Here is a 71,343-nt window from a genome sequence, read left to right as displayed (position 1 = left end):
CTCTGACATCTTTTTGTACTGAGAACTTATAGCTCATCTGTCTCATGGCTAAAATAAATCATACCCACCATCCATACAAAATGCAAAGTCAAGGTGGAGAACCGATTTCTTTATGACTACCACTCTGCAGAACTGTTTAGGGCCCTAATTCAGAAAACAAGTACTTGTCTAACTGCAGACATACAAAGAGTATCCAGACGTGAAGTTATGCTCATATTTAAGCACCTCTTTAATAAGGTTTTATGACAACAAGGAGTCATCTTCATAGCTGAGTCCCCAGTGAAGGGTGCTGTTCCTAACTCTACTTCTCTCTGCAATAGCCTTAGCATTCAGAAGTGTTTCCAACCCAGGTTAGGTGTCTTTTCCAGTGTATGGCCTGAGCTTCACACAAGGCTTTCAGATCGACTGGTAACATGCCTGCTGTGCAGTGAGGACACATGCCCCATCCACACGTTCCCTGGCTTCTGGGACACTTGCTAACAGTGGTGTTTCTTTCTCATTCATCCTTTATTCCAGCCAAGCCTGGCTTCGTAACATAGTCTTTTTTCCCTTGTTGATCAAGCCATTCTTGAGCTGTATTCAAACATCTTCAGGCCAAAGTGGGCCTGTAATGTGAGTGTCCTGCTTCAAAGAGATTGATATAGATGTACAAACATAAAACATCCCTGCCACAGTAGAAAAAAGCAGGGTGACCTTCCTTCCTTTTTGGTGCCAAACCTCAAAAAAGGGTTTGGGGCTACAATTCCAGGCCTGAGAGAAAGGCCTGAATCTGGAGGCCTTTGAAGACACCCCTTAGTATTCCCTTACAACCACAATAGATGGTGCTTCCATTGGCTGCTGTTGTTCTCGGGTGACTAATCCTCCTCTGCTGCCTGACAGGGTCTGGATTCAGCCTGAGGCAAGCGAAGTGCTGCCATGCTGAGCGCATGCATGGGGGCTTCACCTGGGGAGGCTGGAAAACCGAAGAAGCTCTGAACCCTCCTTTGCTCTCTGGCTGCAGCTCTGCCCTCTGAGAGGGTCCCGACCTGCTGCTGCTGGTCACCCTGGCTGACTCCCTCTCCTGCTGAAGGTTGCCACTTCCATTGGGTGAAACTCTCCCCAAAATGCTCCCTGAGCCTCTGTAGGCAAAAAGAGGTGGGTCAGAAGAGCGCCTCAGTTGTTCTGTATAAACTGACCCACCTCTGAGTGAAAGGCAGCAGCAACGAGCAGCAGTAGGTGATAATCTTTCAGCTGATGTCATGGCAGTGAGAGGAAAACTCGATCGAGGCTGAGGTATTTATTTGAGCAGGGCAGTGGAGACAGCACCCTAATTCCTTTGAGAGGACTTAAAAAATAAAAGAGCCTTTGGATCTTTCCTGACTGCCCTTCCTGTTCACCAGGGTTTTCATCTTCCCTCCCAAAAAAGGCATGAAGAATGTGGCAGTGCAGGCTGTATACACATGATGGATCCATGTCATTTGTGTATTTTCTGTATTTTTGTGGGGAAAGATGCATTTGGTTGTGATTTTTGGGAAGCTCAGGCCATGCACATAAAGGAAAGCTCTCTCCTGGCTACCCAAACACCAGTGATGTCTTCATTTTTGAGTGTCCAAACTAAGGCAGCTTAAGCAAATTGGCTCTGAGATGGGGAATATTCAGCACTTTCTGAAAGCCAAGGCCACATGTCTGAAGTTTAATGCATCTCATAGATGAGGGTGCTTGGAATCGCAGGCCTTGGTCTGCGCGCTGTGCAAGGCCACAGTACAGGGGCACAGTCTGTCTGTCTCCCTGCGGTCTGCTCACACCAGCGGCAGTGCTTGCTATCCCGAGTAACTGTAAAGAAGCATTCTGCCCAGTAATAACTGCCTGCCAGATCACCTACTCACTGCATAAACCACCTTAGTTTTTACAGGGGAGTCATACACAGGCCAGACCTGCCAGGCACTTAGAAAAACAAAGCAGAGCAAAGGTAGCAAACACAAAGCAACCAAAGAGAGGTAAGGATGGGTCAAGCTGGAGACGGCAGCAGGATTCAGCAGCAGGTGGTGTAAGAGGCTTTAACCTCCTGTGTTTGTGTCAACCAGACAGTAACAAAGTACAACAATTCAGGGTCTATTAACATGCACTCCCGTGGCTGGTCCTTAAACCAGTTTCTCAAGGTGGATTTTATTGTGCCATGAGCACAACTATTTTTCACAACATTATTTTCATGAGAGGTTATTACACATTAAATTACAGCATTCCTGTGCCTTCAGGCTTTTTGTAACAGTAGGAGAAATGGTGGGCTGGAGAAGACAGCTGGGTTTGCACGTGGTCTATGTCAGTTTACTTAAGCAGAACCATTTTACTGCTGCTGGAGGAATGCAGCAAAAGGTCAGTGCTGAAACTCCACTAAAGTAAGTTGAGCACACATTCCAGCTGCAAACATATGCTCACTACTTGCTTGATCGAAAAGGAAATTTCAGATCTCTGCTACATGCTTGCCTTGACCCTGCTCCATACCGCCTGTCTAGCGTGCATCAGACAAACTATTCTTTAATCCTGCATAGAATACACATTCTGGTTGAAGGATGCTTGGAATAGTTGCATATCATCATTAGCAGCGTAATCTTAAACTGGGCCCATGCATATGGAGAAGGATGTCAAGAGGAGAAGTGTTATATGAATGCATGAAATGTGTGGCTTTATTTCTTAGTCCTGTGCGCCCATCACAACCTGACCCTGTTCAAATGAGACTCATCTTTGCAGGGGAAAAATAAACTCAACGTTATTATTCAGATCTTGCATTTTTCCTTGCCTGTGTCTTCTTCAAGTGTTTAATCTTCTAGAGTCTGCCTGATCTGGTCAGTGTCAGAGGGAGAATTCTGTGCTAACAAAATGCACAAAGAAGCTACACCAGCTGAGGTGGGATGTTAAAAATTGCAGAAGTGAAGCTCTTACAGCTACAAGAACTTTTGGCTGATTTAGAACATGCCCTCATAACATCACTTGATAAAAATAAGACTCTGACTTTTTAATAGAACAAATTACTTAGGTTTTATATTTAACCACAGTCACTGTTAAAGCTATAACTGGTTTTCAGAATATTTTAGGAATCTGATCTTGATCGTCCATATGTTAAAAGCCATCACAACAAATACCTTACATTACAGTTCTTGACGAAGAAATAACAAGGTGGCTGCAGCCTTAAATACAAAGTGTTTATTTTGTGCTCAGATTTGCTGCTCTTATATCAGAGTAAGTATTAGAAATAATCATTTCAAGCAAGGAAAGAGGCAGATTTGAATGAGAGAAACTTGCAAACCTGTATGATATTTGGAGAGAGGGCACTAATGTTCTAGTTACTCACAACCAGGTCTTCAACAGCTCCCAGACTCCAGTGTGAAAAATGGCACTAGTATTGAGGAGCCCTTGATGCACTGGGAGCAGAGGAGATTTTGACACAGAGAAGTGGGTTCCTTTCTGAAAATGGGACTTGCAGGCTTCAAAAATATTACCAAAGACCATTGTAATCAAACAGATTAAAACTCTGGGTTTACTGATCTCACCTTGTCTTTCGGTTGTGCCTTGGGGAGGGGGAGCTTGAGTGAGTTCAACTATATTGTATAGTTGTGGAGTAGTAGCCAAACATATAGAATCATACACAGATTAAAAAGACTGTGTTAAAAATATGATGTTAATGAATGAGGACTTTTCTGGCAAAAACCCAACCCCTTTTTTTATATTGTTTTTTACTACGGGTACTGTATGGGATGACCACGTAGTGCAAAATCACATGAATAGGAATTTGGAGAGTGGAACATGCTGCATAAATGTAGTAGGCATTTGAGGAAGAATCCATTGCTAGCACCAGATTAGTTTATTTTCACTGACTCAGCAAGTTTGCAGCTGGCAACAAGAATTCGTAGGAAAAGCTGATGCGATGAGGATAGGGCTTGCACCCAGCTGGACCCTGAAAAGCTGGAGGAATGGGCTGACAGGACTCTCGTGCAGTCTGGCATTAACAAGTGCAAAGCCCCTGCCCTGGGAAGATGTTTCTCCTGGCAATAGTACAGTCTGGACACTAACTGGTGGGGGAGCAGCTTTACTTTTAGAAGAGGCTGGGGATCCTGGCGGAGAGTGAGCTGAACCTAAACCAGTAGTTGTGGCGAGGAAGACCAACCACATACTGGGCTGCATTAGCAAGAATGTGGCCAGGAGCTTGAGGGTTGAGGGAAGTGGTTACTTCCCTATAACTGGCACTGGTGAGGCCACATCTGGTGTGCTATGTCCAGTTTAGGGCATCCCAGCCCTGGAAGAAGTCCAAGGGAGAGCCACTAGGATGCAGAGGGAGCAAGTTGAAGATGTTCAAGGAGAGGCTGAAGGTGCTCTCAGCAACTTACCAAGGATCAAGGTACTGCTCAGCTGTTTGTAGCATTTTTGACCAAAGGAAAAAATGCTTCTGTTTGTCTTGGAAAGATGCCTTTTGAACAAGGTCTTGGATATCATCAGGGAAGTCATTCTGTCATCATTCTGTGGAGAATTCACAAAACGTGAATTCTGCAAGTGTGCCATAAATGTATCCCTTCTTCAAGCACAGAAGATGCCAACAGGGTGCAACTCTAACAGATCTCTGAAGGAACCATACAGGTCTCAGAATGAACAGAGCTCATATTATGGTTCAGTTCCACTTTTTTAATGTTATATTTTACCTTTTTCCATGGGTTTTTTTGAATTTCTTTATTAATCCCTTTATACCACTGAGCTATAGACCATCTCATCTCATTTTCCTCTTCTCAAATACTGATACCAAAAAGAGGTTCACTAACTCTGCTTATTTTGAACCCTCTGCTCCTTAATGCTCTGATTTTAAAACAATTTCTTTCTACATGTGCCTATCTTTACTGCTGTAAGTCACGCCCGTTCAGCAATCTGCAGCAGCATGAGCCCAATCTTGAGTGCGTGAACAGTCCCAGGTTCCACAGGAGTCAACAACCAGAGATCCAAGAGTGCAATTTGCTAAAAGTTAGGTACTGGTTGACCCCAGCCACCTGCTGCATATCTTTGGTCCTTGATGATGTAAGTCACAATACTTACTAGCTGCCTGTTCTCTATATATTTTTTTAGTGTTTGCTCTGCACTTTAACCATTTCTATTTTTTTCCTGTATACCTTTGCAGATCTGATGTGCTCCTCACAATTTCCAAGATCAATTTCCACACACATGTCTGCAAAATTCCTTCCAGTCTCTTTTGGTATCTTTGAATACCACATCATCACCCTTCTGTCTCAAAATTATGTGTTTGCTATCCTTCTCCTTTTTTCTCCATTTCCTGGACAGACTTCTTCCCTTAATCTGTCTTTAAAGAACTAAGTCTTATCAGTTATATTGCCTTAAAGAGCTCACCTGTCTTGCATTCCCGGTCCCTTGCAGGGTCTATACAAATTTGGAGCTCCTCAATAAGCTATGGCATAGCTTGAGCCCCTTTTGCTTTATTACTTGTCCTGCTGTTGAAGAGCTAAAAATAACCCTATTCTTTTTCCCTTACTCAGAATAGGAGCTATAGGAACAAAGCCTGAATTACTGCATTTATATATGAAAACTCATCCTGTTTGCTTTAGCCTGCAAACCTGGCCAGAATGTAGATCACTTCTGAAATGGACCCATTTCTTCATTTAGCCAATTAATTTTCTCTTTTGATGAATTTTGGGTGAATAACTGAGCTTTAGCCACCCATCTAGATAGCGTTCTGAGAATGCAGCTTTACTAGACCTCTGGTGATGAGAACAGGATATAGTTTTATATGCACATTTTCAAAGAGGGCATGAAAAATCTACTGTTACTCCTATAGATCCAGTTTAATCTCAGGTGCCTTTTAATCAGTCCCAGGAATCAACTTATTTATACTAAATAACAAAGAAATAAAACTTCCTTACCCTCCCATTCTTGTTTGCCTCTTTATAGAGGTTCCCCTAAAGAGCAACATGAAAGGAAAATACCAGCTCCATCATTAAGCTAAAGTGACATTTTGGAGCCATTGAAATGTTCAAGCTGATGGCTGTCTGATTTATGCTCCCAGGGACTGAAGGTAGAGCATTCGATCTTTTGGACAATTTTAAGGATAAGGTTCTATAAGGAAAAAATATTTATTTACCCTTAAGACTGGTGCAGCACCAGAAAGGGAAGCCAGAGAGGAAAGGAATCTCCTGTCTTTGAGGATACTTTTTCAGAGCCTTGAGTGCATCAGGAGGCTGTAATTGCTCTGTACAGCCCCACCCCTGCCCTCCAAACTGCCCCCTCTGCCCATTGCTCCAGGAGCTCCATTTAAATTCAGAGCTGCGCCTGCAGTCCTGGCCTAAGCTGCAGCATAGGTGCTCCCAAGTCCAGTTCCCATGGGCTTTTGTGTTGATTTTTGGATTTCCTGGTTTGACCTGGGACCTGACTTGTTTTTACCTTGCTTTTGTGTGCTGAGCAGTGGCCTGTCGATGGGACCTGTTGTATCAGCACCTTTGCTCTGCTCACCCGGTTTGGGTGCCGGTGAGGACCTGGCACTGTGTCCTGGCTGAAGGCACTGCCCCTGCCCACACTGTGGTCACCCTCAGCTGCTGGCTTCCCTGGTGGAGCAGCCTTGTTCCTGCCGCTGCCTGATGAGGGTAAGGATTTGATGGGGCATCCTGCTTTTGCTTTGGAGTTAGCACTGCTTGGAGCAGGAGGTTGAACTTAGTGAACTCCCTGGGTCCCTTCTAATGTAAATATTTCTCTGACTCTGACTCATTAGTTACTGAGGGAGTTAAGGAATCAGGGAGAAGATTAATGGGGAAGGGCAGGAGAAGGCTTGATGAGTTCTTCAGTAATATCATTGACAGTCTAAATTCCCCCTCTGTATGAGCTATTACATGGTTGCTCCTTTTGTACATGCAATGCCATGATGGGTACATTGCAGCACAACGTTGAAACCAAATAAATGAAACACCCAAGGAAGAAACAAGGTATTTCTGCAATGGGCAGGATGAGTCTGAGAAACCTGCCATGGGCATGAGAGCAGCAGCAACAGGGAGCTGGAATCCCACGGCTCCTGCAATTTAATTTCAGAATCATTAAGGATTTGGAGAATCTATTTTTCTTGCTTTGGTTCCACAAAGTATTCAGAGCATCACCCAGCATTTGGGAGGAGGCTGGTGAGACCTGTGTCCCTGAACTCCTGCTAGCTAGGTAGCCCTAGAGGGCTTAATCACATGGAAAGCACATGCAGCTGATGACAGAAGCCAGGGGGTTTCAAAGCCCTGCATGGGTCACTTAGCTCATTTAAAAAGTTCTTAAAGCATGCCCTTTAAAAAGTTCTCCCAAGTGCAGATCTGGATGCAAGCGGGGTGGGGGTGAGGCATGCTGCACAGCCACCCTCCACCCACCCATATGTAGCTGGGAATGTGCAAACACTCTAGAACATGGTCCTTGAAACAACCCCTACCCTGAAAACATCCAGGATATTGCAGCCAGGATACCGAGACATCCACCTGATGCAAGTATGCGTGAAGAGTCTGCAGGGCTTCAGATTATGGACTTGAGATTGTTTTTCAGAACTTTGATTGAGAGACATGTCTGTGCTATTGGGAGAGAGGTGCAAGAGCTTTCCAAGCAGATGCTGTCACTGCAGATGCTGCTGGGTCCAACACCAGCTCACACGCCTTTACCTGCAGTCTGTTTGTTGCTCCATTCCCAGGTAGGCTGCTGGACACTGGGGAAGGAATTAATCTCCAGAGTAAAAGACTTCCATTTAGGTGTCTCTGTGTGTCTCAGCTCCTGTGAAACACAGACCTTCTCAATAAAGGTAGTGCAGTCCTGAGAGTGCTTCAGCTCACCCTGAAGAAGACAACTACTGGGTGGTCAGCTGTGGCAGTTACTGGGCTCCTTGACTGTATTAACTAGATCCCCACTACCTGTACTGCGAGCTTAGACCTTCAGTGCACATGGACCCACACACTGGTGTCTGAATATGAAGCAATTTCCCACCTCAAGTGGCCTAAGGACCGTTTTCTTAGAACCAAGCTCTACTATCCTCTCCTCCCATGGTGGGACACCCTGCATATTGACCCCTCCCCCTTCCTCTCACTCTCCAGTAACTCATTCAGTCTTCCCCTGTGGAAGAGCAACATGAAAACAAATGTTACACACCTCCTACCTTATGGGATTTTGAAGACTTCAGATGCTGTGAGTGCAGCCAAAACATAAAGTAGTGTTGCTTTCCCTCACCTCCTGGGGACCAGAGGGCAATTCAGTTGTGTGCTAGAAACATCTGTTATGCTTCAGTTCAAGTCTTACGTTCCACTTAAAGACTAAAACATACTACCTAATTACCAGGGATCTGAGGACTTTCACTTCTACCTCTCAGGTAGCTGTGGTCAGGACTCAGGAATGCAGTATCTATCCACACAGCATCTTCCTATCTTCTCTTCACCCACCAACACAGCAGGGAGAATGGGAAGAGGACAGGAGGAGATGTCAAAGATAGGATCTTTTCTATGGAAATTAACAAATCACAACTGCTATCAAAGATGGATTACTAGCTTTAGATCTTCAAGTGTTGCCTGCTTTGCAGGAAAAAAGGTTGACAAAACCAGGAAAGAGTTCAGATGACTGCACAAAAGGCCCAGGATTCAGAATTCTTCTCTGAAATATGAGGAGGGATCCAGACCAACAGATAAAGAATTGGCATGCAAGAGAAAGTCCTCAATTGAACTAATGGTACACAGCACAAGGAAGACACAGTTACCTGGGAAATGGCAGAAGCTGCCTTTAACCTTCTATACTGGATTACAGCATATCATCTGAATAGTTTCCATGGTCAGGAATCACCCAGAGGTCTGGCCAGTTGGGCTCTTGGACAAAATCTCATCACCACCACCACCAAAACAAAGTTATTTTTGCTTTCCTATGAATAATGCTACCTAAATGGGGCATTTAGCACCCCTGTTCCTGCAGTGTCCCTGTTCCTGCTGTAATGAGAAAGCCATGCACATAACTAAAACCAAATTAAACATGTTCCATGTCATTCCACTCTTCTAATAGATAACACCAAACAGATCCCTGTGGGGGCTGGAGGCTGTCACTTCTTTTTTCAGTTCAGCATTTTGACCTGGAACTGCCTGTCCTTGCAGAGTGGGAACAGCTGAGGAGGTGATGAGAGAGACAGTGTGGGCTGGTGCGCAGAACACCAGCTTGGGAAGCCACAAGTTTGCTGTGGAGTTACCACTCTGTTTTATGACAGTCATTTCAACCTCTGTAAGATATGGAGAGGCAGACATGGACACCTCAGACCTGTTCAGGGTGGGACATAGCGCTGAGGGATATGGTGTAGTTGGGAACGGTCAGTGTTAGGTTAATGGTTGGACTGGATGATCTTCAAGGTCTTTTCCAACCTTGATGATTCTGTGATTCTGTGGATGTTATTGTGCCCACGAATGGAGAAGGACCAGAAGGCCAGCTACACTAAAATGTATCTCTCGCTGACAGCTCTGCACTATAGAAGGATCTTTATGCACTTCTAAAGAGCTCCAAATCTCCAGATCTCCTTCAACTTGCACTGGCAAGAGCTCCACAGGGGAGTCAGCGCAATCACCAGCAGCTTTGGCTGTTCCCCTTCCAACTCAACGTCAACTGCTTCTGCAGGTTATGTGGGTTACCTTCTTCTCCCATCCCCTAGCATAGAAAAGAAGTTGAAACACAATTTCCTTTCCCAGAGGACTTCCTGCCTCTGGGTTTCTATGCCAAGCTTTAAACAGTCATAAGCCTAGTTCAGATCTTGTGCAGAAAATGGTAAAGATAAAGCCTGCAAGTTCTACTCTGCTACTTCATAGTACATTGAGAACAGCTTTGCTGCAAGAAGGAATTTGTGGTTGTGTCATAAAGAGCAAGATTTGCCTATAACCCTCTCTGTGTGCAAGCCTAAAGATGGGGCTCCATGGTCATATTTGGGCTAACAGAGTTTTATGCAAGTTATCCAGAGCCTGCAATACTCACCCTGCCACAACAGTCAGATTTGTCACCTGGAAATCTCCCTTCTCATCCGTTCCACCACCAGCCTCGGTCTTCAACACAGGCAAGGTGAACAATTTTAGTCTGTCCTTCTGTGTTTGAATGAGGGGTTGCTCTTTCCAGGCCTTAAAATAGGGAGAGACTTTTAAGAGATTTGAAAATGGAACTTAGTACCCTAAGTCATCATGCATTTTTGAAAGATATGCTCTGCATCCATATCACGTTACTGCTCAGCTGCATGGCTTTTCCTAGACTATCTGAAAGTGGATCCACACTGCTGTGTTCCAAAGGGGGGTTATTTTAATATTGTACTGAAATACTGACAATGAAAATTTGTTACTTTAATTAGACAGTAAGCACTGTCATCCAGGGTCTTAAAATTTTGAGTAAACAGAGGCTGATTGGTGAAGTAAATTTTTACCATTTTGGAGTTCACAGGATTTGTTTTACTGCAAAAGCTATTTGTGTCTCCCTTGATGCCTTCCAAATTTCACTGGGCACATGAAGCCAGGACAACATGCTATCTGAAAATCGAAAGGTTACAGTGTGTTCTCTGGAAACAGTTACTTCATGGGCCAAAAGGACAAGTTTAACCAGAATGAGACATCTTTTAGAGGAGACAAGGCTTGCCTAAACGAATCAAAAGCTCCAGGATTTACATGGCAGTTCATCTTCAGACCACTCTGTGAATACACAGAAACTCAGCAACCTGCTGGCCCCAGATCAGACTACAGAATGGTTCAAGACTCGTTTCAGCTCCAGTGCAGAGTTGCTGAGCAGTACAAGACTACAGTATACACTTCATCTCCCAGCTGCACACCATTTGGTCTTAGGCCAAATACCAAGAGTCTTGCTCTTATGAAGGCCAGATGTCCCAGTGAAATCACGATTTTTAGCTATTTGTTGTGGTTTCCAGATCAAGCAAGAGAAGTCTTGATTTTTGCAAGCAAGCAATCTGGACACCCTTTCCATACAGTATGCTGTCAGCTCTACTTGCTCAGCAAGAAACCAGCTAGACCTGTCCCCTGGTCTAGCTACCCTGGCCCACCACAGCTCTCAGCGGTCACTTTCTAGCTGGGCTGACTAAAAGCCAAAGCTGTGCACCCCATAGACTTAGCAGAATTTACCCCAGTTTTTTGTACTATATCTACTATTCATTCTAGGGTTGAAAGTATTGGTATGGGACAGGGTGCATCCCACAAGGTGTTCCTTTGACTTGAGCCATCAGAATAGCTTGTTGGGAATCTGCAGTGGCAGATGTGCCAGCACAAGTTAGAGAAGCTCTTTTAGCCCATGCCTTGGCTTTGCTATGAGAAACCTGACAAACGAGGCACAAAGATGCAAAGGCGGTCAAAAGCCAGTGATGGAAAGGCAGTCCTGCACCCTCCTCCCCCAGCCCATGAAACCACCAAGTGCGGTTTTGCCTGCTCATTGGCAGCTGTATTCTGATTTCCCTCCTAGGACACCGATTATGAGCAAACTGCAAAATTACACTTGAAATATTCTGTAGGGAAAATAAAAAGTCGATTGGAAAGAAAATTTTACAATGCATATTTTACAGTGATGGCTCTGAGATTAGATAATGTTTCTAGGAGTCACGTGCATTGGGAATGTGCAGGTCTTCAGACTGTAGCATAAAACAACGTAGGAAATCAGTGCTTCAGCTCTATAACAGTGACCCTGGGCTTTCTTTCCCACCCACACTGGCCTCTCATAAAGACTGCAGCTATGTTGAGTGGGTATAAAACACTAGTATTATTCCTTGCAACAAATTATATATGCAGTTTGCATAGCTGAAAAATCATGAGATGAAGTAGAAGGCAGGAGAGAAAAGGACCTGGAGATTTTCATTGTGAGCAACAGGCAGAAGATATTCCAAGTGCTGCTTCAACAAAGGCAGAGAGGTTTTGAAACACCACCTGGCACAAGTGAGGGTCTAGTCCAGTGGTTCCCAATCTTTTTATAGCTAAGCCTCTCTTGAGAATAATCAGTATTTCCTACGTCACTGAATCTAACCGCTCACCTGCCTCAGGGCTGCCATTGCCTCCCCTTTGCTCGTGGTGCTCCTGCTTGAGTGTCTGCAGCATCCAAGGCCTCATGTTACACCCCTGTTAATGTGAAACTCTATGTCACGCCGGGTGTGCTGAGTTCAATTACGCTTCCAGGTACTCTCCTCATTAACGTGCAGGCATCTCAGATGACATAGACGACGCAAGTTCTGTGCTGTGAAAAGCTGACAGACATATTGGCAAAAATATTTGCAGAAATCTCAGTCATTTTCCTCCCACTAATGTGTTAATAAGTCCTGTGAAACTAATGAAGATAAAAGTCTAATCTGTCCAGCTTTGAAGAAGTTGAAACAGCATCAGTGCAAAATGAGGGGAAACAAGTAAGACAGTCTGAGCAAATGGAAGGAGAGGAAAATTAAGATGCTCGTTAAGGTGCTCATACTTTATTACAAAAAAAGAGATTATTTGTGCTTGAGGAAAAGAGACAGTGAAACAGCAGGGAGGTGTGGCCATTTCCCTTTCTCCTCTTCTTTAACACATTACCTAAACGCTTGTCTTACAAATGTAAATACAAATGCACCCCTGCAAGAGGCACACACCCTTCCCAAATAAATGTCATCATTTGGAAGTCACCTCAGTGAAAACCATGATCACTTAAGAACATACCAATGTCCCCAGCTACGCGCAAATGCAAGATCAGTGCTCCAGCCTGCACACACTGCTCAGCAGAATTCCCACTGCAAGCAGCAGAAATGTGCTTGCATAAAGACAGTAGGAGCAAGCCCCGGGGCTTCCTCTCCCTTCAGCATGGCTTACCTCACTGTTAACCAGCCAGCAGCGCTCCTTTTAGAGGTACAGGCAAGCTGCTAGCGCGTGGGCTGCTATAGTAAGAGGTGCCTTGGATTTGCTGGGTATGTACAAAAAGAGCAATGAGCACTTCAAGCCAATTCTCCCCAAATATTGAGCTGCCCTGACATACACCCAGTGATCGTGCCACCAAGGAAGTGACTGCAAAGTTTTCATTGCTCCCTGATGAGGCCCATAACTGTTTTTACACCTTCTTCTCTAAATAAGGAAGCCGCCTGCGAGGCCTCCGACTGCCCGACCCATTTGACTCCTTTGCTTTCAACAGCCAATGAAACCCCACTCCTGTCTCTGGTCTTGGGTGACAGCATTCATCAAACCTCAGCCAGCCTGGGAGGACGGCAGGTTAGTGTTACAGCCGTGGCAGGCTTACCTTTGGCAAGCTGTTGATGTCAGAGTGATGATGTGGGGAGGGACAGCCTCTGCACTATAAAGATGGGTCAATCAAATATAACTGAGGCTGCCCACCAGAGAGCAGGATCTACAAAACATGGTCCCCACCAGTTTGGGTCCTGCTGGCCTGTCTCTGCTTCCAACCCAACTGCTCTCGGGCTTTAGTTTCATGTCAGCAATCTCTATTTGCTTTCCAAAAATAAGCCTCTGCCACCATGCTGAAGGGAGAAAAACAAGAAGGGCGGTATTTTTAGGGTCATTAATTCTGACCACGTGCCCAGGAGGTGAACCGGATGGCCACTGCACAAAGACTTCTCATCACTATGTCCTGCGAAGCCAGCATTCACCGGACGTTGCCTGCTTTCGTTCTCCTGGGTTTTCTATCTGGGATTGCTTCAACACATCCAGTTGTAAGCAGAACTAATGGCACATTGCTGGAAAGAGGATGGCAATCTCTGTTGTCCAGGTCCATTGCTGGGATGTCAGGGGAGAAGTCAGATGTGAACTGGGAGAGTGACTATTTGCTAGGAATCAAGAGGCAGCGGAGGCTTTACTGCAACGTGGGCATCGGGTTTCACCTTCAAATCCTCCCAGACGGAAAGATAAGCGGAGTTCACAATGAAAACCAATACAGTGAGTTGCATCCAGAAATGAAATAGAATAGATGTCACTTAATTGCTGTGAACTCTAGTAATTACCCTTCATAGAATGCAAATGTTATTACTTGATATTATTAATCTGTGCTACATCTGTTGCCTTTTAAAAATCTCTGAGATCAATAAACATTAGAACCCTCCAGGCTGAAACATGTCACAAATGCTTAGACAAATTTAGATACAATTTATTTTTACTCTGCTTTACTGCACAGATGAGAAAAGACAAACCAGGCTGAAAACTGTTTCTCTGCTGCATTTGCTCACTCCTCACCTTCTCCTTTGCCTTTTGAATTTGGGAGGTTGTCACTGAGCTCAGAGTGCCAAAGCATGATATTTGAATCCTAGCTGACTAGTACTTTTGGGACACTCGGTCATGGAAGGGGCTTGCTGTTCCTCGTTTGCTTGTTCTTATGGGCGCTGTTCTGTTACCATAAGATTAAAGAAAAGCATTAGCCCTATGGGCTTGAATGTCCTGTAGAAGGCAGTTGCTAAAATCTTTTGCAGCTAAGATATCGTGGGGGACTTGAAAATGCAAGCCACACTTCTCCGAAGCTCAATAACACTCTGTAATTATAGTATATTAGATAAAAATAATGTACTTACTAGAAAGCCCAAGAGTCTGACACATCAGAAGAGTTTGACAGAGCAAAAGGATTATTCTGCACGTGACTACGACGCCACAATAATTATTTTAAATTCCTATGGCATGTAGGAGAAAACAAGATCTTCTCTATTTCTATTTTGCTGGACTAGGGAGATAATTCTAGTAAAGAAAATAGGAAAAATTCATTAGGGTTTAAAAAGAAATAAATTATATCTGAATTGACTTTGATTTGCTCTAAATTCTGTGCTAATGCTTCTATTGAACTTCTTACTTTGTAGGTCTCTTTGAAATATCCACTGTAGAGAGAGGTGTTGTTAGCCTGTTTGGTGTGAAAAGTGCTCTCTTCATCGCAATGAACAACAAGGGGAAGTTATATGGAACGGTGAGTACAAGTGTAAACAGTTTTTCAAGGCTTAAACAAAGGCTGCAAGGGGTTTGGTTCTTTTTTATTTTTTGTTTTCTCCCGAAAATATCTGATTACAAGCAGAGAAAAGAGCCTTTCAATTACAGGGAGCCTGCCCAGCCTGGTGTCATCAGTGTTATTTAGTGCAACAAGCAGCGTGGCTGTTAGAGGTCTGTTATTTTAAAGCTGTACAGGGAGCACCTTAGGAAAATGTATGTATTCTGCAAATAGTACAGAGCAATTAGTGATGGCTTCTTCTAAGGGCTCAGTACTGCATCTCTGAAGCCTGTTGATTCCTTTTTGCATTGCATTGCATGTAAAGCAAAGGGGCGTGCTCTGCAAACCCCCCGAGGGGGTAAAGCATGTGTATATGTGAGTGCATGCATATGTGTGAGTGTACAGGTGTGTAGAAGAGGTACAATTAGAGCTATCTGTACCAGCTACTATCAGTAAAATCATGACCACATGTCTCCCCCTTCCAAAAACAACCACACCATGAAGAATAAATAGGAAGTCTACCCTATAAAGTCAACATATGTGCCTGGGGTTATTTTAATGACCAGTTTTCTGAGATCAGTCCCAAAGGGTGAGAAAACAATGATAGCTATTAACAAAGGCCTGCAAGTCATACTGAAACACCATCACCATCATCCTCATCTAGAAAGTGCTAGTAATGTCATCTAAATGCAATTTAATCTCTGAGGCCTGAGCAGGGCATCTCCAGTCTCAACATGCAGCAGAAAAAGGGATTGTTAGGAAGTGCTTTTGAAAGAGGCTGGCTCTGGGCAACAGGCAGAAGCATTCCATCTCAAAGTGATGAATGGCACTGATTGCATTTGTTTCTTTGGTCAAGAAAAAACAAAGTCATTTCCTTTGAAACAGCTGTAATTTCAACAAGACATTTCAGTTGCATAATAAAATACCAAATGTTGTGAAGGACCTGTAGCCATTACTAATCTGACTGATTCCTTCTCTCACAGATGACAGTGGGACTTTTCCAGGTTCCACTCTAGGAAAGTTCTTTCAATCATGTCTGATTTCAAGCACCTAAGAAGTGCCACAAGCCCACTTGTTTTCCTCGACTAGGTCTTTCTAAAGAAATGCAGGGTCTGGCTTCAGAACTCCCTTTGATTTTTTTCCATCAGTTTCAATCCAGTCTTGCTTATTTTCACAGACATTTTTAAAAGCTGTAAGAGATGTGCATTTTCCCTTGCACAATGCAATGCCCTAAGTTAAACTCTTACAAGCTTTGAATGGTGTTATTACCAAGATGTCCAAATAGCACTGGTGGTGTCTCATGTGACAGACCTGATATCAGGGAATTATTATGCTTTCTCTTTTAATTTTCTTGGTGCTCTGCATTTGTCTCCTTCTTGTTCTTACACCTCCTCTCCCAGAAAACTCCCTCTCTGTGTATGTACATGATGTGATATGAAGAAAAATAAAACTGTTTTCCTGGTTTAGAACCTGATGTATAATCTCACTAGCAGTTAAATACAATATCACTAATGATTTAACAAAAGATTTAGTGCTAATCTGAGATCTTATTTAAATGCTTTATTCAGGCAAATAGTTCTCCCTGGACATTGCTGCTTGTAAGAGAGCTGAAGGTTTTGACAGCCAGCATATGATTCTTTTATAAATTACGGGATCTCTTGCAGAGGGGAGATGTGAAATAAAGCTACGTCATTTGTGCGAAAGGGCATGATGCTGACAGAAATTATTGCTTGCAAACAAAATGAAGAAATACATGATTTATGATGAATTAACTTGATCTGTAACAGGAAGTACACAGTCCATTATCTGGACAGGTGGCATGTGAGTTCATCTGACACCAAATTAGCACTGGGGAGGGAGATTTATTGTTGGATGCAGTCACTGCGGCACCACCTGTTGCACACTGCAACAAGTTCTGTAAAAATGCTAGTAAGAAAAATGACTTGAGTCTTTGTGAAGTATTTATTTCACCTGCTTTGTTCTCCCTCCCCCCCCCCCCCTTTCCATTCTTTAGGCTGTTTTCCAAGATGAGTGCAAATTCAAAGAATCCTTGCTGCCCAATAACTACAACGCATATGAATCAAATGCTTACCGTGGTGCTTACATAGCACTCAGCAAACATGGGAGAGTGAAAAGAGGAAACAAGGTTTCTCCTGCTATGACAGTGACCCATTTTTTACCGAGAATATGAACATGAGCAAAACAGAAGATTAAATCCCAGGAAAAACTGTTTCATTTTGCACATGGGAATAATCTCCCAGGTAAAGTATTTATACTGTTCATTGATAAAAAGTCTATATATCTATGTGTATATTTGGATAAAAATATTTGTACTACATTCATCACATAGCATATGTAATACGATGCTGCTTCTCTTCTACTCTGTACAAATTTTACATGGCTGTGTGCCTCCTTTGGTGCTGAACAGAGAAAAATGCAAGCTGGAGTGCAAAGAAGGTGTTTGGAAGACATAGAATGGCTGTGGGTAATCATCTAATCAATCATAGATTATTTACTAAATAATATTAATTACCTCAGATAATAACCTTTCATAGTGAACTGTTTACATATCATGGGCCAAATCAACAGATGACTTTGCTTCACCAGAGCTTCAAGCAGTTCACTCCATCTGAATATCTGCCTGCACCACCCCTTCTACACACTGTGTCCTGTCTTGTAAAGTCCTCAATTTATTTTGATCATTAGGGTGCCAATTCCACAACCATTTCTACACAAGCAAACTGTCTACCACCAGAGTCCCTCTGTCTCCAAAGGGACTCTCCAGGGTCTCCTCACATGGACTTGCTGGCAAAATGAAGATCTACAATCAATTTCCCTTAGGAAGGGCCACAGGATAAATCACAGTTAGATCCCAAATGCAAAATACGCTTGGAGGTGAGGATTTTCAATGGCATTTTGTAAGCTTCGTTTAGACTCACCTCAAATATAGATGTGTACATCTTTTAATATAAATACTTGTCAATATATAGACATGGGATGTGTGAGTGTGTATCTATGTAATTACATACTTTTAATGAATCAGTCATCCCAGTCTTTAGATGCCCAGGTGCCTTTATACGCATACACTCATAAAAGAACATAAATATTTAAAGGCACTATATTTCATTTAGGCTGAACCTTGCTAATCTCTAAGAACTAGAACTGTTCTGCAGGATGCACTTTTTAAAATGTATGAAATTAATGAAAACTTCCAGCAAAGGGTTATTTCAGAAAACTTCTCTGTTTTGAATTTTCTTCTATTTAATGCTTTAAGTATATTTGGTTCTTCTCTATCATACCTCACTGAGGTATGAAGGACAGAGAAAGAAGGAGGCTATATAAGCATTCCTTCCTGGGTTGGGGCAGAGGAATTTCTGCCATAATTCCAATTTCTGTCACTTGCAAAGCATCTGTTTCAAAGACAACACAGCAAGCTGTATGCAATACTCTCCAAAGCTCGCCTAGAAGCCATACAAATGGTATATAACCTTGCCTTACTGTTTTGACAACCTTTTTCCAGATCACCAATGAAGCTGCATTCTCTGTGCCTTTCAAAGAGTATTTTAAGAGGCCCTAAGTCAATAGTCACTATAAATGTCAGTTACCAGAAGCCTTGGGATTCCTGCACTGATGGTGTGCTCCTAAATTTGAAACTAGATTCAATGCAATGTCAGAGCATGAGCATTTTCAGCATAGATGGACCATGCTGCTGCAGAAGTGAACATCTGAGTGCAAGATAATCTCCCACGTCCAGCCAAAATGTGGCTATGTCCAGCCTTGACATGCCATTCTATTTGCAGGGGGTGTCTATTCATGATGAATTTGAGACTTCTGACATGCATGAAAAACACTGTCAGAGCCAGATCCTCAGTTGGAGTAAACCAGCTTAGTGAGACTATCAGTTTATAGCTGCAGAAGATTTGGCCCAAAGAGCACACCTACAAGGATGTATCTACAGCCATGTTTTCTGAAAAATTGTGAAGACAAATGTTTTGTGAAGGAGATACAGTTTTTCAGCTACTTCTGTGTGATTTATACTTGAATTTATTTTGCTCAAATGTAAGTGTTGATCACAGTGTAAATGAAGAAAAAAAAAGAATGGAATACTGCTTACAGTACATGAATGGGACGCTTCGGATATGGCAAAGGAAAGGAGTTTTACTCTGCATTTTCTGGTCTTGCAGTATGTAGAGAGAAGCCAAGTTGGCACACTTTGTTCATCCACAATATGTGCAGCAGTTGATTTGGAAAAAATGTGCATTTTAAGAGAAGAAGTGGGATGTTTTGAGTAGGGAGAGTGGGTCAGAGAAAAGTTTGGAGTATATCAGACAATTACATCGACCTAGAGTCCCTAGAGGTACAGATAGGAAGACTACTGCTGTGCTGAAATACATTAGCTGGCAACCTGTATCTTTGTGTTATACTCCTAACTGTCTTTGAAATGAAGTTTGAAGAAGGATGGGAAGAGTACGTGGACGTAGAAGAAATCATAGTTTGAATGCTGACACACAAGTTTGTTTCTGATTACAGCTTAAACTGGTGTCCTTAGGATAGGATGAAGTCTGTTCCCTCTTAAAGCAGTGCAGTCTAGAGTAATTTATTGTTGCCAGTACTGATAAATAATGGGATAGCTGGCATAACAGGTGAGAATCAGACTCACTGACTCCATTTTGCACATACTGGTCAACAGTGAGAACAAAAAGTAGACCAGGTCACAAGCAGCCTGTTTGGATGCAGCCCGCTGGGCTGAGCTTGTTCTTAAGAACTGCAGACCCTTGCAGATGCAGTTTTGGGGGGCATTTGGAAAGCCCCACCAGTCACTCTGCTGAGTTACTCTTTACACCACTCCTTTTTCCTTATTACATATCAATGCCAGATCAACACTGAAGTCAACACTGAAATCAAAAAAGGTCTCCCAGTGCCAGGAATCCGGACGAATATGAGAGTCATTGTCAGAAGTGACAACAGAAGGTGCCACTGTCGAGAGTGGTAACCGTGGCAGGAAACCCCTCCAGCACAAATAGCGCAGTACTGAAGCATTGTGGAGTTTGACAGAGGTGCTTCTTAAGTGAATGCATGGCTGCTTTCAAGAGAGGAGTTAAGGTATGTGTTGACACACTGCTGCGGATGTGCAAGCAGCCTAGGTGCAGCTCACCATAGCAGAATGCACTGTGGCAGTGTTCAAGAAGTTACGTAACTTGCGTGGGAAATGGCCTGATACTGTTCTGCCTCATGCTTGATTAGCTAAATTCCACCTCCTCCTCCTCAGGCCATTATCACACGCATGGGAGAAGGAGGATTTAGGAAGACCACCATGCATTCTACACATGTCAGGATAAATTTGTTGAGCTGGCACAGAGGAAAAAAAAAAAACCAAACCATTTGTAAGCTGAATGTACATGATACGGAAGCTATGGAGAGAATATGGGCATAATCTGGCAAACTCTTAAGCAAAAGTTTCTTCAAAAGAATAGTTCCATGAATATGTGACTATGTAAAGAAAATGCATGGAAAAAAAGGAGTTTCCCAAATCAGAGTCAAATTAGGAACCTATTATTGATGGTTCTTGTGGTGGTCCCTTTCAGAGCATATCTCATCCCAGTGTGCATTGACGCGGAGTCATGAAAGGGGCTACAAGCTTTGAAAGCATTGCTGTGAATGCCCCACACCAGCCTGTCTTGCCCATATTTTGCACATGGGATTCTCTTGTAGAGTTGATACCTATTTTCAAGGTTTCTTCTTCCATAGGTAAATCCCATAATAATTTAAGACCTACTCCACCTCTGTTAGAAAACAGTCTTGCCTGGAACTGAATCATGGTCTTAAATAATCTAGTTTTCCCCAAACATGCAGAGATGCAGACACACACACAGTGGAAAAGCAGAGTAATTTTGTATACCTCACTATCTATTGCAATTCCAAGATTTTATTTTGCACAGTAAAATGGTGCCAAAGTTCTCACATTATTTTTTTTTCATTAAAATATACCTCATATTCTGACTCAATATGGACTCACAATTGAGACTGTAAATTTGCAAGAAACACAAAACTGTCTAATCAATTGTTTGTGAAATTGCTTCTATTTTTATATGTATGTGCTGCGCACAATAGTTTAATGTATTCATAAAATAAACTTTTATACATTTTTGGTAGTGTTTTGACTCCAAATCCCTCTTAACATTTGTTTCTTTCCCTGCTTCAGAGCTGCTGTATTAATTCCTCCCCTCCACACACAGTTTTTATTCACCTCTAGAACCAGAGATCCTATTGGCACACTTAAAATTGTGGTCAACTTTTGTGTTCTTCAGAATTCTTGCCTGGGAAGTCATAAGAGAGTTGTGCTTGTTGTAGAGTTTCACAGAAGAGAAGGAAAATAAAAGTGCAATCTGATTAAAGATGAGCTGTCACAGTCACCTGTCTAAATTCCAGTGCTTTTTAACCTGGGGAGGTTTTAGTGCTGCTCTCCTGTTGCTAGTGCTCTTCAGTGTGTAACTGCCCGTGCATATCACTTCATTAAATAAGAAAGGCTTCTTTTTTTTTAAAATGGTGTTTTCTTCTTGCCTGGGACTAACCTGGGAGAGCAGCTTCCTGCAGCCATCGCTGAAGGTTTTTACCTCACTATGCCTCAAAGTTAGGTATTTTGGAATGACCACTACATTTCAGTGATTTGGTAAGTTTTGCTCTCCCTTTCTCTACTCCCGAGTTGTCTTTTAATCAGTCCTTCAGTTAGTTAAATTACAGACTTCTCCCAATCTGGAGACATGGACTAAGGTATTAGAAACCAATAGCTGGGAATCTGCCACCTGCGTTTTGGTACAAGTGCGCTGTTTAATCCATACCAGCATGATATTGCAGAGTGGGCAAGTCTCCAAAGTTCTGATTGCTGGCAGCTCTTCTCAGGAGTGTAAGAACATCAGCACCACCACGCTGGCTAAACGCCATTCTCTGCATCTGTGTTTCAGCTGCCTAAGCTCCCCCATAATAACTCCCTTTGCTTACCAGTCGTCATAAATTCTCACCTATCGTGGCTCTGCATATGTGTCACATTTCACCTGAGAGAGGACTATGTTTCACTGGTGGGTTAAGCAATGCTCTGCTTGCTACAGAAGTGCCTTGTTTACAGCTCTGGAGGCCAGTCACTGTAGGTGGAAGTGGGAACAGGAGAAGATACACAGCCCACACGCAGTGACTGGAAACAACAGGACAAACCACAGCTGATGTAAACCAAGCTAGCCCCAGCAAAACACAAACATAAGCGATCTGGTAAGGAGTCATCTGCAGAGGTGAGGAAAAATCTACACGTGGCCAGCTCACAAGACACCCCCTCAGACACAGGCTAGTTTCTCCTCCCTGTTTCTCAGTTTGCCCTTTGAAAGGTGACGCTGGCCAGACACACCTAGGCAAGTGCCCGGGTACCCTGGGAGGCACGGACGGTTCCCATGCTCCCTTCCCACCCTGTGCTCTCAGCTCAGGGGATGAAAAATCATCAGGGAATTCAGGGGACAAGAGATGGTGGCTGAGCCCCACATTTCTATGAAGAACAGGAACAATTTTGGCTGAGCTTTGCTCGGTTTACACCTTTTTCTGCTCCTTCCCAGGTCATTTGAAACTTAATGCTGTACCTGTTCCTACAGGTACGTCTGTGACACAGTAACCTTATCCTTCTCTTCACCACTTTGACTTGGGTTCTCACCTCAGCAACTCTCTGCTGCTAATCCTGGATAAGCTGTGGGATGCTTGTCAGGGAAGAAGCAGCTTTAATACACAATGGCAAATGCAATTTAAAAAAAAAATAGTCAAAGGGTTTAAAAAGGCACCTCTCCCAGCTCCCTGCACTAATCCTGTTCCTCTACTCTGTTCTTTCCTCCCAAGTCTTTTGTCTGACTTGTCACTGAAAATATAACTGCTCCTTGAAAGATCTCTCCCTGCACCCGGAGCAGAGCAGGAGTATCCCAGCACGTCCCTTCTCTCCCCACTCTCCCAAGTCACGCTGCCCTCTGTGTCCCCTGGCCTGAAGCCATTGGCAAAGGCCCATAATCTGTCCACTTACTCAGGCTCTGGCTTCTCTGATGACCCACCATCTATACGAGGCAGCAGGTGCTGTTTTCATTAGCTTGATGAGCCTGGGTTGTCAGTAGCTCCTGAGAGATATGTCAGCCCTGAGCTGGCTGGAGGTTAAAGTGTGAGGAGCACAGGTGAAAGCGGGCAGCACTACACCTTCCTGAAGCCAGCAAAAACTGCCCAGCCATCACAACAAGATGAAAAAAAGAAAAATGTACACGTGAAAGAGCAGGAAACATTTTCTGCTCAAAGAAAGTTAAAGGCTGAATAGGTGTTACCCTCAGAACATCCTAGTCATGGAATCAGAGATATTCAGAGTGGAAGGGACTGCTGGAGGGCTTGGATCCCACCTCTAGCTCAATGCAGGACCAACTTCAAAGCTAGGGGAGGGTGTATCAGGAAGAATCCTCCCTATCCACCTCCTCCAACGGCCCCTGTGATAGCCTCATGATTCATTAAGCTCTGGATGAAACCCTGGATAGCAACTCAAAAGGGGCCAGTCACAGGCAGATGTTTCAAACGGGTCACCAGCACAGCTCATGCTTTGCTGGAAGGCAGTCTAAGAGCTGATGGCATCTTCCTGTCGGGCCTTTACACAAACCATATCTGCCTGTGCACTGAGTGGAAAATGTCCTTCCTACTGGAACCCACCCCGACCAGCACAAGTGTCTGCAGAAATTATCTGAAGGATTCAGTTCCCTGAAGGGAAGGAAAGAAAGAAAAAATAAGGCTTTCTGACAACTCTTGGATGCAAAGCTACCCCAGTTGTAGGTACACAAGATTTGGTGAAAGACACAGGTACATGAACTGTGTGGCTTCAGCGCAGCCCCAGATCACTTTCAGGGAAAAGGGTGTTATTCCGAAACCTGAAATGTCACCTAACATCTCCGGTGCTAGAGACAGGTAGAAAGTCTGACCTCCTGAGGCTGATTACTGCAATTTTTTTATTGGCTCTTATTATTATTGCCCTCTGGTGGCAATTTTGTAATTTAGCAGCTAGCGGTCAGAGACCAAGCATGGGTTCTGCACCATGGGCCTGGGCACAAGGGGGAAAGGAGGCCACCACCTCATGGCTGTGGTTGCATACAGGCTTCAGGTCCCTCGCTGGGCTAGTATCTGTTCCACCCTTCCACAGGAAAGTCACAGTTTTAACTGGGAAGCCACTGAACACAACATTTGGGATTCAAGTATCTTCCTGATGAGCAAATTTCCATAATGCTAGGCAGGTAAATTGAAAACTACTTTGCTTCTACTCCAAATTTTCCAATCTGCAGATTTGCCACGGTTTTTGCAAACATAAAACCTGAGCCTTGGCATCAAAGGCAGTGCCACGCAGAATGCCTTAAAGGACCTAGACATGGACCTGTTGGAGCAGGTCCAGAAGAGGGCCACAAAAATGATTGGAGGGCTGGAGCACCTCTCCTGTGAGGAAAGACTGGCAGAATTGGGTTGTTCATCCTGGAGAAGAGAAGGCTCTGGGGAGACATTATTGCTGCCTTTCAGTAATTAAAGGGGGCTTATAAGGAAGATGGGGACAGACTTTTTAGTCGGGGCTGCTGCAATAGGACAAGGGCTAATGGTTTTAATCTAAAAGAGGGTAGATTCAGACTAGATATAAGGAAGAAATTCTTTATGATAAGGGTGGTGAAACACGGGCACAGGTCGCTCAGAAAGGTGGTAGATGCACCATCCCAGGAAACATTCAACCTGATCTAGTTGAAGATATCCCTGCTCGTTGCAGGGGGGTTGGACTACAAGACCTTTAAAGGTCCCTTCTAACCCAAACCATTTTATGATTCTATGGTTCTACGACATAAAATGACAAAGCTCATTGAATACCCCTGCTATTCCTCATGACATCTGTGACAGGAAATACCGTTTAGCAGCATGGAGCACCTTGAATGGGAAAGCAGCAGCCTTTTCCAAATTATTGAAGACAGAAATTTTAAAGCATGTTAAGAAATCCCTTTTTTCCCCCATTATCTTACTGACCGTTATTACAAATAGTGCTGTGAGACCATAAGTGACCACAAGTGATACAGTCTCCAGTTCATCGACTACCAGAGATGCTCTTTGCAGGACCAGGAGCCCTGGTGAAGATGCTGGTGCTCTGACTGCCAGGGGGCAGTGTGCCACCTGCAGAAACGACAACTCCGGGGAAAAAGAAATATAGAAGGAAAAAGAAAAACACAGGAGAGGTCACTCACACTTAGAAACAAGCATATTGTTAAGAAATTTACTGAACAGAGTAACCTCACCAGCAAAATCTAGAGCATCATACAAATGCTATAGCCACTTCTCCATCAACTACTGAGCTAGCACAGTTTTTCTGGACAAGCGGCAGGTACTATACTAGAGTTTCATGAAAAAATGTAGCCAGAGTTTTCCTCTAAGGAAAAAAATAGGCTTTCAATTCAGTAAAAAGGCCCCTTTCAGATAAGTTGTTTACTTTCCTTGGAATATGCAAACGGGTACATCAGAGAAGTGATAGCTGAAAACGATTTTCAGAAGTTTTCACTCATTTCTTTTTTAGATCAAGAAAGTTTATAGCAGAAAACATCAAATTTAATAGGTCCTTATTTTCTGTGTTGTAGGGGAAGAAAAAAAATCTTCCTAGTTTAAATTATAGATATATGAGACATCTTAGTGTTAATACATTTTTCTCTCTTCTAAAGGTGAATCTACTGGGAAATAATAGGTTGGCACAGCCTGAGACCAAAGGGCCAGCCTGTACATTACATACATAAACGTCACCTGACATATAAGGAAGGTAGGAAGCAGGTTCAGGCTTGCCCAGTGTATTTAATCTAAGCCTCCAGCCCAGTCTCTATGATTTTCTGTGCAGGATCTCAGCGCTGATCCCAGGAGTGGGAGAAGGGGTTGGGACGCATTGTTGAAATGTCACAGGGACCTGAGGACCTAATTACCTCCTGATCCTTTTCTCCTTATTGAAACTTGCTGTTTCATGGAGGAGACCACAGCGTGTACATCACAGGGTCTCCAGCATCTCTGCAAAGCCTGTCTTCTAGGAACCACAATAAGAAACCATAGCAAAGGTGAGAGCTAGGCACAGTTTCTCAAGCTGGGCCCAGTTTCTCACAGATCAGGAAAATGCTGCACAAGCAAAAGGATTGCCTGACTCCATTGTATGCCAGATAAACTCAGCCTTGCAGAAGACAAGGCCAGCAACCCGTCCAAGGGTGCCTCCAGGGCCCGGTTTTGTTTAAACCAGCCTGAGCTGGGACAGAGCCACATGAGAACATCAGGCACCGTGACGCTGTCACTGAGCTGCGGGCCTGCCTGCCCGAGCGCCCCACGGCCTAGGGAGCCCATCCAGGCCAGGCCTCTGTCCCTGCCTGGCCACAGCAGGACAGCAGGATCCCCCAGCCCACCATGTTGCTCCCTGAGGGTGAGCTCGGGCCTTCCCAAACCTGGAGGCAAGCACCATGGAGCTGTCCTCCAGCCATGCAGGAACTTAGCCCTACAAGTCCTCCCAAGGGATGGGCCTTTCCCTGGGCTCTGGCATCCCCGCAGCACCAAGCCCTTAAGCTTGGCCTTGATTGGACCTAATGGCCCTGACCAGACTCACCTGGGACCTTCTGGATGAGGTACATCATCATAACTCTGGAGATGAACAACATGTTTGTCTGGAAATTGGCAATATTAAGGAGAGGTTAGCATGGATTTTCACAATTCTGTACAATCTTTCTGATTCTGGAACTGGAAGAGAAGGTAATCTCCAGGAAAAGCTTCACATTGGTTTTCTGTGAAAAAACCTCTGGAGAGGCAGCAGGGAACAGTTTACAGCATGCTGGACCAGCATTTGAGAGTCCCAGGCTCAGTTCTCAGCTCTGCCATGGGATTCTTGTGTGAGTGTGGACAATGCACTGAAGTTCTCTGCACTGTCTCTTGTACACAGGGAATGCTGCAAAACTGACAATGTAGAAAATTAAGTTAGCCATACGTGCTGGATTGGAACAATCCTGGTAAATGCAGACTGGACAAATACCTCAGCAATGTATTTTCTGCATCCTAATAATAATCACTTCCATGTTATCCTTCACGTAGAGAAACTGCAGCCACATTTGTCTCCTCATCTTTTCCAGGCTGAACAAACCCTGCTTCAAGAGCCTCTCCTTGATATCATGTGCTCCAGTCTGCACACCTCTTAGTGATCCTTCTCTGGACTTGTTCCAGCTTGTTAACATCTCTCTTGCAACATGGAGCTCAAAACTAGACACAGTGTCAGATGTGGCCTCACAAATGGGAAATAAACACTTCCTTCGATCTGTTGGCTGTGCTCTTGCTAATGCAACCCAATATGCCATTGTTTTTTTAATGGTTGTGTTGATAGTCTTTCTTACACTAAGGAGTCTCAGAGGGCAAGGAGTGGCAAAGGCAGAGAGTCTATAAACTGGGGATTCCCCCTCCAGCCTCTCAAGGGAACTGCCAGACATTCATTTAAGACAGTTTTGTGTAAGAGCATGACAATGGGGTGAGGCTGTTGTCTGGATTTCATTAAGTGATTTGCAAACAAATTAAAATGTTGTGAAACAATCCGGTCCCTATGGAGCTTAGCAATGCTCAATTCCATTCCCACTGTTGCTAAGGAAAGCAGAGGATATTCAGCATCTTTGACGGACATTTGCAGGCCATGATCTAAAGGTGTCTCAGTGACTTTAGAGTGCTGGTCAGTATTAGCCATGTAATTTAAGATATGCTCATAAAATGAAATAAACAACCCCAAATCTCTTTCGCATTCTCTGTTTTCATAGCTTTACTTTTGGTGTTTACTGAAGCTACCCTCTCTGCATCAGTTTAAGCAATGGAGGACAGAATTAGGTCCCAGGTATGTAACTACAGATGGCTTTGTTCCTTGGTAAAATGACACAACTGCAAGCTCTTGTGCCTCAGGTTTGAAATCACAAATGACTCAGCAGAAGCCAAGAGGACATTTGATTTCCTTGTCAGAACGCAAGAGTGAAGGAGGAAGAAAGAATCTCTTCCAGCTGTTGGGTAACTGAGGGGGAGATCGAGGCTAAAACAAACAATGTGGGAATCTCTAGGTTTAATATATATAATGCAAACTGGAATTAGAGTTAACTGCAGTGACCAATCCTGGCTAATGAAATAGCTGTCACTGGAAAAAAATCCTAAAAACAAACAACCAAGTATGCAGCTACAAGCGGAGATTTCTTTTTTCTCTCCAGCCAAGCTCTGCATCCAGCTCAACCCAAAAGCATGTTTGTTTTGGAAGTCATAGTCTGCTGAAAAGTGTTTGGCTAAAATCCAAGGGGCCAATAAGTCCAGATGAGCTGAACAAGCTGTGTCCTTGGATCATGAGATGTGAGCATATTATTCAATCCTGGATTGCATGCATGCATATTATTGTTGGTTATTTTTTGTTACAGGGTGTGGACCAAAATGCCTTGATCGGGACTAAATTTCTGTCCCCTAAGTTAACCATTTACAATTCACAATTTTATTGTGTGCTGTTGAATTCATGGACCAGAGCTTTCAGCACTAGAATATCTCCTCCAAGGACAATGCAATCATACCAACTTATGTCAAATGATTAACGATAATGTATAAACCCACAGAGTTGTTCGCAATTATAATTGTTTCAGGGTTGTCTGGAGAAGAGCATCTATTTTTTTTTCTTAAATATTGGTTATGAGAACTGATCCATACTGAGTCATTCCAGGTGATCAGAGCCTGGTTTTTTTCCTGGGGTTACTCTGTGACCTGGGCCCAGGGCTCACTGCACTAACAAAAATATTCCAGTTTATTGAAGAGGAATAGATCTGCTATAAAAACATAAGGAAGGTAATTATGATAACCAGCATGGATGTCATTCAGTGAGATCATAATCTTTTTCAATTGCACTTTAACTACCTTGGCTATCCAGTGAGGGACAAGCCAGCTTACATTTACCACAGGGTCAAAACAAAAGCAGTTACTGTGAAGTAGTGGACACGTGACAAATCCTTACCCTACCTTGACTCTTGGCAATACTTCCATGCAGCCAGGCCTTCAGATCTCAGGCTGAGCTGATGGGAACAGCAAGTAATACAAGCAACCTCTTTGACTCTAACCTCATGATCTTGCCTAGTTTGATCCACAGTCCCTTAGTGAAAATATGTTAAGTACTTCTGCACTTTAATATAACCATGTACCTAACCCTATGCAAAAGCACTAAATCCCAGTGCCAGGCTAACAACAAAGTTGGGAAATAGGAAACGTTACATAAAACTTTTACATAAAAGAGTTTTCCCAAAATAAAACTGTCAGTCAGACTTCTTTATCCACCTTACACTGTAATACAATAGGAGGTGGATGCATGAACTGATTTTCTTGTTGGGGTTGTATATTTGGATCCTCAGTGTTGTTAAGGACCTAGAAGCAAGCACCTGGGTAGGCAGGCCAGCAGAACTGGGTATGCCAGTGATGGACAAACTGTAGCACAGTGCAGATCTCAGAATCTAGACAGATAAGCTGCAGCCCTTCCATGCCAGCTCACCAGTAAACAGCATTTTGCAAAGGCAATGCCGAGAGCAATAGAGAATGTGGGAAAGGGAAGGGAACATGTATGGAGCATGTATCGGTGCCACATTCTGTAAAACTTGAGCAAATCTGTAGACATTTTGTTGCAGATTTTAAAGAGAAACTTGCAGATTTCAAAAGAAGACAGGATAATATCAAACAGGATTATTTTCTACGCCCCTATAACAATCAACACGCAGGTCTACAAGTCACTTGGTTGACTGCGAAATTTCTTCTGTATGAAATTTCTTATGTATGTTTGTGTTCTGTACAACCTCCGTTTATGTTGATATGGTCATCAGCTGTCATGAAGGTGTTAACTTGAATTTATTTCCATTCTTTTCCCAGAAGGGGACACTGAGGGATGAATGAACCATGGAGTAAGAGGTATTGAAGTGACACCAGTGTCAAAGAGACATAATCATATTCAGGCTAGGCAGGTGGGCTAGCCAGCCTCTGGCATGTGAAGGTTCATTAGGGCTATGGAAAGGATAATAGAGAAGATATTTTTAATTAAAAAAAAAAAAAAAGAAAAAGTGGTGTTAGGTTGCATTTATAAGGTTTTTTTTAAATGTCAGCCAGCAAATCTTTGGTTTTGGAAAACTGAGCAGTTTGATGAGAGTCCAAAACTTCAATAAAGATGACAAAACCAGCCTGCTTGTCTTCTTTGAAAGAGCATGCATTTCCCAACCAGCCCTGGCATGACATCAGCTTGTGCCAGCTGTGAAAATGGCCAAAGATCAGTAGGGCCCAGGTGCAGGATCAGTGTCCCAGCAGCTGATGAACCTGTGCATCCAGGGCGCAATGTGTCACTCAAGTTCCTCCTTGCCAGCAGCATGACAGCCTGAGAAAGCAAGATGAACTGTTGTGTCTGCAATACACAAAGAAATGTTGTAGCTGTAAATCTACCTGAAAAGCTATTCTGTGATGGAAAACCTGAATCAGGGGCAGAGTTCAAGATGTATCTTTGCCATATTTCCATTCAATCTAATAAATCCTTGTCTCTGTGCTCCAGGTGCCCCCACCAGAGAAATACTTCAACAAACAGACCCCAGCTTCCTAGCAAAGCCGAGCCAACACAATTTTAGGTTAAAAAATGAAGTCACTGTTACTTATCTTACCCCGACCTTTATAAAGTTTGATCTCCATGTTGCTTTAAAGGAGTCCAGAACCACATGTTAGTCTTGCAGTAGCTTAGGAAATCTTTCTACTTTCCTTGCATTAGAAGTACTGGGTACAAGAACAATGCTTTGTTCAGTCATAGTCTTCTTCATTTACTGTTCAGGTTTTCAGGTTAAAAAATTACTCTTAACACTTACAGAGCAAATGTTTCTTGAATCAAGTTTTAGTTTCAAAGAGATCCCACTAAAATATAAGCCTCGTAGCTAAAGAGCAACACATGCAATTGTACTGAAGCAATTCTAATGATATCAGTCACGTGCTAAGTTATTACTGTCCCACAGCAAAAGGACCCTTGGCTGATGATGAGGTTGTTTTTGGACAGTTTCATTGCATCCTCCCTCCCTTTTTGCATTTTCCAGTCTTCATTTTTTTAACCTAAGCCATTTTAGCTTTTCTTCCAGGAGACAGAACGAGTGAAACATGTGAACCCAAGAGACTGAAGTTTAAAACCAGTTTAGAACAAAGTTTATTATCTATTCTCATCTTCTATCTAACAAAGGGAAATCATCCTATTAGTTTATTGGAAACTGTCAATGAATGCAGTGGCTTATGTTATCATACTCAACGTCACAGAAATCAGACAAAGACTTAGGTGGGAAAAAGCCCCTAGAGGTTTCTAGTCCAAGTTGATAAAACAGGAGTGCCAACTCTCAAGCTAGATCAGCTCATTCAGGACCTTGCCCTTTCAAGTTTTGAATACCTCCAAGGCCATGGGCTACAGCCACTCTGGGCATCTTCTTGATCACCCTCAGAGGAAAAATTTTTAACTTCTCTCTAACCAAAATTTCCTTTGTTGCAACTTGCGACCATAGCGTATTTTATCCTAAATTACTGATACTTACTCTCAGTCTTAATGAATTTTAATGTACAGGTTTTGTACAGAAAATGTACATTACAGAGGGCTATTAGAGCAGACTTTGAAACAAAGCACTATCCATGGAGATGACTGGAAACCAATTCACTCATATTTTTCCTTTTCTTTTTCTAAGATTAAAAGTATGTTATATGTTCTGCTCCTGCTTTATTAGTTTTCATTCTGCCTTTTTTCAGTGCCATTTATTAACTTAATGTCACTCTGTCTGGTTTGCAAACACTACTCAGAAATACTTTATAGTTGCATTTCACATCTGTTTGTCAGAATCTTTTGTAATATCAGTGTATCTTTTAAATCTGGCAAGGCTGTTCTTTGTTTCTTAAGATCTGAAACTGAACTGATGCTAGAGAGGTCCGTTTTTAAGATGGCATCTCTTCTTCAGAAAAAAATTCAGAACTTGCATAATCACTAAAACTCAAGTGCAAAGCTGTGGAAGTAGACTGGTGAGATTAGACTGCCTAGACACCTTCACTTATGTCTAGATCAAATATCATTGCTGTGAAGTTGAAAATTTAAGGGTTGTGGATAGCGTACCAAATTATTCCTCCCAAAAGCAGATTTGGAAACATAAAATGAGAAAACTGTCATTAAAAAAAAAAAAGTCTTTTAAAACTTTTGCTTCTGCTTATAAGGCTGCCATCTCCGTCCCTCCCAGCCCCCTGTGTAAGGGCATGTATTTCTCAAAAGTAAGCTCATATTGCAGCTGAGAAACTAAATGCCCTTCAAAGACTTCAAGTAGTTTGACTTGCTAGCAAACTACGTTTTACATCCGACTCCAACCTAAGTGCCACCGACCCCTACAGGTCTTTACAAGAGACAAGGAGTTCACACATCTAAAGAAGTATCTGCAAAGCTGAATTCTCTACTTTGTGTGTGTTGATGTGCAGGAGAAAAACCAATTTTCTTGATCTATTCAATAGCAACACCATTTCAGTAGTATTTGGCTGTAATGGTCTAGATTCAATATAATGGCTATAATCAAATATCAAACATGATAAGAGCATCAAGAATTTTGAACCCTGAGCACCCAAATGCTTCTGTTTCAAGTCTGAAAAGCAGCACAGGAAAAAAAGGGTTCCCCAAGGGCACATTTCTATTTACACTGACTGTGTTTCCAGTGCTAAGAACAATTGAACAGAAATGAAAGACAACAGAGCCGCTGTGGGCAAAATGCTTCACAAACAGCAGAGAGCCAGCCTTTACAGGATCACAGAATCATCTAGGTTGGAAGGGACCTTGAAGATCGTCTAGTCCAACCGTTAAACTAGAGTGTAACCAAGAGGAGTCTTTCAGAGGCTCCTTTTTATCTTTTTGCTGCCTTCCCCTGAAGATGAAAGGGAAGACATTATGCTTATCTTACTGTTGTTTTGTTTGGGTTTTTTTTTAAAAAAACAAGGAATATCATCTGAATTCTTCGCCTACCCATTGTTATTGCCTACTGAGATGCCTGAGCTGCTGGTTCAGCTGCTGTTTGCTGGTGACAATGCCTGCCAGGTCTCTGCTGGCCACGGGTGTCCTCTGCATGCTCTTCCCCCCCAGGAGCTGCACCCCAGCCCGAAGTCAGCCTGCCGGGCAAAAGCCACCTGGCACACTGACATCCTTCTCATCTCAGGTTGAACATGTTAAAGAGCATTTGGTTATACTGCATTAGAGAATGTAGGAAACAATGGAGGTGTATCCAGAGAAGAAAGGGTCATGCGGTAAAACAAGGGACGGACAAGTGCTGCGGGTTCTTGCTGCTGGGCATGTGGATTTTATTTTATAGAGGGTGGACTGAAGCAAATCAGGCTGGGATCTGAGCAGCAAGAGCAACAATCAAAGGATGCTCAGAGAAAGCATGCAGACGTCTCCATGTGAGAGCTCAGACTGGGTTGGGCTGTCTAGTTTTGAGGAGAAAAAACACCTGAGAGCTGATACAAGTATGTGTGTAGGAGCAGAACTAACTTGAAACTCTTTCACTCTTATGGTACCTTAGATGAAATTACAAGTTGCACACCAAGAGATTAAATTATGTGTTCTTAAATATATATACATATTTTAAACCACAGATTATCAGGAGAACTTGATACCACAGGACACTGAGAAAGGGCATTTGGTTCAACCACCTGCATCGCTCAAGCAGATTACCTCAGATTGCTCATATACAAAGAGCAGAAGCTACCACAGACAAACATGAAAAGAGGTCTGCCTTCATGCCCTCTTCCTCCACTTTCTTGGCGTACCCCCTCACATCTATGCCTCCCCATTTGTCCCCCACTTATTTCTATGCTGAGACCCACCCTCAGATCCCCACCAACTTTTCTCATTTGTCTCACCCTAGGGCGAGGACATCCTCTCATCTACCTACCACCAAGCATATTAGATGATCTGTGGGGTTGGTTGTGTCCATGTGTTGACCTGAGCTGCAGAAGAAGCAGGTCCCCCCATGTGAAAGGGACTTCCCATCCCCAGAGGAAGGGGTGCCACAATCTGAGAGACTCCATTTCAATAAACTAGAAGAATCTCTTTGGAAATGGAGGGTATCAGCAGCTCTCATCACGGATTGTAACCATTCCACAATACCTAAGAAAATTCAGACCCTTTAAAATGACAGAAACACTCTCTGTTCAGAAAACACAACCTTTTAGGGACTGGTTCTGCTTTAACTGGGAGCTCTGCCAAGGTTTTCAGCTGGAGGAGGAATGAGGCCCTTCATTTCAGTTAGAGCAAAACAACACAAACAGCATCACAAATGCCCATCTGGGACATTTACAGGCAGGGAAGTCTGTTTTCTGATCTACCTCCTCCTCAGAATACAGTGAAATACTGTGTCTTTCTCTTTCTGCCTGTCTTTGTTGCATTAAATTTTGAAAGCTGTCTCTAAAGCCACTGGTAAAAATCTGCCCCCTCTTTTGGACTGATGAACCAGAGCTGAAAGCTTATGCCAGTCTTCTGTCTGACTGGAAAGAAAAGTGCCAAGGAGAAAAGACAGGCACTTCTGAGGAAGACCATACATCCCGCATCCTGTAGAGAAAGGCATCAACGAAGCTACTCTAGCAGTATCACTGTTGGAGCTGCCTGTGCAGGTGACTTAGCACTTCTGAAATTGGAAATGGATTTCCAAAATGTCTACTACATAGAGAAAGGGTGAGGGGGAAAAAATAGAAGACCCAAAACAATATATTTGGCAAGCACATTGCAGAAACTGCTAGTACATGCTGCGGTCCCAGACCCAGTGGGCTGTGCTTACCTCATTCGTTTCACGTAGGTGAACCTAGCCAGGATGTTTTCTTTAGTCGTGGGCAGTGTGACAAGAATGGGACATCCAAATAAGGTCACTCAGGATGTGTTTAACAACACCGGGTAAAGTCTGTGGCAAAGGCTCATGCACACACATACACACAGAGCATCCACTGTACATACCGTTGACTTAGTGCGTCATTATTCCTAGAATAACTCCTGGAGAGGCACTCCACCCTTGTATTTCCAATGCTGAAAATGTGATTGTCCCAGAGCCAGTTATTACAGTGATTTTAAGGAAGGGGAGGCAGAGGGAAGGGCCCCTGATTTCTCTGACCTCTTTGAAGAGATGCAATGCAAATAAAATTGTTAAAAGCAGAGGTAGATTCAAATCTGTCAACCCAAACTCCCGTGTGATCTTTGAAACAGCAGAGAGAAAGAGGCTTCCTGAGGCCATCCCAGATCCCAGATAGCACAGAGTTCTGCAAAAGAACAAGCCACACACCTGTTTAAATAGAAGTCAATATGCTTTATTAAGCAAGAGTGCTACAGGTGCTCCTACATGATGAAAGGTAGTCCAGCACCCTGAGGGAACGTGCATTTTTACTCGTAGGAGAATCCTGGAAGGCAACCTCATTATATTGAGTTAGGAACTCCTTTTTTTTTAAGCCTGCAAATTTTTGATGGTGCATAAAGCACTTTCAAGGGGTCTGCAAAAGCTAACTGAGAGCAAATCACTTGTAGGAACTCAAATCTGTTGTCAAAATCTTGCCTTTCCCAACTCACTCTGCAGTTGACTGAAGTGATAAGCAATAAAAGAAAGGAGTTACTTTGCTAGCAGTGGGACAAGAGATGATGCACAGTTGCTGAGATCAAGGTTTTACAGATTTGAAATGGTAAGCTTTGATCAAAAAATGACCTAAGGCTGAAACTCAAAGCAGTCAAAATGGGGGGAAAGTCAGATCCCAGGCTGCTCCGATGACCCTAACTCAGTTCCTTCTGTGTACAGTTTTGGTTATAATTTGCAGTTAAATGACCATATTTTAATAAATTAGAAGACTTTCCACTGTTCGGCTTTGTTCAGCAGAGGAAGTTATTACAGTCATTTACAGATACTCGGTGCTTTGTGGCCCATTTTCTGTGTGTCCTGGGCTAGCACTCCCAGCACATGCCGCACCGGCGAGGCACAAGCATCGCAGGTTTTACAGTCGAGGCTCCTGGCTCTGCTGAGCGCCCAGACTAATGGGCTTAGCCAGGCCCATGCTGCCTCCGATGCAAGGAGCAAGGAGGCAGCAGGAACTGAAATGAAGGCATGGCAGAAAGAGGGAGGGGAATGGGACCCACTAAGGGGCAAAGCATCATTGATTTTCTCAAATTAATTTCAGCCCACGAGCTGCGATCCGTCTTATCCATCTTTTCCTTTCAACCTTGCTCTGAAGTGAGAATTTCCTCACTTTACCTCAGTGGTTCCTGACATCCACCACGGGTGCTACCTTGAGGGTGTCTCCCAGATGCCCTGTACCACTGTGGCACGTGACACTGGCTGTGTAGCATCCCTGCAATGGGAAGTGGAAAATGTGGAAACGTGGCCATTCTGACCACAGAAATGTCCGTGTTCAGCCCTGAGGCAGAGGTCAGACCTGCCCTTTCCCACCAGCATGGCTCAGGCTCCACATGTCCTCACAAGGTTGTTTTCACAGCACCCACCTTCCCTCCTATCTGCTTAAAAGTGTAGGCTCCTCATAGGAGGGACCAACTGTTTTCGTGCTTGAACAAAACTTAGCACTACCTGAGTTATCCATTTGGGCTAAGGTAGCAGTTAAAGAAGAGCAGTCTGAGTTTGAGGAAAGGGTTTTGGTCTTCAAATTTGGTTCTTTTTTTTTTTCCTTCTAAAACAAGCAAAGTCTGTAAGACTACAGCTAATTCTTTACTGAGAACTGAGAAAAGTTTCTCAATTCATCAGGCATCTCAGAACAATATAGAGATCTAAAAACGCAGTATCGACATATGTGGTAAAAGTTGCAGAAATATTGTTATTACTGATGCAAAGCGTAACGATACACGAGGAGAAAGGTTGTCATCACTTCTATTAGACTAAGACACGGCTGAAGAAGAAAACAAGCTTTCATACACCCAGTTACTTCATCAGCAGCTGAAGGGGTAGGAGAAGGTAAGTGTTATACCAACAGAAGGATAAATGGATCAGCCTGAAATAAAAAGAAATGAACTGTTAAAAAAACCACAAGCAGTGGACATTTAGAGGTTTAAAACAAACAAACAAAAAATCTATGAAAAGGCAAAATTTACATTATCATCCTCACAAGCAGACTTAAATAAATTCTCTTTAGCCCATCAGCTTAAACAGAACTCAGCAAAGTCTGGAGTTTTGCTGACCCTATGGGAAACTTTTGAAAATGCCGAACAATTTAAGCATGTGAAAGTAGTCTTTGCTTCTTTGACAGATAAAAAAATGAAACAGCCACTGGCTGACAACTGACATGGGCTAAAATGGGTTTTGAATAAATTTGTCAAACATCCGAGACCTCTTTCTCTGCAGCTAAGACACCAGAGAGAGATCAAATCAGTGCATAATGGCAAGCACGGAAAAATTTCGTGTTGAATATGAAATATCAAACCAGAAAAACTGCATTCACGGAAGAATCACAAAAAATTCCAAGATGACACACTATCCTGTAAGTGCTTCTCGCAGAATCTTTTGCAACTACTTCTGAGTTATACTTATCCACATTTCCATCGTAGTCTAATGAAAGGGAGCAAAAGAAAAACAAAACAAAAACCCAGCAACAATAAACCCCAAACATTTGTTTTAATACCAGAGTGAAAAACATTGATGGATAATTTCAACAATAAATAGATACATCGCCTTAAAATAAAAATAACCCTCCTTTCCTTCCAAGCTGTCTTTTAAATTACAGCATTTCAGATGTTATAACCAGTAAAACATCTGTAGCCTAGATTGTCTCTCAGTGAAGACAGCTTTGTCAGTCTACTCAGTTTAAGATATGACCCTTATACACTTTGGCTAAAAAATGCTGTCATTTACACAGGTGTATATACACTGACGCAAGTCTCTAGATTTACACAGAAGAATTTGGCAGAGTTTTGCTAATATTAAACAATAAAAAAAAATCAGATCAACTTTTGCAGTTGGTTACAGTTGTATCAATCCATAATATCTTTGGTGCTGATGGCACGGCTCCACAGCTTGTTAATGAAACTAAGAATTTTGAATACTGTGTCCAACTACAGACTGAAACTGAACCTAAGACTGCTACAGTCAAAAAATTCAGCTTTCTCTTTTGAAAAGTTATTAATGTATTGTTTGGTATTCTTTTCCATTTTGTATTAATTTTTGAATGAAACCTTAACACAGTCTAGGTTTATAACTTGTTATTCCTAGCATCATTGTTTTATCCATATACACAGTGTTCCATTAGTACAGCATTTTCATACAATAAAATGAACCATATTTTTTTAAACTAGAAAATTTGTTTGTGAAGACACAGAACATTGGCAGGACAACTGAAAAGCAGGTATTGTGTCTTGGAACATTTTTTAACATTGCTCTTCATTTATTACTTTTCAGCTTGGTCATGTCCCTTTGTAGTGCTTCCAAGCTTGCTTGCTGTACCTGAAGTGATAAAAATGTGTCAATATGAGTGATTTAAGGTTCGATTCAGATCCTAGATCTACTGGCCAGGCTAACTGGTATGACTTTGTAAAAGACTGCCAGCCGGATGTGCAATGCAGGAACAAACATGCAGATTTTGTGTTGTACAGGTAATTTTCAGCCATTTGGTCAACTTTAAATTATTTAGGTGACTTAAAATGAAACTGGAGAAATAAAAGGGACAGCTTATTTGAAGTGGGTTGTGCTCATATCAAGTTTCCTTTGCTTAAATGGAGTGACACAAATACCAGCCCAAGAGGCTCACTGCTAACCTTATACCATAGTGAAGGGTAAATCAGTCCAAGGACAACCTAATATCAGCTTTTGATACATTTGCAAAAAATTTTAGCAGTATTTGATGTTTTCACTAAATCAGAATGTACTTTGGAAACTGAGAGTGGAGGTGGGAATCTGAATAAACATATCTGAAAAGAAAAGATAATTCAGGTCTGAAGGGTCATTCCCTTCAGCAAAATTAAAGTGCAGTGGATTGCTCTTCCTGGATCTAACAGTAGGGGCGTGGGAAGCTTTCAGATGTCACAGGGTTGTAGATAACATTTGAACATATGATTAGCTTTCGTGAGCTGTCTTTAGAAACCTTACATTTCTCCCCCCGCACCTTAGCCAGAGATCCTTCCCTTGAGGTTTCGGGACACTTAAAATGTTGCTTTGACAAAAATCAAGGATGTGGAGAGGTTTTTCCTGTGTGATGTCACTTTGCTGCTCTTTATAAGCCTCTGCAGAAGAGAAGGGAACCTGAGGATTCACACTCCAGACACAGGCGACCAAGGGCAAGCGAGAAGCACAGCGGCGTATCAAGTTGCAGATACCGACCAACTGCTAGGAAGGGCGAGCCATGCCACAGAGAAGTCCCTACAGCTGCCTGGGGTACCTGCTGCTGGTACTCTGTAGCCTGAAGGCTACCCTCGCCTTTCCCAACTCCTCTCCACTGCTGAATCCCAGCTGGGGGAATGGGGATCACCTGATGCACCTCTACACAGATACGGAGAGGAACAGCTTCCATCTCCAAATCAACGCTGATGGCTACGTTGATGGTGTTCCTCACCAAACCATTTACAGTAAGTAGCTTGCTATGGACCCTCAGTCTTCATGGGAGCAGGGAAGGGAGGACAAGACTTTTGCTTTCTCACTGACTGTAGAAAATCCCCTCCTCTCATTGGGCAGACAGATGGGGGAATATAGCTATGGGATGGAAAACACACAAAATTCTAATCCTCCTTTAGTTTAACAAATAAACAAAATCACTCCAAAGAAATCCAGTACATAGGGAATTTCATTTCTCGCCTAAGAAAAGTCTTGTGATTCCTGTAATGTTCTGCAAGCAAAAGCTACCTGACTTATCCTTCACTTCATGATTTCACCCACAGCTTCTTGTGGAAGTTCCTATTAGGGGCTGGTGATGACATCCCCCAAATAGCTACTTCCCATTGCAGTGACAGCGTTACCAAAGGAACTGCACTGAGGGAACTCACCACAGCAGTGGTGGAAAACTGATAGAGTCTGTAAAATCTTTATTTTTGGGGTGGAGAGATGATAATTACTAAAACTAACTCTGATGTGCATAGAACACGGGCGTGCAAAGGTTGATTAAAAAGGGGGAAACTACAAAAATCCAGACTGGTGAAAAGGAAGTGTTAAGCCTTTGCGGTTCATGAGAAGTGACTATTCCCTACTGTAACTAAAAGGTTCTCAGATTGTCTCATCATAGTTTATTTTCATGGAAAACTAAAGGATTCTTCTTCCTTTGCCGAATACCTCGCCCAAACACTATCATTAGTAGAAAAAGAGGGGTTTTTTAAGACTTAGGATTCTTTCATAATGTTTCAAAAGTACTTCTCTTTTAGCATCACTCAAATCACAGGTAGCTAGGCATCATAAAGCCATGTTTATTATTGTTGCATCACATCTTCTTTATACATTCAATTAAAAATATAATCATATGTAATTATGTTTTTACATAAGTATATAAGGAGCAAAGGATATTTTTAAAAGTTGTAATTTAATCAAGGAGATAAAAGGATCAACTTCTGCTATTTTTAGGAATTACTAATGAAACACTTGCAGGAACGCTTTGCACTGTCTTCTTGTTATTCTTCCTGCATATTTAAAGGTTTTATAAAACTTATTTTAGGTACGTTGGTCAAGAACTGGTGTGATGTTTTAGACACCAATAGACAGCAAAATATATTTTCCCCATATCTGCCATGAAGCAAATACACCAGTATTTGGAATGGCGAAGCAGGAAGGATGGAAATCAGGCAGCGAAAGGGGTCGTGAAAGGGAGGGTAACTGAATCTCTGCCAGGTCACCATGGTACCACTGAGACGCCATAGAAATGAGAAGTGCAAAGTTTGCACCAGGGCTGCAATAAGACCCTGCAGCCGCACAGGCTGGATGTGTACAGTCCTCCTGGGTAGGATCTGAGGGCAGGCACCAAGTCAACCATAAATGAACAGCACACTCACTTTGAGAGGAAGGCAAACCACCTACTGTGGTCAGCAGATCAAGGAAAGTTTTTATTTCTGCCTTACTTGGCACCAGTGAAACTGCTCTTGGAGCACTATAGAAACCCCAGCTCAAGATGGATATGGAGAAACTGGAGCTGGTCTGGCAGAGGATTTTCAGGATGGTCAGGGGCCTTGAGCACCATCTATCGGGAAAGGTTGAGGGATCTGGCCTTGTTTAGCAAAAATTAGGTTAAGGATAATCTAATACCACAGGGAGTCACAAAGATGAGGAAGACAAACTCCCCTTGGTACTGGCCAATGACAGAACTAAGGGCAATGTCCCCAGACTGTGGTTTGGGACTTCAAAGGAGATGTTAGGGGAAAAAAAAAAAATTGTCTTGGGGAGGTTAGTGCAGCATTTGTAACAGGGCCCACGGAGAGGTGGTGGCATCTCCATCCTGGGAGCTTTCCAAAACTCAGACAGACAAAGACACAGCTAACCTGATCTAGGGTGGGCAAAAGTCTCGGGTCATGTGGGAGGTTGTTTCGGAACCCTGGGGGACACTTCCAGCCAGACCACCTCGAACCTGCCAGGCAGCCGTGCAGTGTCAAACTGGGTCCTCGATTTGACATCTTTGTTTTTCTAAACAGGTGCCTTAATGATCAAGTCTGAGGGTGCTGGCTCAGTAATAATCACGGGTGTGAAGAGTGGACGCTACCTATGTATGGACATGAAAGGAAACATTTTTGGCTCGGTGAGTGACTTTACTAATACTCAAGACTGAAAGGCAGGTGCAGCCTGATACTCTGGTGCTTATTTCCTCAGCTAAAGAAAAACTCTATAGACACAGTAGGAGGATGCAGATTTAAGCGAGATGAGGACCTGACACTTAGGTTTAGCTTTCCTCTCTTCTTTGACTGTATTGAGTTGTAGAGCTGCCAAAAATCATCTGAGTTCCTGCTTGGGTAAACGAGGCCAGAATGAGATCCAGTGATGCACCAGCCTGAATTCCTGCAGTAGCGTAGAGCCATGGGTTGGGAGTAGCTCAAAGAGTGCAGCCCTCTGAAAAAAACCAGTCTTATCGTTATAATACCTTTGCTGAAAACATGGGTGTGCATCTCAGATCTACATTTGACTAAGCCTGACCTGTCTGAATTACAGACCTGGCAGATCAGGAAAATACCTGCTGCAAGATTTCATCCCTCTTTCCGTCTTTAATCAGCACTTGTCATTCACCAAAGCCCTCTGCTCACAGGTGTCATATTTTTTTCCCTAAGCATTACTTCAGTCAAGAGGACTGTGTGTTCAACCACAGGACACTGGAAAATGGATATGATGTGTACCAGTCTCCCAAACACAACTTCCTGGTTAGCTTAGGCAGAGTTAAACAAGCTTTCTTCCCTGGAATGAATCCACCACCATACTCCCAGTTTTTGTCCAGGAGAAATGAAATCCCTTTATTTCGATTCAACACACCTGAGCCCCACAGAAATACTAGAAGTGCAGATATCGATCCAATGGATCCTCACCAGATCCTGGTCCCGCAGAGAAAGATCTCTGCATTCGGATCTCAGTTGCAGCCGCAAGCAGACTTTTCCCACATACCCAGAGAACCCATGAGAATCAACCAGAACGACGTGGTCAATCCAGACGACCCACACGCAATGATGGATGCCAGGAGGTACGCAAGTCCTCGCTTCTATATTACAAGATAACTGTGGCCCCGTCACTTGCAGACTGAAGGCGTGGGTGAATATAATAGGCAAAAGGAACCGTCTAGCACACTCAGTCTGAATGTCAAAATGGCTATTAGAAAGCTGAAAGACATTGGGAAAAAAATCCTTATTTCACATTTTGTACTTACAGATGACAATTTACTGAAAAAACAAGTTGCATGTTTTCCAGCTGGGGGGTCTCTTTTACTGGAGAGAAGATACATTTATGAAAAGAATAATACAAACCAAACATTTCAGGGTCTGAATCACCTTAAGTATGCATCAGTGAAAAGAAGAATTCATTCTAGTGAAACAAGAAACCGATGTTACATTACTGATGTAACCGGGAAGAGACCTGGAGCATCTACAATTCCAACAGAGACAGGGAATCCTCTTAGGAGCACCACCCCCAGCTGTGCAAGCACAGCAGACAAACCAACCGATGGTGTGTTATATTATCATATAAAAATTACAATGCATGTTTTTAGCTGTTAAGTTGGAACTTCAGTCTCTTTTCATGCCCATATGAGTCAAGAAGTGACCACTCTGCTGTCATAGGAGCAGCACACACAGAAATTGGAGTAACTGACAGGACAACAGGACAGGATCAATTGTTGTGTAAATGGTGTTGTGCAGAGAGTGATTTCTGACATTTATTGAATCCAAGCTGAGGTTTGAGAAGAAAAGACAACAGTCTCACTGTCTCTCAAGTGCTTCTCTATCACACTTCTACATTCACTAAATTCTAGCATCACAGTATGGGCATATAATGTAGAGACATTCATTAGTTTTGCATATTTCCAACCCAGAGAGAAGTACCGGGATTACTAATAATCAGTAGTGTGTTAAACAGGATGTTTTGTTTTTCACACTGCTGAACAATACAGGGGGAAAAAAATGCAAAAAATACGCCTTATAGGCGTCAAAGTATTAATAGCTCATGAGGACTCTCATCTAATGAATGAAAATTAGGTTTGTATTTAGAAAAGGAAAATCTAAGTTTAGCATCCATGTTTCTATTTAGCTCTGAGCAGGTATCAGATGCTTTATACTTGTACATTAATATTAATCAAGAGATGTCTAATGTTGACAAAATCTTTTCCTTAGATTCGTATATGTTATGGGTAAGTTAATTTATCAGAATCTAACTTCCATATACACACCTGAAGTTTACAAATTTTTAATTAAGATGCGATATCTGCAGAGCAGAGCTTTTCCTTGTAATTCAGACATCAAATTGTTAACTGGTAGAATTCAGTTTAGCTGGATTGGTTTTAATGGAGTTATATTCATTTCCACAAGACTCTGAAAACTGTGTACATACTTAGCTATTTTTCTCCCTTTTTTCTTTTCATGTTGATTCGATCTTCCCGTAGTCTTAAACCTGTGTGGCTTTGAAAAAGTTATTCTTGATGTACTCTGCAGAAATCAATAGCAAGGTACCGATGAGCTGCACAATAATCCGGTGTGGTAAATGTTTGAGAAAAGCTTTTTATTCTGGTGTGTGTGCATTTTCTGCATGTCAAGATGCAGATTCTTCTGTTTTGTTTATTTAGTGTATTTAACAGCCTGACAACAGCCTGAAAATGCTACATTTGTCCCAGGCGTGCTCATAGCAATAATGCAAAAGACATCAGGCTGGATTCAGGTCCTGTTCTTTTTTCTGTCTCGTGAAGTAATTCACTGAAGCCACTGGAGTTACAGGAGTGTAACAAAATCAAAATAAGACCCCCTGTGTTTCTTGCTTTCATTGAAATTCTTCTGGATTTAGTACAGGCTCTGTTCTGCTGACAGCATTTAAAATATCTTTTTTCCCCCTATATATGAATATATACATGATACCTCTTTATCTACAACATCCAAGCTGTTATGTTAGAAAAGTCATAGAGCCTGATTCTGCTGTTAGAATAGTTTTCCTGTGTGGAGTGATACCTAATTCATATAAATTCTTAGGAGCACAGGACAAGCCAAATGATTAGGATTAGACCAAGAGTTCTGTCTCATAATTTGTTGGTTTTCATCCTCTAAACTCATCATGTTTTGATTAGTTTCAAAAGGAGAAGAGTGATTCTAAATGATTTAGGAGAATTGCAGGGTGGGCAGATAATTCTGTATTTTCTTGCTTATTCAAAATAGAGGAAGATTTTTTACCTCGCTGTCTATACAGTGGAGGTGTGATTTTATTTGTATGTTCTCATTTAATAATTTTACTTGTTTCCTATACCATTCTTTTTGGCTTTTGCTCCTTGAGAACTCTGGACTGCAATTACACGAGCAAAGTTTTAATTTTGCATAAATTGTTGTAAGCTCCACAGGGCTGTCTTAGACTCCAAGTCAATGGGCCTACAACAATTTGAATCATGAAAAGTTCTGTCTCCATCCATATCAACCTTTGAGGAGAAGTGTCGGTGGGGTTAAATCTCCATACCAAGTCTGTATTCATACATTAGAGCAAAGTGAGAAGGGTTGCTCACTCCATCAGTAGCCAGGGGATTGAGTCTCTAAGCTAAGAGTGAATGCGAAGTGGATTTTGCATCAAAAAACATATTTGTAAATATGAAGAACTGTACTGCAATGTCAAAAGAATTAATTCTTCAAAGGAGATGCTGGTAATCACCAGCTATAAGAAAGCATTACTTATTTATATTGCAATATTTATTTATTTATTTGAGTGGGTCTTAAGTCCCACAGAATATTTATAAATATATTTATAAATATAACAATGTATTATAGAGACTGTTTCCTTTTATAAAAGTACCAATAAACTTTTCCTTCTCTCTAAACGGTGGATTCTGCATCTTTTGTTCAAGTTCCCCATTCCAGAATTACTTGAGTGAACAAATGATAGTAGCCATGTCCGAAAATCTTTGTGTCACGCTATCCCCTGTGATTTTCAGACTCTTATGTTGCAGCTTCCTGGGTGTTTCATGCACCACAACCATGAAAGATGACGAGGAAAACAAAGTCTTGGTAGCTCTAGACTGATCATGAAGAGATTGTCACCCCTACTGCGAAACTTCTTATGCAACCCAAAAGCAACGGAAAACCACTGATCTAGCAATTTAGTCCTGCTAGGAAATATTTGTGATGCTGGCTCTAAGGTCATAGGGCAAAAGATACTTAGGAAATTACCTTTACTGCTCACACAAAATATTCTAACTCCATTCCTAGGGCTATGCTAAGGCTCTGCTTTGCAGCAGACAGGTCACAGATTGAATAAATTGCAGATACCATCCCCATAGTTCTTTCCTGCAACGGTCCCCAGGCCCACCAAGACCCAGCAGAGAGCTGCAAAACAGCAAGAGCCCATGGGTCTGACAGATGATCTCCCCGCAGTGCTGCCCCTCACTGCAAATACTCTGTGGAGCTCTGTCATACTCAGTAGCATCGTTTGCATCTGCTGTGGTGCCAATACCAAGAGAAACGTCGTATTACCACCAGGTACCACAGTACCGCCACACTTTGTGGGCAAGAGGACAGGGGTCTTCAGTGGGAGGGTGGTCAGGTAGGTGGGGAACTCTTTTCTCTTCTCCAAGATCCCTTTCTCCTCCCGTTGCTAAAGTTTAGGTCCACAGACTTAAAGGGGGAAGCAGCACAGCAGGAATGTGCAACAGAATTGAAGTATATGAGAAACTTAATAGGTGCCAAGGTATCATTAAAAAATCAGCTGGTATCATTTAGTCTCTCACACGCTTGAAATCTCAGTACTGCCTTGGGGCTGTTCCAACTCATTCACAGTAAGCTGTGCACAGTGAAATAAGAAGAAAGCATGCTGCAGAGCAGCAGCCATGGCCCCAGAAACCATCTCTGCCACCTCTCTCTCTTTCCACGTGCAGGACAAACATGAATTTTCAATTCAGTTGTTATCTCTCCTTGCCCAGGAAGCTTGCTCTGTTGTGACCTGAAACTGCAACGGGATCTTAAAGCAAGGAAAAAATGTTGAGAAAGAGGAACAATGCAAAGACTGTTGTTCTATGGATTATGATTTGAATGATAGGAATCATAATTTCTGAGACCATTTTCTCTATGGAGTAACCCAAATAAAACACCAAGCATCTGCAAGGTACCTTAGCACAGCACTGAAGGCAACAGCATGGATGATAACGGCAAAGGATAATCAATGAAAACCAGACTGCCTGTTCCTGGAGTCATTCTAAAAGCAGAGATCTCCTAAAAAAAGCACTTGATCCCCATCTCTAGGCCAGACAAATTCTGGGAAATGCAACTGAAAAGTGAAACAACTCTTTTTCTAGAAGTGTCTGTAAATGGTGACATTAAAGAACAGCACTCAAACAGCAGTGTGAATGGAGACTCTTGGAGGACGTCACAAAAGAGTTAACTGGGCTTTGTTTATTTATTTACTAAATACAGAAAGCTTTATCATCTAACTCTTTAAGTCCACATTGCTACAAAGAATAAGCAGAAAGCTGGACTGCATGTAAACTAGTCCACCTATGTACACATCTGAAACATCTTTTTCTAAAGACATTTTTCAATTTTCATTTTTCAGGCAAAATCAAATTAGAGAGTCATTAGAATCAGTTGTGTTGGCCTTTTTACAGGTAACATGTGCCTGCAAAGTGAGGGGACAAAAACCCCTGCAAAGACATCACCCATCTCCGTTTCATCCCTGCTTCTTTTGCCTGGGTGGGGGCTTGGAATTACAGTAGCTGGATGCCTTCGTGTAACCTTCTACCTTCCCTCCAGAGACCCTGACATTGCCTTTGGCCAGTGCTCTTTCCTTCCAGAGCTGCTGAAGATACAAGGACAAGGAGCAAAGGGGGCTGAGCTGGCCTCTTCAAGAGCCCCCAGCTATTCTTTCTATTGCTAGGTTTTATCTCATTGCAAATTTATAATTTTACAAACTGCTCTTCAGTAATAACCCTGTAATCGTGTTTGATAAGAGTACCAGACAGTAATGGTGCTCAAAGCCCAGAACAAAAAGGCTTTTGCAAAACACCCATCGGCCCCCGAGTTTTCCTGTGGCATGGGCTGGGCTGTTGGACTTGCCAGCACAAGCTCAAAGGCTGTTAGTGCTTCAGGTGTAACAACGGGGAAGGACCAAGTACTTTCTAGCACAAGCCACACCTACTGAGCATAACACAGGCTCTTGCAACCACCGGATCTGCTCTCCTGCCTGCTGTGTGGGCTGTTGCTAGGCCCTTTTCATCACCTACCATCCTGTGTCCCCCTGAGTATTTTGCTTAGTAACTTAGCTGAGGGCTGTGTGGTCTTTCTGAAGCACACTGTGGACAGCAGGTTGAATAAGACCATTCCAGAACTCTGAGCAAATCCTCATCCCCAACAATTCTTCACTGTATTTGAACAACGTCTGGTGCATAAGCCAGGAGTCTATTTGCTGAGTCTACGGCACAATCCTAGATACAGCCCAAATGTTTTCAGAAGGGAGAAGAACTGATTTTAAGACTCAGGAGTAGGATTGGCAAGTTAATTAAATTTAACCTCAATTTCTATGGGTTTTTTTTGCATTTTACTGAGCTTGAAATCCTTGTGTAAAGTAGGTCTCCCCTTCTCCAACCCTACTCCGAGCATTTAAATAAGATGCAGGACTTGTACCATTTATCTGCTCAAGAGTGAACTTCATTCTTGACTGTGAGCCTTCAGGATAAGCAACATGCTTAGGAAGGCACAGTTTAGAACCAGCAACGTTCCTAAGTGAAATATTGCCTACTCGTTCCCCCCAGAACTAACCATGCATTAAACACCAACTCCTAGATCTATGGATTAGAGGAAATCTTTTACAAAATGCTGGTGGTGTTTATCTGAGTAATTCAAGGATTTTGACTTACTTAACCCAGGTCATTGTTTCCCATTTTCAAGGTAGAGTTACATTTCCCAGCTCCTCCTCGAAAGTGGCAAGAATTACACAGTGTTGCAGGTAAGATCTCATCAGCGCTCGTGCGATGGCATTAATGACCAGAAACACCCTTCAGGATCAAGCTTATCTTTCTAAATGCAACAACACCAACTACCCATAGTAAGTCAGAGGTTAATATTACCCCAGGTTATTCTCTTCCTTTGTTGTTTTTCAGTATTTTTCTTCCAGCTTGTAGAGGACATTCTTGTCATTGGTATCGAAGTGCCAGCGCTTGCAGCCCATAGTAGGTGATTTCATGCCATGCCTTTGAAATTAATCACTCCTCAAGTTAATCATTTCTTCCTCTGCATGATATTCTGACCCATGTGGTTATTCATGATGCTTCCTCACTAATATTTCCACATTCTTATATTTTTATTCAAAGTCATTACAAAAAAAATGCCCCATAAGGAATTTAAATATTAACTCCAGTTCAGTGCTTGACCTTGGACATTACTACTTACTCATACGCCCATAGATTATTTGCATACCTATTTCACCTTTTTTTTTTTTTCACAGTAACATTTATCTTTTCCAGTTGAGATGATGGTTTCCATCGTGGCATTGTGTGAAGTGTTCAATTAAAATTCACCTAGATCATATTCCATCATTTTTTCCCTTGCCTGGACAGTTATTTCATCAAAGAACTATCAGTTTAGTGTGAACTACTTACAGTAAAAATTCATTTAATTATATTCCAGGTTTCATTTACCTCTCTTGTCTGTAATTACATTCTCCTTCAGAATTTGTTCTGAAGCCCTGAATGTTATTAAGGTCAAACTAACAGTTCTGTCAGATTACTTTGTCCTCTGTTCTCAAATAAAAAATATTTTATTTTCTATTCTCTAGTCATACGGTTCCACGCCCAACGTGACAGATCTATTTAAAATACTTGCTTACGGATGTGTAATTTTAGATGTGCTTTCAGAATTCTGGGATAAAGATTAGTCATTTCCCCTGACAGAAGCATATTAAATTCTTTAATTCTTGGCTTTAAATGTGGTATTTTCCGTATCCTCATTCCCATTATCCATCCTCTTTTTACCCTTGTGTTCAATACCGCTGTAAATGAAGTAATTCATTTTGGGGATATAATTTAAGACTATCTAATTTCTATTCCATCCACCCACTGCAACATTTCTGATACTCCTTTCCTCGTTCTCTATTTTGATACACACATATCTCAAGATGTTTTTGCTACTTGCTTTAATTTATTTTGCAAATTCTCATCATTTCAGAGCTAAGATACAATGTTCTATATGATACAACTTTATATCTACTCCTTATAGGCTTTCTTCCCAGAATCACTAACTTGTTCTGAGAGGATTAATGACGTAACAGGGCCTAGAGACCCTCCCCATAAGTTTTGCCTGTTTAGGATGCGGCTTCTACATAATTTTTACATCTCTGATTTAAACAAGCAAAGCTTCCCCCCCTTTTTTCCATATTAAGTCCATCTAAGGCTCTTAAGTATAGCTGACCTTATTAATTTTGAGATTCTTAAGCATAGCCGACCTTCTTAATTTTGTGATTCTTAAGTATAGCTGACCTTATTAAACTAATTTTCCAATTCTTGCCCTTCTGCAATAAAACCTTCTTTCTTACCTCAACTTTTAACTTCTGTAAATTTACTTTTCAGCAACTAGCTCTTCCAAAATATATTAATGATTTATCACAGTCAAGCCTAGTGCATCACCCCATTCAGTTCAGCTATGGCTTGATCAACCAACTGGCTGTCAGAAGGAAAGAGTATCCCATCCATCGTGCCCCAAAAGGGCTCCTGCTACCTCAGGAGCATTCTTTTAGTGACCAGTAATTGCCTATTTGTGATTTGTGGTTTTATCCTGGTATCCCCCTCTGTCCCTATTCTCAGGGCCTCTGCTGTTATTCTCTGATTGTGTTCTCAGGGACTCCACTACCAGCTTCTGGTGTTCAGGTAGAACATCTGTAGACTCATACAGGGCTCCCTGCATGCCAGGAGATCCCAGACATTTGCAAGTGACACTAGAGCTGTCTCAGCACAGGAGACCTGCCCAAATGGCATTGGATTTACCACGCACAAACAGATCACCCACACAGAGGGTTTGCCATATCCACAGATGTCAGGGAAACAGCTCACACACTGTGCAGTTGATTTGTGCTCATGCAGCTGCCATTTGCCTGGGATTATTATATATCCAAAAACCTCAGGCTCATGGCCAAAGCCCTCACAAGAGGGACCCATCTGGGGAAAATCTGACATATTTTAGGTCCAGGCATGTGGGCTGTGGATCTAAGGCAGTCTCATGAAATACCAAAAGCTTGGATAGAGAATGCATCTGATCTAAATTGCGTACTTAAAAAAAACAACCACCACCTCCTCCTATTGCAAAGACGGGGCTATGTCTGGAAAACATAAACCCAACAGAGAACTGTGGGAATAGAGCAAATATCTTGAAAAAGGGCTGATACTTTAGAGGAAGGAAACTGTGATACTCCCAGCCCGCGCTGCCAAAGCACATGCCTGGTGACTGCTGGACATTCAGCAGACCTGCTGGGAGATGGTGGTGGTGGAGTCAAAACTGAGGAACAAGTGTGCTACCCTGCAGTGAACTCTGAACTCCTCTTTGTCTCTCCTGTCACCTTTCCCAAATCAAGCCCAGCCTGGTAAAGCACTGCTTGAACATGAGCAATGGCTTTATCAAAGGAGGTCACGACTCTCCCACCTTTCAAAGCATCGCTTGTTTGGGAGCAGAATACTCCTCAGCAAAACATTAGCTTAGAAAGGAGCAGACCTGAGTTTCCTCTTGATCTTAGTGATCTCCACAGTCACCTTTTCTTTCCCTATTGTTCAGCTGAAAAAGCCCGTGAAGACAGCTTTTATTTTAACCTTCACCAGTTTAAAAGATAATTTTAAAGCACCCATTGGTTCTCTCGGATCTGACTACAGGCCAGTGTGTGGGCAAGCTGAGATGTTTCTAACATGTAGTTCTATTTTCCTACAAAGCTATTCAAAAGAAATGTACCTTTTCCTTATCACTTGACATTCTTATCATCCTGGTAATGTGCTTAACAGCTCGATCTGCTTTCACAGCCTCTCTTACATCTTGGCAGCTACCGCTGAAAATCCACCCTGTAGTTAAGGCCTTGTCTCCTGCTGCTAATTAGAGACTGGCATTTCACAAGGACAAAACATTCATTGCCCACTACTGAGTAATCCCTCAAATATTTATGTTCTGTTACTATTCCTAACAGAACCATCTATAACTGCAGCTCTCCTTTCCCATGATCCCAATAAACTGTACAGAATTACTGTACAAATGTGCGAGAGTCACTTTATTAAAAGAGCAAGAAGATTTAACCTCAGCGTGGATGTAAAGATTTAAAAAGACCACTACTATACACAGGCCTAAATAAAAAAGGTTTTACAATTAAATTCAGAAGCTTCCAAAATTACTGGTTCACTTTTTAATGCATAGAGAATCTTACATCTGATATAACAAAGGTGAAATTAAAAGTGTAACTTTATTAGGGCAGGCTATAAGACCACCCAGGCCAGGACCCTGCCTCCAACACTGTCAAGTGCAGATACACAGGGAACTGCGGAACATGCTTGGCTGCTTATAGTCCCCTGGCTGCTGGCAGATGTGTTTGCACCAATTTAGTGTGTTTAACAGTCTTAATTAGAAGATTCTGGCTCGTAAGTTTTTCATTGTAAAATGTTACTTCATTAACACAGGAGCTGTTTAGAAAACTTGGTCTCACCCTTTGACATTTTTCATGGTCAGACACTATCGTACTGCCTGCTTGCCCTACGTAAGAGTTGAGACATGATGAAAGGATTTGTTAACAATAACTTAAAGAAAACAATCATAAAGACAGGTTTCTTAGGATGGGTCTAAGTTTTAACCACCTACAACTACATTAAAGAAGGTAAACATTATTATAGAGAAAGAGTCAAAAATCCCGGTGGGTAGAGTATTACCCAGGAAGGGGCGAAGCATTTAGCAAGTAAGTAGATGTTCCTGTAAGATATTTACCTCATCAGCAAGAATAAAATGTTAATTAACCTGCTCGAGGGTAGGCAAGAAAGAAGCCTTTCAAATGAAGGGAAGCACACAAATCACTGGTGCGTTTTGAAGTATTTGACAAAAGTTACTGACTTAAGGAGGAAAACCTCTTAGGTCCCCCCTCATTTTCTGGCTGATGAAGAATGCACATTTTCAACTTGGTTACTCCGGCTCCAAGAAGCATTAATGGAATGGCTGACCAAATTCAGGACACGGCAATTACAGAAAAGTTCAAGCTATTTAAAGCACCGACAGGATAGTCTCCTGCTTCAGCCTTCCTGAAATAAACAGGCACTACCAGGGACAAGCAAATTAAGAATGAGCTCCCCGCCCGTCCTCTGCCATTAACTCTCCTAATAGTCGTGATTAACTTTTCTACCTTTTTTGGCTGTCATCATCAATTTAATATTCCAGAGTCCTCTAGGAAGACGCATTTCACAAGAAGCTTGAGGGGTCTGTGCAAAAGCCCACATTCCCATTTTTCCTTCCTGCGTACACAACTTATTTCCTTTAATATACTAAGAATTGTTTTATTTGTGAAAAAGAGCTATGGATGCTTTCAAAGATGCCTTAAGCTCAAGCTACCACTATCATGTCCGTACTTTTGAATTGAAACAGGCCCTTTTTAATTTCATAAGTACAAACTTACTGTTTAGGTGGTAATCATGCATAATGTCAGTAATGGTTGGCTAACAAGGATTTTTCCAGTTTGCTGGCTTTCTCAAAAAAGATATTTTACTAATTTTCTAAACATTCGATTGTGATTATTTGAATTCAGAGATTTTTCCATCTGAATAACACTGAAACACTTTGCTTAAGAAGCCCTTTGTTTTGAACAAAGGCTGTTTATATAAAATTAAACTTGAAACGGAGCCATTTTGACCAAAGCTTGTTTTTATGTTATTGAGAAATCTTCATAACATAGTATCCTGGGAAACTTAAGATTTCAGGTTTGCAGGAAAACCCCCAGTCATAAAACTTTGCCCACGTACACCTGCCCATTTATGAGCTGCCTCATACGGGGAAAGAGAAGCCATAAGGAAGTGCCTTTCCTCTGCATTTGTAAAGAAATGGAAGGAATCCAGCTGATAGTAAGTAACCAGTTCAGTCTATCGACGTAGAAGTTCAGTATAAAACTCCAATTTAAATTCACCAACCCAACTTAAGGGCATCCAGTCCTTCACATTCTATAACGTGCTGGAGGTTGAAAGACCAACCCTTGCTGACACCAGTGACTAGTATCCACTTTCCACACACGCGTAAGCTGCTTTCCCCTCTACAGACCCGTTTTTCAGACACAGCGGCAGATGGTTTCGCCGTTATTTGCTACATAAACAACCCCGGCTACAAGGGAAAAGCCTGAGGTTCATTTCCAGGCTCTGGGAGCCCTCTCTGGCCACCACAGGGCTGAACACCTCCCACCGCATCCTCGGCACGTCAGCAGGACTGGACAGACAGCACCGAGAAGGGAGGGAGATCCCCAATCTGTGCTCAGGTAGGAATCAGGAGAACTTTCCTAATGAACCACAGTCACCGAAGCAAAGTACAGTCACTACAGCTGGATTAAGTAATTCTGTTGCTGGTTTTTTTTTTTGTAGGTCTTCAAAGAAACAATAGCAACCTCTTTTTCCTCCTCAGAACTCAAGTCTCTGCTTCAAGGCAAAGGAGCCGAGTTGTTCAAAGTACAGAGGACAACTTATTTTTAAAAATTACAAGAAATCAAAACTTCAAACAGTTAAATTTGTACAGTTGTAAGCAATTTACGTCCTTAACATTTTAACATCAGTGGTTCTTCCAGGTAAGAGTCAGGGTGGCACTGATCCATCAGCCCTAAAAAGGGCTCTTTTCTTTTTCACAGTAAAAGACCAGCCTAGGGTTTTTCGGAAGGAAAAAAAAAAAAGAAAAAAAAAGACAGTTTTATGATCTAAGGCAAAGCTTCATAGAGTAATATTAACAAAAATTTTTATCTCAAAAGAAATACAGACAAAATGGAATGCTGTTCAGGAGCCTTTAATTTTTTTTAATTTAATTTTTTAAACAGGCTTAAAATATGCAAACGCAGAAAAGGTATGTGGATATTATAAATAACATAAATCAGATAAGCTTACACAGTAACACTACAAACACCCCAGTGGGGAAAAAAAATGCAGTACTAACAGCAACTATAAGCAACCATCAAGCAGTCAAACTTGCCTAATTCTAGGCAAAAATATTCATCCATCAAGTGTATCCTTGCGATTGACAACAGGATTCTAGTCGGGTACAACTCACCCGATCGATAAGGTTCCTTTTCAGAAGGGAGACCCTCATTTCAACTATGTGCACATGAGGTTCCTCATCCTCCTTACAGCTAAAAATAAATACTTTATGTTTGTGTACAGTGCTCTTCAACGGAGGTCTCAACAACACTAACAACTTCTTACAAAACACTCCTGTGAGGTAGGTGTATCATCATCCCCATTTTACAAATGGAAAAGAGATTTGCCCAGAGTCTCACAGCTATTCAGTACCAGAGCCAGGAACACACCCCCTGACCCTGTACCAAACCTTTTCCACTAGGCAACGCTCCTGTTTAGGTTAAACTATTGCATTCAAAAAAGTTATTTTAAGACAACATAATGTTTAATATTACAATATAGCATTTTGTAATAAAACAAGAATACAGTATAACTTGTCTCTGAGGTACCATTCTTCTCCCCTCCCCAACTCTTTTACCTGGAGATAGCCAAAATAACTATGGGCTAACGAAAATAAGTTTTTAAAAATATGCACTATAGGAGCAGATATGCAAGTGACTGGAAGCATCACATTTCTGTTCATAAAGAACATTGTGTCATTTCTCCAGTGCCAACTTATATCAGGCACTAGGACTGTGCAAATCATGTTATTTTAAGATGGTAAGCAGTTCCATGTCTTCAGTTTTGCAGTTTAGTGTCAATAACTCCAGTCAGTCTCAGTAATTACTACAGATACCTTTACCCAAGCTTAGTATAATAGTGAGCTAAAACCCCTACAAAGACTCTTAAAACACTTTTGGAGCTACACATTCAGCTCCCACATCCACTAAGTGAGAGTCTTGATTAAGACAAACACATGTGACTTCAGGTTTTAACAAATTCCCATTTTCAAGTTTTATAATGAAGTGACTAACTCCCGTATTAGGACTGACAGAAGACAACTGAGACTTTGTTAAATTTGTTGGTAAAGTACAGTTGAGATCTGAAACAAAATAACCAAGCCAGTTCCTCATGTAGGCTCCATGACTTACCACTAATATATTGGCATCTAATATTTTAGAAGCTCCACCGTTATCAGAGCTAAGTTCTGCTTCACTGCAGTGGTTTGTCCAAGGGAAAACTAACTGTTCTTCAGGTGTTCCTGAGCTTCTGCTTGCTGCACCATGCGCATCTTGCTCTTTCGGTTCCAATTCAACAGCTAGCTGACACAGAAATTCAAAAAAATCCCTTGCACGTTCTCTTACCTAAAGAGAAAGGTCAGAAGAGCACATTGTGAAGAATGCAAGAGACTTTGGCTTCTAGAAATCTGAGATATAACTACTTCAGCAAAAAGAAAAACATTTATCACAGACAAGTCTCAGAAATCAATGATAAGTTACCGAATGCTTTAAAAACTCCTCTGCCCTCCAAAGCCAAGGCTGAGAGTAACTGCCATCATCCTTCTGCAAACAAGGACTTCATGGGGAGTCAATCTCAAAATCAGTATTTTGGTTCTAAAGAGATTCCCTACTTGGCAGCCACTGTAATCAGGTCAAGTAGTGATTTTAGCTTGGGAAGTAACTACCTTTGGTTGGGCTAAGCTCTCAATACGGTGTTTCTAAGTGCGCAACAGCTGCATCTACACGGGTAAAATGGCCTAGAAAGTAGGGCACAAATAAATAAATACCATACTTCATCCAGTGTTTCTCCTCCAGAAGGTGTGAATGACGGACACTGCTCTCCAGCAGCCTTTGCCATAGCTTTGAGGTCAGTCAAAGGCCTTCCTTCTGCAACACCGTATTTCTGTAAGAGGCAAGTTACAAAGAGCAGTGTAACATGCAAGCTTAACTACCTCTTACATTTTATCTCAATACTGGCAGAGGAGCTCTTTTTATATCTGCTACTGAAGTTAAAAGTATGTATATAAAGTGTATATATATATATAAAAATACAGAATTGTATATGTATGTTATACAGAAATACATTAAGAACAGCACCTCATTTAAACTAACATACTAATTAAACTAACATAACTAACATACTAACATTCAAAACACTACCTTCAGCCTGATCTTTGCCTTGAGATTTTTTCCTACATTCTTGACACTCCTCCTCAGCATACCAAATTCAAGTGTCTCTGTAACTGAGGTTATACTGCAAACACCTCTGTCTGTAGCTGTTCACACAAGGATAAACTCCATTTACTTTTCATTCGCAGAAAGACTACATAGCCCTCTACAACTCCCTGAAAGGAGGGTGCAGAGAGCTGGGGATGAGTCTCTTTAATGAAGTAACAAGCGACAGGACAAGAGGGAATGGCCTCAAGTTGCGCCAAGGAAGGTTTAAACTGGATATTAGGAAGTATTTCTTTCCAGAAGAGGTTGCTGGGTGTTGGAATGGGCTGCCCAGGGAGGTGGTGGAGGCCCCATCCCTGGAGGGGTTGAAGAGTTGGGTTGACCCAGCGCTGAGGGATCTTGTGGAGTTGAGAACAGTCGGTGTGAGGTTAATGGTTGGACTGGAGGATCTTCAAGGTCTTTTCCAACCTTGATGACCATGTGATTCTGTCAATTATTTTTCATAAGAAACAAATAACTTCTCTACATATCTCTGAAATCTCCACAACAGAGGAGGAGTGCATTTTAAAAATCAGAATTTTTGAAAAAGACAAAAAACCACAAGTACTCTACCTATTAAAATAAACATTAAGGCCTCCCCCCACTTCTTCAAGACATACAATACTGCTGTGGACAGTGTTTTCAGAAAACAAGAAAGGCAAAAAAAAAAATAATCTTAAAAACATACGCTAATGGAGTCAGAGAACGTTTAACTATCTTTAATGATATGCTTGTTCCCAAGACCCCCAAATGCAAGGCCCATATGAGAAACAGTAGTAAGAACCCGTATATACCAGCCATTTATTCTGGATCACTAGAAGTCACATTATAAAACATAATATTTCTCATCAGTCATGTATTTTACAAGAAATATATACTTGGATGTGCATTACCATTTTTGACCTTGAACATCTTTCCAGGCACCTCTCTAACAATGCTAAACAGATTAACACTTCTCCCTCCAAAGATTAATACTTCGCTACCACCAAAAGATGAAAAATATATTCAAGTGGAAAGCTTTGGTCTTTCCTTGGAATGTCCGAAGACAGTGAAAACGCTGCAGTTATGGCTACTTTGAGAAAGTAAGAGCTGATGCTATACTGTCAAACGCTCCATTACACACGGTCCAGATGTCGATGACTAGGATACAGACACATACTCATTACTGAGGCTTTTCTGACTTCTATGTCACTATCCACTTGCTTTGGATATGCAATTCGATGCCATAATAATTAATTTATTACAGTCTTCAGAATTTAGATATACTGAAACACGTTTACTTCAGCCTCTCAATCCCCTTCTCTAAAGCAAAATACTGTTTAAGAACAGTAAGAAAGACATGAAGAAATAAGTGCTCTGAAGCTGCTGAAAACGAAATCCTAATCTTAAACATTTTTTCCAGACTTCTCTCAGGAAATCAAGGTATGAGAGAACAAAACTTTCTTAACAGGGTCAATGACATATGTTCTTTTAAAGGACCTGGCTTCTTTTCATGCAATTCAAACTTAATTCCAGTTATCCAGAGTAGTGACTTATAACCTGTGGCCTGCAGACACTGTATTGGCATTTCTATAAATCCACACAAACACCATGAAAGGGGAGAAAAAGCGTAACAGAGACTTAAGATTATCTTTCTAAATTTCTGTATCAGGAACCATAATATTTTCAGAAATGTCAGGTGGTTAAGCAACTAAAGAAGTTTGCGAGGCATTTAACTTGCTGATCTCAGGGGGAAGGACTGGAATTTCTGGCAGAAAGAGACAACCCAATCATGTTCTGCTCCTTAAACACTTATTTGCCTGCTGGCAATATGCCATCCCACTTCAGGTTTTTTAGCATTTCCTTATTTAAAACTCAGCTGACACTCTCAGTGCAGCACCTGAAGGGCAATTTACATTAGCAGAAACAGCCAGCATCTGAGTTTATTCTGATCAAGACACACTTAAAAACAGATAGGTACAAATCTATTATCAGGCAGAGAGGCTAATCAGGAAAGCAGACTGTTCCACAGGCAGCAGAAAGCTTTTCAGTAGTCTTTGTGCAAATGAAAAGGTATAAACAGCCAAAAAGCCAATAACAAGTTGTGCCATCAGGCTAGATAAGGTAGGCAGAGGGAGTTTCTTTAACACTTTACATATGGGGTTAGAAAATAGAGCTAAGCTTTTTATTACATTTAAGATAATTTCCTCTACGTGTAAATCTTGCCTTACTTAAATCATTAAAGCATCATAGTTTCAGCACTAGATTTTGGCTTCGCTTCACAATTCTGCAAACAATTTATAGCACCTGATGTGAAGAGTTCAGTTTCCAGTGATTAAAACCACATCAAATAGTGCTCTCCACTGTTAAACCTACTGTTTAATAAGCCAAGATATCCTTCAGCAATAAGTTACATTTTCAAATTGTTCAGTGTTCAGTATTAGAACAAACTCTTTTAGTACTTACTCTCTCTCGAAGTCTTGCATCATACTTGATTTCCAAATCTTTGCAAAACTTGTTTTTTCCTAGAATTGTAGCAGCAGTCTAAAAAGTTAATATACAGTCAGGTCAATGAGCTGCTTTCTCATGGGATAACAAGACCATCTTACCCCACCACAGCCAGTGTGAATCACATCAGTAGTACCCAACAACCCAAACAAACGAGATAAAAAAGTTTTTCAGCCTGAGGCATCTGTCAGAATTGGATATACAGCCTGCGTCTGGCCACAAAAGGTAGAAAAGCTGCAATCTTCTGACAGTTCTTTCACAATTCAAAGTCCAGAACAGTTCAAGACACTTAGCACCCATGAAAGGCAGGCAGCAAGACATACGGCCGCAGCAGGATTTACCAGGATAAAAGCCACATCTTCTCTTGAGGATGCTGCCACTCACAAAGCAATCATGCTGACACGTTCTTTACATGTAGTACGTGGGTCAGACTCACAAGCAGTACCTTCCTAAAAACCGATCAGTTAATCTGACTGCAAAAAACACAGCATCTAACAAATGGAATTACTTTCTGGCAAGTGGCTACTTAATGCACCTCAGAAATCAAATACTCTCGAAGAAGTTAAAATGCAGGAAGGGCGTTTGCTGGCAACACACCGAAGCGTCAGCCTCTATGTTAGGAGGGAGAAATGCACTCGATAATACAGTTCAATGGAAAGAAAAAAAAAAAAGCTAGCTTATTGTATTCATCTGCCTTTTGATAGCATGGCCAAGAGACAGAGAAATCCCAAAGGGCTTAGTTTGCTTTTATCAATAGTCTGGATGACTTCAGTTTTGTGCTATATGTCTGTCTTTCAAGGAAGCATGTGATTTTGGGGGTGCAGGGAGGGCAAGACAACTGATCAAGAGGAAATTCTGATACCGCTTTTGAAAAAGCATTGCCTAAGCCAGGCTCTAGCGTGTTGGATTACTATACAGCCAACCAGGTGAACTAAAGCACGGCTAAACTGCTCCTGTTCTTATAGGCACCAAAGTGTGAAGGCTGTACTGGATTTGCAGACGGTTTTGTCTGGTAACATCAGCTGAAAGTCTTGTGCAAATGTCCACATCCAGTCGAACTGACATTCAAAGACCTCACTCATTTTGAAAAGGCTCCTTGGATTCTGGCAAATAACAAGCAGCCTTGCTGTGCTAACAAGATTTTATGACATATTTAATGTATTGGTTTAAGTTGCAACTTTAAAATTCTGTCACAGAATAATGTTAAAATTCAGATAGGGTTGAAGCAACTTCCTTGTACATATGAAGAGCATAGTTAATCATACGATTACATCCTGGAATTTCTCCAGGACTGAGACCGTGTTCAGTACATAGAATAGACAACATTCCTCTACTGAGCAGTAATTCATACTCTGAACTGTAAATATTAAACATGAAGCCTCATTTGCTGTGCTGAACCCAAAATCTGCTCTGAAGAAGAGATTAACTTCCTCACACCCTTCCCACCCTATCCATTACTGGAATACCAGCATGCTTTAGAAAGTTCTTGAATCTTCACAGTACCACAGTGAGAAAAGGGATAATCAGCCCCACTTCACACGTGAGAAGGATTCAAAGATTTTCTCTCATCCTTCTCAAGGCCCAGCCTGTCCCAGTCCTGAAGCTACCATCACTGCTGCAGAGTTCTTATCCCAATGGCATGAGCATCTCACAGAAGGCCCCATATTCCCCTGCAGACTTTGGTGTTATGCTCTGTTAAGCTTACAAGTCTTAGAGAGTTATGCTCTGTTCACACCACATCCCAGTCCGCCCAACCAGTCTGGTTTTATTTTCACACTGCAGGTCTGCCTGCTCTCTGCCACACTGCTGATCTCCAGAGCCAGGCTTGCACCCTCCCTCCTAGGTTTACTCTCTCAAACTGGCTTCCCTGCAAAGCCTCTCTCTGCATTTCCCACACCCGCTCCCTTTGCACCTCCCGTGGCTCTCGGAATTCCCGCCCAGCTAGTACAACTCTCCTTGCACACATCCCTGTTTTCTCCTGTCCTGCTCGGGCTTGAACGTTCAGCTCTCAGCCACAGGCCAGAGGACCACGTACCACTCCTGGTTCCAGTAACCAGTACACACCCTGCCTATGGCTGATACAGGAGACACTGCAAGGAAAACTAAACTTTACCTCTAACAGTTTCATTAAAAAGCATTTTTTCCTCTTTTGCAAGGGAACTTGCACATTCCTCTCATACTTGAGCTATGAAGTGACAGCGTAGTAAAGGACACTTCATAGATTTGCAGCTGCCTAAGAAGGGAGTTCCAAGCAAATGGAAACCGCAGCTTTACACATCTTTGGAAAAGCTTCCAGAAAGTCTGGATAACTTTTCAAACAAATGGCAAAACACATTTTCTTTACGCAAAGGACAAATTCAGGTCTGTCTTCCACATTATGAGTGCGCAAATGCATCTCATGGAAAAGTCTGCCTGGAAAAAAAATACCAACCTCACCCTCAAGTGGCTGAGCATTCAAAAACAATCCCCTTAAGGCAGGCACGTAGCACAGACAGTCTTACAAACGTTATAAAGGGCTATTAATGATTTTAAATATAATCACTGCCATTCGCACACTTAAAGGAAGTGACTTGCCAGGCAGTTAGTATGCATTTTTAAAATATCTAATCATTGCACTCCTCCCTCCCTGCCTCTCTAGTTTGCTTTCTGCCTAAGATGTGCTGCTACAGCAGTTTATGGGATTGTGCTGCAAAACTGATGAGCGATGTTAATCATGTATGTTTTAATAAAAAAAGGGGGTTTATGCTAGATTTTGTTGATCTGGTTTACAGTGATGTGTCACAGACTTTTGTAGCAGGACAACAGAGCAGAAGACAAGCAACCAGCAGGACTATCAAGAATAGCTTAGTAGTTTCAACCACGTGAAGCCTATGTGTCTCCTGAAATCACAGCCAGTAACAGAAGGGAGAATTAAGGACAGGGCTTCCACAGGAGACATGACCCTCCTAGAACAGCTGATCTATGCCTCTACCTTTAAAAGTTCTGTTTCCCTAATTTGTTGAGTATTTCATAATCTTGCACACAAAATCACATGTAATCCCACTCAGTAACTAACATTTTTTCCTCTTTAATTAACCTATTAAAATAGTGCATCAAGGCAAAAGGCATGCCATTACATTCCTGCCAAAACCCAAACTCTGCACCTTTAATGATCCTTGTACTGACTTTACAGCAAAACTTGAGCTTGCCTGTATTGGTCTGCACTCCTCAGAAAAACACAGAGTACAGCCGCAATGCATAAGACGCTACAACAACATCACTGCCAATTTTTGTTTCTTCAGAGAAAAAATGGGAAGTCCGTAAGAACAAGACTGCACGACATCCTGCAAAGCCAGCTGGCCTTCATCGCCTCCCAACTGAGCTGTTCTCATCGAAATTTCCCCTCAGAGACTGCCTTGAATTCTACACAAGTCAAACTTCAGTTCTAAGTCCATCAAAATAGCTTTTGGCTCTCCATCACTCTATTATTTTTGCATCATCAATAGCAAATAAATGCCAAATTCCGAAGCTAATATTTACATTCAGTTGCCTGAAGAAGCACTTGCCTGCTTTGCTCGAAGGAGGTCACTTGAAAAGACGTGAGTAAACTTCACGTTACTGAGAAATGAGCCAGCAGCATCTGCTTGTCTGAAACCAGTTGCAGAGAGCGGCTCATCCACTCCTTGACCTAAAAAATAAAAACACATCAGCATTAAGACATGCAAATTTTAGATCATTTAGCAGCTGGGCAAGCACGGCAGCAATAAAGAATCTGCTCAGTCACAATAAAATGCTCTTCTCTCAGTAAAGCCAACCATTAGTAAAAGTCACTGTTCCTCTGGTCTTCCCTTAACTCAGTCACAAGAATTGCATGAAAAGAGGGAGTATAGCCTAGGAAGACAGAAGGATCGTTATCAATGATATTTATATTAATGTACACACATGACAAATTTAAACATAAACCAGAGGCCTACATTTTCTAAATGTGAGTAGTCATTTCAAATCACTTGTCCTTTTTAGAATGCTCACTGGTAGGCTTCCTGCGAGAGGAATCTCACAACTGAAACTCTATAAACATATTTGCTGATTGTAAATAAAAAGGACAATAAAATTGAGATAACATTGTTGATACTAAAATACATATACGGAAAAAACACGCACATTGGGAGAGTCAAGCCCTGACAAATATGAAACGCCTGCTCCTCCCCATTCCCCAAATTTGACAATGCCTTGAAGAAATGAGGCGAGAAGGGATTCTGTGTAACGTGGAAAGCAGCACACACTCTTTGCCAAAGACACAGTTTCACAAGAATTTTACAGTTGATGTAAACACAATCTGTTGCGGTCTCTTCCTCTCCCCTACCCCACCTCGCACGTTGACACCAATGCTCACGCAACTGCACAGCAAGCACGTTGATGGAACAAACCTAGCTGAAAAGCAGCAACCCTTCCAAAAATTGTTTTCAGCCAGAGTAGTCTGTGAAACTAGCCTGTCACAGAGCTGTAGGACAGCACTAAGAGAACCAGCACTTTGATAATCCAACCTGAATTAAATAGGTGCGCTCCTGTCACAGCTCAGTCTGTAGGAGAAACAAAACTGTGGCAGAGGGACAAACCGTAACGAATTGCTATGTCCACACCTGTATCGCCTATTGTACTTTTGAGGGAAGTCAAAGCAGAGAGCGTGTAATTCTCATCTGATCCAGAACGACAGAAACAATTTTCACCAAACAAATGCACAATCATTTATATGCTTCCAATAGCAAAAGACAGGACAGCAGAAGTCCAGGACTTGAGTTCTGAGCACCTCATCTGTAACACAGCCACGTGAGAACCTGGACCCCACCACACTGGTATGGCTTACACCTCTCGAAACACAAAGCAGCCTTCACTTTCTGCACTGGAGAGGGGAGAAGAACCTACTACATGTCATTTGACAAAGTGGGCTAGGAATTAAAGACATCATTGGTACTTTTAAGAACATAAAGCAGAGGAGTATTCTTTATTCACTTTATTATGAGCACAAAGCCATGTTGCAAGAACTGTAAATTGCAGTGTCAAAACAGGGGTAGCGAAATTTAGAAGCACCATTCTTCCTCACAGCACGTAGCATTGTATAAAGTTTATTTATTCAGAGTACAGCCCCGTTAGGCTCCTCGTAGCGGCAAGCCTTTGTTTTCCTACAACAGACATCTAAGCAGCTCAGCATTTTCAGTTCTGGTTGTGCAAGTCTGCAGTCACTGAGGAAAAGTCTGGTTTTAAACGTTGTGCCTAAAGACTGCCTTCCTACAAAAAGAGCTGGGATTGAACGATCCAAGCACTTAAACAATCTCTGCTTTTCATTCTTCCTTGCTCTACTCTAGGCTTTTTTTGCAGGTGACAGACTACCTTCTTAAGGCAACAGCCTCCTTCACAACATGACCTTTATCCGTCCTTTGGCAGCTCCTTATCAACTCCATCGTGCAAACGTGCACCTCGCTGGCTCTTCACCAGAGCTGCCGCTCTCACTTCTCCCCTGAGCCCCAGAAGCCCTTTTCCCAGGCCTCACACCACTGAGATTCAACACGGTGCTACAGGACACTCCAGCATCCTTAATAACAGGCACTGCTATCGCTTTATTTGATTACAGGTAACTTTTTATCTCCTCCCTGTTTAGAAAAAGGATCTATTCTAATACTCCTGTTGATGCCAGAAATGCATCGCCATTTGTTGATATTATGTGGAGACTGACTTAGAATCTTCATAGTTCTGTAAAGCTATCAAGCTAACGTCCTGGCTTACAAATAAAGTCTCTTAAGGTTTGCAATATTACTCCATAATAATACTTAATATTTCAGCAGTTGGTTACAGGATTTCACATTTTGCAGGGAAGAATAATTTTCCATCTCTAACAAGCTAGCAGAATAACTGATACTAACCTTGCAGTATCTTGTCTTTGTTGTATCTTGTTTCTCCACTGAAAGAGATTATAAACAAAAAAAATTAACTCACGATTTTACTGAATGTTCAAACCCATTATTATTACATTAGATACCAACAGGAGACAGCAGAGTCTGAATATGAAAAATGAGATACAGTACAGCAGAGCCTCTTTTCAAAAAGACGTATCTGAAGACAAAAAAGAGAAAAAGACGTATCTGAAGAACAAAAAAATCCCATTTTCAAGTAGTCAGCCTCAATCATGCTGTCAATATTTACTAAGACAAACCTACCTGGAATAAAAGAGAAGTAATTTCTTAAACTTATCATAAATGCAGCATAATTTATCTATTACAATTACACTTCCATGCTGGAGAGGAAGATTGGAGCCCGCTTCGGAAAAGCATGTGCTAGCCAACTGGACCTCTGCGCTTTAAAAGGAAGTCAATTCAAGAGATAATCAAAGATAGCAGCAGAGCAGGCTGCACACCTTGAAGAGACAGCGTGTAAGAAGATAAAGCTGTGGAAAAACTAGTAGAATAATGAACACTAGTAGAATAATGAACATCACCATCTTTAGGAATTAGAATATAATACCTTGAAAACCATAACTGATGGTATTTCAAGAGAAGAGCGACTAAATCTACTTGCAGATTTATTTAGGAGGGAAAATCTCAGAACTAAACTTGACAGAAACAAAGTTAAGCATGCTGACTTCGTTGAGACTCCTGCCCTGACTGAAAGGTCACATGATTTTTTGCAGTACTAAGGCCAAGTGTGCCGCTTGGTTTTTATACAGAGAACTATCACCACTGCTGTGCAGAAGTCCTCAAGATGAGTCCCAAATAGGTAACTGATCACGGAAGGCCAGTAATTTTAAGATAAAACACTCTATTTTAGTATGCTTTAAATTTCTCCCTGCGCAGGGGGCAGCAATTTAATCCTTCAGGATTAAATCACCTCATGTCCTGACAGTTACTTCCAGCCTCCCGAGGAAAACGCAGCGGGCAGGGTGAGTCCACCCTGCCGGCCATCAGCTGGAGGTGGGGGAAGAGCAGAACGTGCCGTTTTCCAAATAGCACTAAGCTAGCACAGCCTATGCAGGCACAGCCTGATGGATGAACTCCCATCCATTTGCTGGTGAACGAACTGGGATCTTTCTGAAGTGTCTGCAAGAGTCTCACCTGCAGATTTCCAGTTCAACAAATCGTTTCAGGCTCACACGTTTTCTAGCCGATGTCAAAGGCAGGCTGCAACTACAGCACCAAGTCAGCAAATCCTGGTTTTTAAGGGAAGTCAAGAGTAATTCTTAATAGGAGGAAAATCAGAAATCAAACAAAAAGTGATCTCTGCAGTTGCACTGATCAAGTATTAAACTGTATTATGCTAAAGGAGAAAAAAAGCTTAGCTTTCATAAAAATTAAACAGTTAACTACTGTCAACTGCAGGAAGCTGGAGCTATTTAGTGTAGTTAAGGCCAAATCTTCCTCAATATCCGCTGTAGCTTGAAAGGAAAACTCACTTTAACAATTCTAACTAAGCCACAAACACCAATTCTTTAACGTTTCACGGCAGAAACGTTAGACTAGCATTCCTAAACGAGCTCTGCGCCCCGCCAGAGAGCTTCTGGCAGGAGAAAGGTCTCACGAGCAGTCACCCAAGAGTTCACAAACAGCGCTTACGGATGTTACGTGTAAGCCCGCACTTCCATCAGTCCCGAACTACACCGACCCGGTTAACGGCGGTACCCCAGCGCGGGTCCCCGTGCCCTGCCCGACCCGGGGGGCGCGGACCCCCCACGCCGGTCCCCTCAAGGCCAGCCCGGCGCCCACCGCACCCGCCACCTCCCTCACGGCGCCCCCCGCCGACTGACACAGGGGCCGCTCCCCCTGAGGGAGCCGCGCGCGCTTCACGGACCGCCCCAGGCCGGGGGGGGGGGCGGAGACCCACCGCCGGTACCGGCGGGGAGACGGGGGAAGGGCGCAGACCGGGAGGAGGGGGGGTGGGCGCCGCGGTACTCACTGCCGGACGACGGTCAGCCCGAAGCGAACCATGGCGCGGCCGCACAGGTGGGCGCAGGCCCAGCCGCCTCGCCCCGCCTCCACCCCCCCTCACCGCCACCGCCTCCTCCTCCGGGCCGCACTGCGGCGCCCGCCCGCCCGTGACGCCACGGCCCCGCCCCGCGCGGCGGCGGGAGGAGGAGGCGCCAAAGGGGGTGTCGGGGGTGTCGCCCCCCCCCCCCCCCCCCCCCCCAATAATATTTTGTTCGACGTGGTTGCAAACCCGGTTTCTGCGGGGAGTTTCTGCAAACCCCTCCCTGGCCTGGCCGCGGTCCCTGGGCGTTGGGGGAAGGCGCAAGGCGCATCTGCATTCCCCCGGCTCACACTTTTCTACAAAAGTAGAGATTTATTTTGCTGTTCCATCCCCGCTTCCCGGTTTTGAAGATTCGTGAAAAAACACGCAGACATCTCGGCGAACTGCAAGGGTTAGGCATAGAAGAGGTTTTCCTCAAGACAGAAATACAATTCGCCTCAGGAAAGGTCCTGCTGGTCAGAAATACTAAGGATTCAAAATAACCAGTATTTGAGGAAATTAACATAAAAATTTGGTCAAATCATCGCTGTTACTGATGTAGAATACAGTAACAGGTAATACGCATGTTATGGTTGTGAAAAGCAAGGAAAGAAACGGAAAAGTCACATGGGTGAACAAAAAAATCTAAGGAACTATAATAGCACACAAGAACTAAGAAAATAGCATTTAAAGTTAATACCTTAATCATTTTGCTAATGGTGCTTTATAATAGACAATGAAGGCAATGACCCAATTGCTATTATTAAATAATAGCATTATGAAGTTACTACTGATAAAATGGACAAAGTAGCAGAAGAAACAACGGCAAATCATCCTTTTCCCCTCAGAAATCTGAAGTTTTATGCATTACAGACAATCTGATTAACCAAAATGGTCAGATAGCTGCGTGTATTTCCTTTAAGATTTCACAACCGAATGGAATAAAGGCTATCTGAAAATTAGTCATTTGAGAAATTCTTCCGGGTTGCCCAGAGGTCTGACCTAACTTTGAAAATGGTTTGTGCCAGTTGGGAAGCAAACACATTCTAAATGAAGACTAAACCATGATTTGTTTCATTTGATAGCAGTTTAAAACAGACGCGAAATTAAATAGTGCAACGGTGCGTCTGTTTCATTCCCTGTTTATCTTCCTTCGGCAGAGTGGCATGACCTTGTATTTCTGCAGTGCCTCTCCTCCACAGATTTCAGAACTGACATTTTCAAAGGGTGACACTAGTGACATGTCTAGCCTCTAAACAAGTCAGTGCCAAATGACTCAGCTCTGACCTATTTCTATTGTATCACCATTAAAAACAACTGTCTTTTGCCAGGATGATAAGACCCCAGCTGTGTTTCAAGCATGTTTTAGAAGGACAAGAAACAAGTACGAGCCAACACTGCTAGTGTCTATATTCTAAATGCGTGTTTTGATACAAGTCCCTTTACAAAAGTGACAGTCCTTCAGGAAAAGTGTTAAAGAGACTTTGTTGGAAGTCACACAGTTCAGGTTTGTGAGAAAACAGCTCAAAAGGCCGGCACCTTCTGACTTACAGCCTCGTGGTTTGGCTACTAGATCATCTTTCCCTTCTCCATTGTTTAGTCTTCTTATCTTTGCTCCTGTCTCCTTCATCTTTATAGCATGTGCACATTTTTTCCTGAGCAGTAAAACTCTGATTTTTCATTTCTTCCTTCTCAGTAATTTCTCCGATCTGCTGTAACACGTCAATTTTTTAAACTGACCCATTGAAACAAAATGTTTATAAAGCACAACTGCTAACATGAGCACAGAAGGTCACCAGATGAGGGACTGTATTTTGAGGAAGTCATCTTAGGAAGGAAAAGCTTTTGTGGAGCTGGAAATTAAACATTTTGAATGAGAAAATTTTATTCTGATAAAAATTTTAAACTCAAATCTAGTAAATTCACCATGATACGGATCGCATAGCACTAACCTCAGACAATATCATCAATCCAGGATGAGTTTATCTAGTCTCCATGGAACAACAGTTGACAATTAGGAACACAAAACAGAAATCATCAGCTGGGCTCTACTCCCTGCAGCCCACTTGTCGTTTGGGATCAGATCTTGCTTCCTGTACAAATACACCAGCCCAGCAGAAACCTAGGCTAAATTTCTTCAGTTTTTTCCTCCCCCACTCCCCTCCCTACATAACATGCCTCTAAAGGATGTGCTGGCATGAAGAAATTCGTAACTTGGTCAAACCCAAGCACAGAGATTGTGCTGTGGACAGTTCTAGAATTGGACAGGCTGGAGAACACGGTTCTGCAATACCTTTGCGGCAACTACATCAATTGCTTTCATGGAAAAGTAACAATAGGAAAGTGTTTTAATTATTTTTAAGATGGTTTTCAGTGTGATATACCGGCTGCAAACAGGGAGCAGAGCCAGCCCCTTGTGACTGTCCAGCCAAACAGAAAACCTTTCGTGCTCCTGCAACAGCACTTGAGATCGATTTGCCCAAACCCTCAAGTGTCGAAGTTCAAAGTCGTGGCTGCAGGCTTTCTGGTTGATGAGGGCGTTCCGGTGAGGAGCTGTCGGAGAAGTGAGAAGGTTCAGTTAAACATTTTACTTTCCAGAAGGCTAGGAAACCCCAGGCAGCTCCTGGAGTTGCTCCAGGAGTAGCTGCAGCTGTAGGAGTTACATTACCGTCATCTAGCGGTCCTCCAGCAGGCTGCACTCTTGGGTTCTACAGTCCAGTTTTAATCAGTTCCCATTCAACAACCTTTGCATTTCGCTTAGATTACATATTTAATCTTTTGCTCTTGTGTTGCTAGCCATCAGGGAAAATCACATCCAAATTTTATGCATTTCTGTTGCAAAGTTCTATGACGTTAGACCAAGCCTTAATACCTAAACTTGGGAAACTATATAATACCATCAGGGCACTCCAGAAAGATAAATACTTTGTTGTGTGTAAGAAGCAAATCCAAAGCAATCGAAATAAAAAACTTCTTGGAGAAGCAAAGAAGTTGAAGTAGCTGGAAAAATTGAGAGACTTTTTTGTTTGGATGTGCTGGGTAACGATCGTGAATTCATTGTTCATCCTCCAGCCAGTTATGTCCCACTCACAGTTTTGTTCAAGTTCTATCAGAAAGGTCAATCTATTGCTCTTTAGGGATGCTTGCTAGTCTCCTGCCAGACAAACCAGAGTTTTTGCTCTAAGAAGCATTACCAAGTAATCTGAGGAGCCACAGCCCCAAACGCGGCCAGTCTGCTGACCTTTCTCTCCTTCACCGCTCTGTCCTAATTCTTCTTGTAGTTTCTGCATGTTACATTTTGGAAGAGCTCAAATAACATCTCAGTTTATTTTTAGAGAAAACTCAATAGCAAGACAGAGCTATCACTGCATCATTTCCACAGAAGGACAGACATTTAAGGAGACTGACATTTCCCCCCCCCCCCCCTTTTTTTTTTTCCCTCTTTGCATCAGCTCCTTTCTCTCTCTCTAGCAGGTTGCAGCAGTCCCTCATGCCAGGCATATTGCATACAGACCTCATACCTAAGTATAAATACCTCAGCTTTACTCACCTTTCTTTGTTGCCCTAACAGATCTTGATTTAATGTATCTTCTACTGAGGGATTCCCTTCCCCAGAGTGCACCTGAAGCCCAGCCGAGTGCTGGCCTGATGTTCTCCCCCACAAGTGTCCATACTAAGACCTCCACAATTTTCACTGTCATCTCCTGGCAGCAGCAGCAGCAGTAACATCAGCTGCCATGCACTCTTTTTGGTGTAAAAAGATTGTGGTACCTGTGCCCCCGTGGCTGCACGCACCTGAAATGAAAATCACCTTTGAGAATCCTTTTAAGAAAAATGAAATAGTGCGTTTGGGCTTTGTTAATATTTCAAGGAGATACAAAGTAAAGGTGGTACAGCTAGCCTTCTCTCAAGATCTAAAGGGATCCCCAAAGTCTTTTAAAATAAACTTTCCCTTAAT

General features: G+C 42.3%; 3 protein-coding genes across 4 annotated transcripts; 2 read left to right on the top strand and 1 right to left on the bottom strand.

Annotated features, from left to right (window-relative positions):
* Window positions 1-13,549: 13,549 nt before the first annotated feature.
* Window positions 13,550-17,107, top strand: FGF6 (fibroblast growth factor 6). Its single transcript, XM_074825294.1, has 3 exons — window positions 13,550-13,889; window positions 14,795-14,898; window positions 16,931-17,107. Exons 1-3 carry the CDS (start codon window positions 13,550-13,552, stop codon window positions 17,105-17,107), a joined length of 621 nt encoding a protein of 206 aa, XP_074681395.1.
* Window positions 17,108-39,342: 22,235 nt separating this feature from the next.
* FGF23 (fibroblast growth factor 23) lies at window positions 39,343-42,670 on the top strand. Its single transcript, XM_074825293.1, has 3 exons — window positions 39,343-39,565; window positions 41,606-41,709; window positions 42,233-42,670. The coding sequence occupies exons 1-3, from the start codon at window positions 39,343-39,345 to the stop codon at window positions 42,668-42,670; spliced, it is 765 nt and encodes a 254-aa protein (XP_074681394.1).
* Window positions 42,671-53,116: 10,446 nt separating this feature from the next.
* Window positions 53,117-67,405, bottom strand: TIGAR (TP53 induced glycolysis regulatory phosphatase). Of its 2 annotated transcripts, XM_074825713.1 has the most exons (7): window positions 67,335-67,405; window positions 65,312-65,349; window positions 62,960-63,081; window positions 59,373-59,450; window positions 56,506-56,616; window positions 55,866-56,078; window positions 53,117-54,467 (listed from the first exon to the last, which is right to left on the bottom strand). In XM_074825713.1, exons 1-7 carry the CDS (start codon window positions 67,364-67,366, stop codon window positions 54,450-54,452), a joined length of 612 nt encoding a protein of 203 aa, XP_074681814.1. In that variant the 5' UTR covers window positions 67,367-67,405; the 3' UTR covers window positions 53,117-54,449. The 2 variants fall into 2 exon arrangements, with proteins under 2 accessions (XP_074681814.1, XP_074681813.1); XM_074825712.1 differs by lacking the exon at window positions 53,117-54,467 and having other exon boundaries at window positions 54,592-56,078.
* Between the last annotated feature and the right edge of the window lie 3,938 nt (window positions 67,406-71,343).

The sequence above is a fragment of the Strix aluco genome, chromosome 5 (genome assembly GCF_031877795.1).
Source record: "Strix aluco isolate bStrAlu1 chromosome 5, bStrAlu1.hap1, whole genome shotgun sequence".
NCBI classification, from domain to species: Eukaryota; Metazoa; Chordata; class Aves; order Strigiformes; family Strigidae; genus Strix; species Strix aluco.
The sequence above is the reverse complement of the archived record's forward strand: the minus strand, read 5'-3'. Positions and strand labels throughout refer to the sequence as shown.

What these genes read in the sequence shown, in the direction of transcription:
- FGF23 (XM_074825293.1), top strand. Translation starts at nt 39,343, where the DNA reads ATGCCACAGAGAAGTCCCTACAGCTGCCTGGGGTACCTGCTGCTGGTA. An exon ending in TCCTCACCAAACCATTTACA is followed by an intron (nt 39,566 to 41,605) that starts GTAAGTAGCTTG and finishes TTTTCTAAACAG; the next exon opens with GTGCCTTAATGATCAAGTCT. An exon ending in AAGGAAACATTTTTGGCTCG is followed by an intron (nt 41,710 to 42,232) that starts GTGAGTGACTTT and finishes TTTTTCCCTAAG; the next exon opens with CATTACTTCAGTCAAGAGGA.
- TIGAR (XM_074825712.1), bottom strand. Translation starts at nt 67,366, where the DNA reads ATGGTTCGCTTCGGGCTGACCGTCGTCCGGCA. An exon ending in GGGCTGACCGTCGTCCGGCA is followed by an intron (nt 65,350 to 67,334) that starts GTGAGTACCGCG and finishes AATCTCTTTCAG; the next exon opens with TGGAGAAACAAGATACAACA. An exon ending in CAAAGACAAGATACTGCAAG is followed by an intron (nt 63,082 to 65,311) that starts GTTAGTATCAGT and finishes TTTATTTTTTAG; the next exon opens with GTCAAGGAGTGGATGAGCCG.
- FGF6 (XM_074825294.1), top strand. Translation starts at nt 13,550, where the DNA reads ATGGCCACTGCACAAAGACTTCTCATCACTATGTCCTGCGAAGCCAGC. An exon ending in TCACAATGAAAACCAATACA is followed by an intron (nt 13,890 to 14,794) that starts GTGAGTTGCATC and finishes CTTACTTTGTAG; the next exon opens with GTCTCTTTGAAATATCCACT. An exon ending in AGGGGAAGTTATATGGAACG is followed by an intron (nt 14,899 to 16,930) that starts GTGAGTACAAGT and finishes TCCATTCTTTAG; the next exon opens with GCTGTTTTCCAAGATGAGTG.